Here is a 72,089-nt window from a genome sequence, read left to right on the forward strand (position 1 = left end):
ATGGAGTTGCTTTGGCCTCCCCAGCGTATATTCCCTTTCCCACTCCTGTGTCTGGGAAGTGCTCAACCAATATAAAAGATATTTCAAGATAAATGTGAGATCATTCAAAACACAAAGTCTCGGCTGGGCGTGGTGGCTCACGCCTGTAGTCCCAGCACTTCGGGAGACCAAGGCAGGCAGATCACCTGAGGTCAGCAGTTCGAGACCAGCCCGGCCAACATGGTGAAACCCCGTCTCTACTGAAAATACAAAAATTAGCCAGATGTGGTAGCGGGCCCCTGTAATCCCAGCTACTCAGGAGGCTGAGGCAGGAGGATCGCTTGAATCCAGGAGGCGGAGGTTGCAGTGAGCCGAGATCGTGCCATTACACTCTAGCTGGGCCACAAGAGCGAAACTACGTCTCAAAAAAAAACACCGCAAAGTCTCTGAGAAGATCATACTCTTCTTGATGAAAATCTTGCCTCAGAATAAACCATCTATGCAGGCAAAAATAAAATTTGTCAATGTATGCAATCTCTATTCAAGTGCTCAAATAGACCTAACAAGCATTTACACCTGAAATGGGCACTCAAGAAGAATTGTGAATTTTGTTCCCCTTGCATACTCTCCTACCTTAATTTTGAAATGATAGGTTAATCTTGCAATCCCTTGTCATGGAAGAGGCCACATGGAAACTTTTTGTGCATGCTTCTGAATTTTTTCAGAAATGGGAAGTTTTCTCAACCACCTAAGAAAGAAGCATGAGGCAGACACAGCCACATGCCAGCAAGAACCCAGGAACACCATATCAAGCCGCTGGAATTCACAGACTTCAAATCTGCAAAGGAAAGCAGTTAGTCCATCCAGCTGCGCTGACAACAATGTTAACGAAATTCCCTTTATATAATGGTTTTGCTGAGGTCAGGTGATTACTTCACTAGGCCCCTGCTTGCAAAATTGCAGAGGTCAGGAAAATGTGGTGTGGCTGGAAGCTCATCAGCTGGATAGCTAGAAAAACTAGTTCGGAAAGCTGTCAGTTGAGAGTTGTTTCCAACATATTAGCGGTATGATGTCCAGATAGCAGATTGCATAACAACTAGTGCAGCAAATAGATTGATTTCCCTCCCCTAGAGGAAAATGTTTCACCCAAGGATATGACCCATTTGTTTAGCAGACTTTCTCCATGAGGGTCCTGCTGGACTTAGCACACTTGAGTGCCCAACAGAAAGCAGTATCCAAAAGTTCCAGCAGCCTAATTTTTAACTGGAAATCAAAGACCAGCCCCAAAATATAAGAAAGCATTTCCCAACATATACTCCTTTAACGAAATCAGTTATCTATTACAGCATCCTTCAGAATATATATAAAACCTAATGCCTTAAAATAAAACATCTGTTAAATATCTTTGCAATGTGTGTTTAGCTTGAAAATCTACTTTTTTGCCTCTTCGTTTTCTAATTTCACCTTATTTTGCCTTTTCCAGGTGAGAACTTAATTATATTAAACCTCAAATCATGACATCCTTAATTGTTTTTAAAGTTATTTTCTATTGTTTAGTTCTTTATGTGAGTTATGGTGCAGCAGACTTGACAGAATTCTAATAAATTAATTAATCAAATTAATCAAACTGCCAGATGCTTAAATATAAAATACTGTAAATTAGATATTGTTTTTGACAACCACCAAAATTGAGTGTAGTAATCAAATGGCAATTGTACAAGTAATTTTTCTTTCCCACCTTGTTTTACTGTTTTTGATATTTTAGTATGTAACTTTAGATTTAGTTGGGCCAGGAAGAAATTATTGGATTCAATAATGGAAATAGTCACTTTCAGCCAAGAAGACTATATGATGGCAAAATGCCAGCTGTAAGTCTCTTGGTTGAGTTGATGAAACCTGAGTCAGCAATGTTCTTCAATGACACATAGAATCATGTGTTTTGGCGCTTTAAGTAATTTCAAGACTTCTAGTTCTGCACACTGCTTTCAGGAAGTTAAAATAATATTTCCATTTTATTGCACCTGAGGTTCAAAAAGTTAAAATAAGCTTCTTAAGATCATCAAGTTATGTTGGAATGATCCAGAATTCAGGCTTATGCTTCACAATAGTGTCCTTTTGCTATTTGAATGTGACAAACAGGTATTTTATATGTCATTTTCTTTGGCCATGTGCATGGCAGACACTGTTAATCAATGATGATTTGCTTTCCTGCTAAGCATGGAAGCAGCCTCAGAAAACATTTCATCTCATCAAAATAGTCAAGGAATCCACTTGGCAGATGGAATAAAACCTACTTCCTGTCTCTAGGTTGGGCTATGCTCCCTTAAAGAATAGCATCAGGCGGCTCAGATTCAAGCCTTGTGGTAGAAATCAGCTTCTAAGTTAAGAAAGTCAGTTGATTGGCTGACCTATTTCCATTGTTACCCCATATGGATCACCACATGGTACATTTGCTTATGACTATTACTAAGACCCATAAAGGCAACTGTGATGAACAAGTCAACTTAACCCTTATTATCTAATCATATTTTAAGGATGTGTCTGGAACAAGAGATTTAAGTAGACATCTTTCAAGTTAAACTGTCTTTTATATGTATCCATGGTGCAAGTATTATTTTCTTGAGAGTGGATTAATTACTAAGGCATAATAGTTGCCAAAATATATTTTTTAAAAATTTTGCCTCAAATTAGCAGGCTTAAGCTGGAGATTATGAAAGACAATATTCTTCAAGTGTGTGCTCTATGATTCAAGGGTAAATAGGTCTCACAGGAAAAGTTGAAGAAAGTGGTATTGTTTAGCTTGGCAAAGAGGAGACTAAGGGGTGCTCTGAGAATTGTGTTTGAAATATGATGATCTATTAAAGAAGGACATCTTTAATAGATCCTTTAAAGAAGGACAGCTGTTCTTCATCTCCAGTGAGGAAAGAATTGGAAACTGATTTAATACAAAAATCAGATTTGGGTATAATCATCCTTCCCTAATTAACCCCACTCCTTTTGTGAATATTACTTTATCATTTTTTCATTAGATGCTGGGTATTAGTATACAGCATAACATTCTATAGGTATATTCATATTCCTAATATCGTCCTTAGATATTTTAGTTTTAGTCTATCAAGAAACATATTGAGTACCTGCCCTGAGTTAAACTTAGTGCATAGGATTTACTTTTGAATCTTTAGTAAGCAACCCAATGGCATGAACAGTTTCCCTAAAAACCAGTTAATGCTTGACTATGGTTTATTTAGTGTCCTGGAATTTTCTGAGTATAAAAAACAAACCTGAATTTACTCTAATTCTTCATGGTGAGCTAAGAATCATTGCAAGTACCTTTTCTTTCTTAATACCACCACTGTAGCCATCACATATATACCCTACAGAGAGCTCTTGCTCATTTTCCAAGTTCTATCATATTACCGTATTTATCAGTTATGTATTATATTGTTTTTCAAGGCAAAGTATTTTCACAGAAATAAGAGAAAACCTGGATATCATTTCACATACATCTTTTGTGGAAAATTAGTACATCCAAATAACATTATTGAGTAAATATACAGTAAACCTATTGTATACAATATAATAACAAAATACAAAATACATAAAATCTAAACACAAAAACTCCTGATCCTTCCTCTTCAAAATTACACATGTTAAAGAGGAATGAAGAAATGCTCAGATGTGAATCTCCCAATTTGATGTAGAGGCTGAGTAGAACTTGAATGTTTTTCAAAAATAGAATTCATCATTAGCAACAAGGAGAGCATCATTGATTGCATCAGTAAGACAAGAGGAGAAAAATGAGGCCTTCAAAAGTGGAGGTCTTACATTACCTCTCCCAAAGTCAAGTCAGGATATCAACAGGGAGTTTGGTAATCCCCACTCTTAGAAATTAAATCCTATGCCAGGAGCCTATCTCAACACAACTGGCAGGAAGAAAAGAAAAATGGACATAATTATAAGACCTTTAGAATTTAGAAGAAGTGTGTCCTATGCGATTGTTATTTTTGTTTTCCTAAGTCTCTCTTCCTAAAAACCAGTACAATTCCTAATATGAAAATGATGTATGAGCTTGAATTTACAAGCCACAAGAAAGCAAGACCTAAGAAAAATGTGCCCTCAGCTAACGTCACACTTAGCGAGAAAGAAAACTAGAGAGGAAAAAGAAGGGAAGAGTATAGAAGGCTAGAAGGAAGGAAAGCTGTCTGATCGGCCAGGCATGGTGGCTCACACCTGGAATCCCAGCACTTTGGGAGGCCGAAGCAGGCAGATCACTTGAGGCCAGGAGTTCAAGACAAGCCTGGCCAACATGGCAAACCCCCGTCTCTACTAAAAATACAAAAATTAACTGGGCATGGTGGCATGCACCTATAACCCCAGCTAGTCAGGTGGCTGAGGTGGGAGAATTGCTTGCAACCAGGAGGCGGAGGTTGCAGTGAGCAAGATCATGCTGCTGCTGCACTCCAGCCTGGGGAACAGAGCGAGACTCAGTCTCAAAAAAAAAAAAAAAAAAAAAGAAAAGAAAAAAAGAAAAAGAAAAAGAAATTGTCTGAGTGAGTGCCTTGACATTTCATGAATCCAGGGAGTCCAAGTCTGAGAAGCATGGTTCTGTGTCTGAGGAGTGGAAAGCCCCATATGGAACTGGCAGAGATTTATAGGAAAATATAGGAGGCTCTATTACTGGAGGTGAGTTATAATTTATGTGTAACCAAAATACTATGCAAAAATAAGGACTGGGAGAATCTTGGAAGACTGCTTATAAGAAATGATTTTGGGCCAAAGGTAGAGAAAGAAGTTGGGCAAATGGATAAGGGAAGTAAAACATTCTAGAAAAATTATAGAGAATGTTTTAGCCATTCCAGAAGTATCAGTTTACGCTTCATATAGTAGGAGATCAGGCTCAAATGTCAGCTTTTTGAAATTCCAGGTTTATAACTGCCCACTATCCCTGACGGAGTATCTGTAAATAGGCAACAAACAAAGAACTAATGCAAATAATGGTGGATCATTTACATAGGAAACAAACAAATTGAAGAGTAACACCTATTTGTGCTATTGCTTGAAACTAGTCTAATGCTGATACCAGGAAGCATGGTAAATTTATGACTTTTTAAAGATGTCAGAGTTGGAAATTCATCAGTCCTATCATTGTGCCTACCCCATAGTTGGCCTGTGATGGTATAAGCAGAAATGCTTCATATGAATAGGCCCATAATAAAACAACCAGTGGGAACAGGTGGCAGATGCTGTCAAATAATTTAATCACCTTAAGAACAAATCTATTATTTTATTTTTTGGCTTTTCTCTTTATCATCTCAAAGCATTATAAGCTGATAGTTGGCTAACCCATTAAATATAAGTAATCGAGCACTGGGAACTTTCTAATTTGATTCTTAACCAGAAACTTCACACACACACACACTCACGTACACACACACACACACAAGCATATGTATGCATTACAAGGTGACAATGAAGAACTGAAATAACTTTTAATTTATTTCTGAAATTAGAACCATCTTCTCTCAGAACATTGTAGCAATTGTGGCCAACATATTCATTACTCTCCAGACATAAGTAGAGATTTTAGAAATTCTAAATCTTGTCCTAAGTATCCACTTTGGTCAAAGCATTTGGTTTAGACTCAATCTACATTTCCCCTGAGTTAATGTGGATTAATCACATGAAATTTATTTTATCTATATAGGTTAACATTTGGCAGATTAACCTTTCTCTTGTACTCAAACTCAAGGTCTTTTTTAAGTTGCTTTGTGTTTTTTTTTTTATTATTATTATGACTGATTTTAGGATACATGTCAATAACTGAGTTCAAATGCATTCTGGGATCCCCTTCCAGCTCCCCTAGGGTCCTTGAGCAGGATCTTGTTAGCACCTGAAAAGTCTGGCACACACTAAAGCAATTAGCTTTCTTTCACACCTAAATTTACCTCCACCCCATGCAAACTTGCAGCTGTTCTCTTGCATGTTACTCAAATGATCTCTTTGGCAAACACTGAATCATGAGGCTGAGGCTACATAACCTTATTGGCCTCCTAGGGACCTGGTCCTATTTCTTTACAATATTTTCTTCACTACCTTTACCTGGGGAGTCATTTTCCACATTTAGCATTGGGAATTTTGAGTGCCTGCTATACTGCCTTTCAACATATCATTGTGAAAAACAAATATACCTTTTTGAACTGTTTACATGTAAGAGTTAGAATTTCCACCGGTTTTGAACTGGATTTTCACTGGTTTTTAACCAGTAATTAGCCGGTATTTATTTTATCAAAGTACTTATTTATTTTATGGTAGATGTATTAAGAATTTACTGTGTAGGAAATACAATATTATTTGACTATGGGTATTAAAAAGTAATTGAAACCTATTTTCCACCTGTATGGGGTCAAAAAAGAAAAGCGTTCTCTTAGCCCTCTAAGGTTAGCTGGAAATGGACTGGTAAGAGTCAGATTAACAGGAGAAATGTAACACAAATTTTATTTTAATGTGCAAGGTTGGGGGAATCACAGGAGAGTGATTACCCAAATAACCCAGTGAGGTCAGATGATTATATACCCCTCTTCATAGTGGCAGAGGAGATGGGGAATGTAGGCAATTATTTTGAGGGGTAGTAAAATGTTTATTAGGAAGAATAAGTGAACCTGGGGAACAGAAATTCACTTACAAATGATTCCCTTTGGAATTTGATATTATCTTTTGAAAAAGTTTATCCAGGCATAGTTGTATTCTTCAGTCTTCTACCAATGATAAAGAATCCAATTCCAAAGAGGGTATAAGGAGGCAATCATGTTCTCTTTGGTTGGGACCATTTTGAGGTAGATAAGGGAATAGCAAAGTAAAACTTTTAGCATCTGCTGACCTTCAAGGGCCTTTAATTTAAAATAATCACATTCCGGGTTGCGATATGTTGGGGTGAAATTTTCTGGGCTCCTTCAGATGTATAGTTATACACAAAGCACACCTATGCACAATATAAGGAGAACAATACTTTTATTATGATATTTGAGAAATACTGTAGAGTCCTCAAATAGATCCTAGAAATTCAAGATTAAAAATATTTGTGAGAATTGGGTCATCAAGCTTGGTCAACAAAGAGACATGGAAGAGGAAAGGCATGTGTCGAACCTTGAAATGTGAAAGTGTTTGAGCATTCATTTGAAGTTCAAATTTAGCATTCCTTTGACAGTTGTCTGCATACCATGAGTTAAAAGTAGAAAAGTGGAGTGACTATTCCAAGTGGGAGGCTGGTTTGAGTAGATTCATTTAGGAGGAAATCTAGACAAATATGGGAAGAGTACTGGTTTTGACAATGAACATCACCTAACACTCTATAAGAGGAAGAATTTTCTACGGGTGAATGTAAAAGAGTGAGAAAGTATAGGAGGCAGAGCATTTTAAGGCGGAATAACACACATAGAAAACCTTGGTTATCCAAGATAGGTACAAGGGACCCTCAATATGTGAAATACCAATCACAATGTCCGAGCCCTCCAGGGAATCTGAGCAAGTAATAAGCTGCAAAATTCATGACTAATGTTGCTCTCCCTGAGAAATCACGCATAAGCACTGTCAAAAGTGTTTAATTCCATTCCTGAAGGCCTTGAGGACCATTGGCCTAGTATAGTGTGTCAAAGCTTATGAAAGAATCTTTCCCTTTTATTTTCTGTATAAAGTGAGCAGAGTTAACTATGGCTGATTAGCAAGGATTGCAGGTACCAGTCTTGCAGGTAGCCAGAGTTATAAGATGAGAAATGATTTTGGAGTCTGTAGATATTAAATCTAAATGACTGTGTTCAATGCGGGTGGCTGGTAACACAAACTCTACAAGAAGTTTAAGATAAACTAAAATGTGAGAAGAATCCAGAAGTTGTGAACATTGTGGTCAAACCTCTGCAAAGGTGACTTACTTATTTTTAGCAAGTTATTTTAAAGAAATATATAATAATTTAAATGTGATAATGTCCATGACATAAAATAAGGAATTTCTATTTTTTTTGACAGTTGCTCTATGTGAACATTCTATATTTATGTAAAGTTAAAGTAACTACTTGGCTATAGTGTTTTATAGGCCATTATATTTTATATATTATCAGAAGAATTCTTATTATAAATCTTTCTCTCTGTCCTTTCTTCCTTGTTTCTTCCCTTCCTGTCTACTTCTTTTCTTCTTTCTTTTTCGTTACTTCCTTCCTAATTTGCTTTCTTTTTTCCTTCCTCTCTTCCTTTTTTCTTTCTCATTTTTCCCAGTGCTGAAATGTCCATATAAAATATTTGATATACATATACATGTATATCAAATGCTTGATATAGTTCATGTTTTCACTCTTATTTTAAAAACAACCATCTTAAAAGTAGGTCAATATTCATGGTAGGAATTTAAAAGTTTCTTTTAGAATTGTAATAAAACCATAGTTCCTTTATAATCCAGAACATTTTGTCATCATTTCTGTGGCAACCTCAGACATTCTTCCTACATTTCCAGCTGTCCAGAATTTCTTCCTGAGATTATCTTGTGGTGTTTCTTCTTATAATAACATAACAAAACAAACACAAAAATGGACAAACAAAACAGCCTTATCATCAGTCTTGAAGCTCTGAGTTTTGGTCTCTTTATTGAGCTTATTGGAAAGATGTCTTTATCACAGTCAACAGCCTCAATTATCTCATCTGGAAAGAGAGCATATTAGTTTTCTATGCTATGCAAAGAATTACCACAAACTTAGCTGCTTAATATAATGTACACTTATTATTTCACAGTCTCTGTGGATCAGAAGTCTGGGTCTTCTGCTTAGGTTTCACAAAGTTGCAATAAAGGTATGTTTCAGCTAGGCTGCATTCTCATCTGGATGCTCAACTGGGGAAAATATACTCCCAAGCTCATTTAATTGTTGGCAATTCCCTGTGACTGTATGACTGAGAGCCTCAGCTTCTTGCTGCTTGTTACTTGGAGGTCATTCTTTACTCCTCAGCTCCCTGCTATGTGGTCTTGTCCATAGGCAGTTCATAACATAGCAGCTTGCTTCTATGTTATGAACTGCCTATGGACTTGCAAGTCCACTAGCAAGACATAATATATAACATAACATAATCATGGTGTGACATCCCATAACCCTTGCCATATTCTACTGGTTAGAAGAAAGTCACAGATTGCATCCACACTCAAAGGGAGAAGATTATACTAGGCATGAACATCAGGAGTTGGGGGGGTGGGTGTCACAGAGCTACTTTAGAGTTGTCTGCCACAGATAGGGTATGGTTTAACATTCAAAGAGTCTTCAATCTTGGAAAACAAGCAATCAGCATGGTTTCATCCATCACAGCCTAGCTGATCATCCCATCTATTTCACAAAGATCCCCAGAGGTAAGAAATATAGTGCTATAAAATAAAGATGATATTGGAGGGCAACCTGTTAGGTGACTGGTGAGTGATGAAGTTGCTGTTCGTCTCACTATTATTTGTGGTATGAACCCCTGATTTCTAATCTTAGCCATGATTCAGGGCCTATTAATGCTGACAGGCCTAATTCCTCTTTAACTTCTTCCTCAACTTTCAAAATATAGATGATGATATACGTCAATCTTAGAAGGGCTTAGCATGTAAAGAATTCAACCCAATCTTGTACAGAAACACTTTTGAGTAAGAATTCAGCAGAAAGCATCATAAATTGTTAAAGAGCTGGCGTAAAACAGTGCTGGGGAGGAGATAGAGTTTTAATTTAATATAGAGAAGTGAAGGCTAAGGAGTGATTTAATTGCAATCTACAAATATAGGAGAAATCTTTATAAGAAACAAACTATTTTGCATATCCAATGAAACTCAAATTAGATTAAATTAAGGACATAGGGAATATTGTTTAGCTAACATTTTTTTTAAAGGCTTTGAAAAGATTCTACAATCTTCTCTAGGTGAGCCATAAAGTTGAAATTGGCATGTGTTTTAGGATGAATTGGAAATGCTCTTGACATATTTTTTTCTTTTCTTTTCTTGGATTCTATTTATTTAATATATATAACCTGAAAATGTAGGCTTACTTATGAAACAAAAAATAAGCAATTTTTAGTTTTGCTTTCAGAAAAAAAATTAGATATTCTCTTCTAAATTTTGATAATATAAGCCAGTGAGTTTGAAGAGTAGACTCATAGTAGTCAGAAAAGGTAGCTGACCAGGGAAGGGTATAAAGGTCTGAAATTTATGTCTACATCACTGGAACACTAATAGCTATGACTATTTTTATATATAAGATAATAAATAATCATTTTATTAAAAGGCTTATGTTGAGCAACAAACTCATGAAAAAAAGGAATGGAGGGAGGAAATTAAGAAAGAAGAAACAGAGGAAAAAGAAGAGAGAAAACAACCAATCTGGTTATTTTACCAGATTGATTGGTTGGTAAGAGGTAAGAATACTCAGAAGGTGATGCACATCATGAATTCTTACTGTGAAGGTCACATAGTCCAATCTCAAGAGCAAATGCCTGATCTACTTCAATATCCTTGACTCACCATAGTGCAGATTCTTCTGGAATCATTCCTTTGACTTCAGCTCTGTAGTTCATTTGTTCCATTACTGAGTGCTGAGAAAGTTCTTTCTTATCTTGCCCTTCATTCTTTTCCATAGGACTATTGTTTGTTCTCTGGAACAGGGCATAATGACTTTACTTTTTACTTTAACATAGACAACCGTGTACATATGTGAAGATGGCCACTAGGTTTTTTCCTTAACGTCCTTATTTTTCAGTCACCATCCAGATTTTCATCAGCTATTTAATTATTAAAGAGCCTTAAGTTCTTCCAGAAGCTTCTCCTTACCTCTAACAGTAATATACTAGAGAAGAGACAAGATCTTAATAGGCCAATATCCTTAGCTAGATATGGATGGAGTGTTGACTTGCCTATGAATTTAACTTCAAAACCAGTTGCTTAATCAGTTCATCACAAAGACACAGACTGGCTCATAAAACAACAGATGAGTGAGCACACAATAAAATCTAAGCTGCAAAGGCCATTAAACACTAAAGATATATTGTAGAGTGGAACTTGCTTAGGTAAGAACTTCCTGCCCAGTGCCACGCCACAATGATTAATGTGCACATATGTGAACTTTATGAAAAAGATAATGAATTGATTGTGTTCTTAAATGATGCCATTTTAGACCTGTTTGGCTTCCTCTCCTCCCTCGGGAATCAGCTGACCACACTCTGTTAGTTTAAACAAATGAACGTTTAATGTTGGCCATTCTGCCGACCAAGTTGGGGAAAATGGAATCATTTATCATAGAAAAACAAAGAAAAATAATGAAGTGGCCTTTTATGCTGGGAAGAAGGTGAAGACCAGTAGTTAGCAAAAAAAGGAGGTTGCCACATTTTCTGATTAAAGATGCAACAGAGGCAGGGCCTTAGGCATGCTTTTATGCTCTGACTTCTGCTCAATATGGGATCAGAGAGTTGATTCTAATCACACCATGAGCTTTTTCTCTTGTTTCTCAATGACAACCTTCTTTGTCAGCTTTAATTTTAATACTAGCCCTTGTAAACACACATGTTTCTTCTTTGTGGTCTTCCAGTGGGTTGTGAATGATGATAAAATAATTAGGGAATCTATCAGTAGAAAATGCAATCTAAGGGCTATTTGTGACAATAGACTAAAGGCTACCTCAGTTATATATCTAACATCTAAAACCAATCAATATGCTGATATCTATTCTACTTAGTACTCTTCTAATAACTGAGGGGAATATAAGGGATATACAAGTGAAAACTTCTGTTCTCAGGAGCTTCTAAATGTTTTAAAAATATGTGCCTTCAAATATATTTATATATATTAGGATAACAATTTACACATAACCATGTATATCTAATGTATGTGATTATATCATCCCATATATTACTTATATATGTAGTTATACACATATAAATGTGTGTGTGTATATATATATACACACACATATATGTAATGACTTCCAAATGTTATGATAATGAGTTCTATGGATTTAAAAAAATCCATTTAAAACATTACTGTTGCACAAAGTGTTTTCAAAGGTGGTCAAAGAGGCTGAGAAAGATTAGTTCTTTTTTTTAAAAAAAAAAAGCACTGTTTTTCCTGTGAGATTTTATTATTTATGTTCATGTTATTTTAAAGCCAGTTTGAACTGAATATGAAGTGGAACCTTGAATAACATGGGTTTGAACTGTGTGAATCCACTTACATGTGGATTTTTTTCAATAAAAGATACACCTAGTGTGTCTGCCTCTCCTGTGTCTCTTGCCACCTCCTTCACCTCTTCTGCCTCTGCTACCCTTGAGACAAGACCAACCCCTCCTCTTCTTCCTCTTCCTCAGCCTACTCAACATGGAGACAATGAGAATGAAGACCTTTATGATGATTCATTTTCGCTTTACAAATAGTAAATTTATTTTCTCTTCCATATAATTCTGTTAATAACATTTCTTTTCTGTATTTTCTTTATTGTAAGAATACAGTGTACAATACATACAACATTGAAAATATGTGTTAACTGGCCGTTTTATGTTATCGGTGAAGCTTTCAGTCAACAATAGGCTATTAGTTGTTAAGCTCTGGGGGAGTCAAAAGTTATACGTTTTTAGTTGTTAAGCTCTGGGGGAGTCAAAAGTTATACATGGATTTTCAGCTGAATGAAAGATTGGTGCCTGTAAACTCCTGAGTTGCTCAAGGGTCAACTGTACACTTATATATGCTTATGTTACACATACACATGCACAAAATTGATGAATAATTACAAATACTTTCAGTATAAAGATCTATTTAGAAGTATGTATTCTGATCCGGTCATTTCACTCACACTCTAAGGAGGACAGGGAGAACCAGGTAAATTGATGGGGAAGGGAATTTTGATGGATGAAAGCAACTTAAAGGCCTTTTCTCACAGGAAGTGCTGTCATATGGCAGCTGACTGAAAATGGCAGGTTTAGAAATTATCTTAAAATATTTTTTGATGTTTAACATGTAATGAGCACTTATGTGCCATTCACACATTTACTGGGAATAAGGCAGAGTGAATGCCAACCTCTAAAGCCAGATTTAGATATGCCAGCTGTTAAACTCATCTTTGGTTTTGCCCTACTGAGCTGGCCATAGGAGAGAAGGAACTAAGTTCTGCATTAAGCTAAGAGAAGGTGTTTTTGGAATTCATCTTGTATAGAAGGAGCAGAGAAAGTTTTGAGTATTTGTTCAGAGGGAAACTGTTCAGTAGAGGAGTAGGGAAAAAATGTTAACCTTAACTAGATCAGTAAAGTCAAGAGAAGCTAAAGCTTGGAGAGAATGAAAGACAAAACAAAGACAGAAAACTAGCAAAACTGCTTTAAGAATGGAAGTATCCAGATACATAAAATAAATTCCACTACTAATTTATTAGTCACCTCAGAATTTTCTTCCTTGTTTCCTTTATGAGTAACAAACCAGTTCTTACTGGGGTGTGGCATATTTTTAGAGAAATGAAAGAAAGCCAGCTGGTTTTTAATGGATCTATATCTGATTCTTCACAGAAAAAAGTTAATATGTGCTTATTTATCTTTTGACATAGTAGTCATCTCATGTCAGTTGAGTGTAAAGATATATTACAAGAGAATAATATATTAAAAGATATTTAGTACCACTATATACTAAGAAAACTTTGGAAACATCTTTATATGCAACGAAAAGGAAAATATCTAAGAAACTTTGAGTAAAGTCCCACAATGGAACTCTCAAGATTGATATATTAGAAGCCTATGTACAATATGAAAAATATTTTAACCTATTATAAGAAATTGTTACAATGTCCGCTTCTTCTTCTTCTTTCTTACACCATTTCTCAAATGAATAATACAACAGTTAATATATCATGCTTGTTATAGATGAAAATTTTCTTCCCATTTTTAAAATTTGAAATTTCTTGTTAACAGCGATAGTGTCTTGTTCATTTTTCTATCCCTGTCACAGGGCCCACTCTTTGTCTAATAAACTGAACTGAATTGAAGTATTAAGACTTCAAGAAATGAAAAGTGTTATGTTAGGGCAGTGGGAATTTTTTTTTTATTTCAAAATTTATTTTCTTTTTATTATTTTCTGTTAAAACCTACATGGTTACATTTTTTGTTGTTGTTGGTATCTTTAGTTGTACCCACATCCATAGTCAGAGATATAATCAACCCTTAATTGGATGTTGTTCACAGATCAGTGTCCTTTTGTCCCTTCGGTAGAATCACTTGGCTAACATTTTTTAACAGCTTCACTCCTGAGGAAGAGTGTGGGAAAAGGAAGGATAATAAGAACCAAAAACACTGGAGAGATTTCCTGCTGGGCATGCAGAGAATTTAAGACAGACAAAACTACTTAGATTGCTAATTTGAGGTCTTTGAGAAACACTTTCAGATCCAACAGTTTTTCCAGGCTTCCCCAGAATTTGTCAAGCTTATCTCCGGTCCTGCCACCCACCCCAGATCTATAGTATCTCTCTGGCCCATAATGTCTGCTCCACAACACCTACAGCCTTCCAGTGGCCACTTGACCACTTTTTCCAGGTTCCAGGATTGCTAAGACTGTTTCTACATCCTCAGTTTTCTTTGGTTCCTCAAAGGACTTGAAAGAAAATTCAGAATTCTATCATTTTGCTCTTACATCCTAATCCCCATACTTATTTCTCTCTCCTCCAAGATGAGAAAATGGCTGTTCCCACACAAGTTATTGAGGAAATGCCTACCACACTGCATTGTCATATTGAATAATCATTTAATCATTGACTAAATCTGAGACACCCAGATCAGAGGATTCAAAAACTCTGGGAGACTTTAAAAACCTTTCCAAATTAAGCATTTATTGTTACTTCATTGCTCCCTTGCTACTTAATTTTCCTGAATCTCATTTTAGGAGAAATTTGCTCCTGTAGCCTTGCACATTTCATCTCAATCAATACATTATTCTCCCTAGAGGTCCCAAATTATTCTTTTCAAATGTCTTTTTTATCTACCCTTGGAAACAACACAAGCAAATGGAGTTTGACTTCCAGCTGTCAAATCAAGTGTTGAGGCAAACCCTGTGAGCGTGAATCACTCGATCTTGCCTTGTTCAATCTGGGTAATGTGGCACAGTCCCAAGAATTCTCCCCTACTACCAAGAGAGAGAAAGAAGGAAAAAGCAAATGGTACACTTTTTAAAAGTTGGAAAAAATACTTGTTTATACATTATACATTATTCATTCACATACAAACTAGTAGCTAAATAATGAATCCTCATTTATGGTCCTTGGACTTCTTTGATATGTTAGGGTGAAGGTTGGAAATGGAATATTTTAAGTGAACCACCCTGTGATTGCAGTTAAGAATTTAACTCAGGACTCTTTATAATTTCATTCCTGATAATCCATACCTTGGAAAGTGTATTGACAAGATTTCCCTGTTTGTTTTAGGTACTAAAATTTCCTGGCTGAGATAGGTTAATATTCAAAATGTAAGCAATTGACCACATTGTTGATGAGGGCATAAAAAGTTCTATTTGTAAGGAATATTATGAAATATTATTTGAAAAAATTTGTATATCATTATAAATGTGTCACAGAATTTTAAATTCATTTAAGAAACATTATCAATGGATAGATATAATAAAATTTATCACTGGGAAGAGTGTTACTTTATGTTATTTACATGTTGGTTGATATGTTGTCTCAGTTAAAAACAAAATTATATTTCCTCTGGGCCTGATTTAAAGACAGTTTACTAAGTTTGCTAACACATACACACAGACACAGACACAGACACACACACATGCTCATACAGATGTTATTGTATTATAGCTGAACCTTATAGATCCTGTTTCCTTGCCTTGAAGGTCTAATTCTCCTAATTCCTGTGTATTTTCCAGAGGGTCCTACGCCATAAAAAGTACAAAAGAAAGAAACAAGCTCCCTGCATTCTGCCCTGATGATCGTTGTGTAGCAGCAGTGATGATGTTATTAGAAGTTTTAAAAACTAAAATACCCGATCAGGTTCAGAGACATTACCCAGTTATGTTCTGTGTGCTTTTTATGGTTCATTCAATTTTCATCAAACAAGGGACAGCAATTCATTATTTTCCATTCTCCACTGTCCCAAATCCTCAGACTCTATCAAAGCACACCTTGAGCTCCACCTCCCACATTGTGCTCCCCACTGGTGCCAATCTTCCAGCTAACTCCATTTCCCCTTTGTAAACGCTCGATGTGCTGACCTATTTAAAAATATAACTCAGGTGCCTGGCGAACCATGATGCCTGCCAGCTCTTCAGATAAAGAGGATCCACTTATTAATCTGCTCTGTCTCCATCTGCCCGCTCAATTGGGATTGACTGCTTGCTGTCCAGACTGATACCAGGGAAATCTGATTGAGGACAAGAATCTCTTTGTACATTTCCCCCACTGATATGGCACAACAGGTTTGTTGCAGCCAGGGAGTTAAGCTGATGTGACATGATGTCAGATGGCCTGCCACTATATGTCAGAAATTAAAAAGAAAATATTCTTTCAAACTGGAATTCCTTATGTGATTTTTATTTCCTTGGGCTTTGAGCAGATTGAGTATTGAATTGCTTGACTGGAGCCCATGGATAATTTAATACCTGCAACATTCGTCCCCGGGTGAATTTCAGCCACATTTGACTTGTTCAGCATGGTGTCTCAGTCCTAACCATTTCATGGAAATCTTGTAAATATTGATTGATGAAATCCCAAGAAAATGCTTTTTTCTAAATCTGATTCTGAAATGTTCCAGAAGAAAACACCTAATCTCTGCATCCCTCCTCCCTACTCCATACCCAGTCGTATAAGAAGTAAATAAGAATTTTGGATTTTTTTTTATCCTTCTCCAGTTAAAACAATCAATTCTTACAACTTAAAAAAATTAAAGTGATGTGATTTGTTCCACTAAACTAGGCCTGAGTAAGTACATGAGCAGATAAATAAACTCAAACCATATAAATGGAATAAAAATGTTATTATTTCTTATGACACTTTTTTAATACTTCAATTTGAGGTATTGGATACATAATATTAGCTATCCAGAATATAAACATAGTGTATGTTTATATGGTTCTTATGGACTAAACGATGTGAAAAGTATTCTGATTTTAGTAGGAGCTTGTGCTTTTATTGAAAAGATAGATAAAACTAGCTTTGCATCAAATCTAAAATCAAAACTGGATGAACATGAAATTTCTAGAATGTGTTTATTAATGTAAAATTCAGAGAAAAAACATAGACACAAAAATAAGAGTTAAAGATCTTATAGGAATTCATGTTTAGTAACAACGAATAAAATATTATCACTTTTTTAATATTCAGCTTTTACTCTTTAATAAAGGCTAATCATTTGTTAATTTGTGTAAGCTCCAGTGTTTAAAAATTCACACATGAATGAAATGTGTGGCTGGTTTGTATTGTTTATTGTAAATTAAACAGTCTAAAATGTAAATACTATTGGGGAATATAAAATCTCCTTCATTCAGTGCAAATAACACTGAATAAATTAATAAATTGACTAGCCTCTCTTTAATATTTACATGTTATAAAAGTATATTTGTATGTGTGTGAGTGTACCTGTGCATACGTGAACACAAGATATTCGAAGCACTAGAGAGAAAATAACTTGGTTAAACAGATAAAGCAAGTACAGAGCAGAAACAAAAGTGGCACAAGTTAAGAATACTTTTTAAGTATCAAGAAATTACCTTAACAAAAAGTAATTATTGGATATTTTCTCAAGATATACAAGGGAAAAATATTGTCCAGAATTTTTAAGACTAAAATATAAGAAGAAAAACAAATCCATAAAAAGATTAATGAAATAAAACAATTCAGTTTTAATCTTGCTGTACTGGCTTAGTGTTTGCCTAGCTATTGAGTCTTTCTTACCTTCATTTCCATTTTCCCCAAATCTTAGAGCAGGAAAGATAGTGCATATTGTTTATACTAGACAGGAGATTGCTTGTGAAATTTTTATTCTTTTCTAGATGAACCGGACTGAAAAGAGGAAACTTGGGAGAAAATTACCCTTTATTGATTACCCTAAATCATACCCTCAAAACCTACTACAAGCATGCATCTCCTTGTTTATTCTCTTCTGGGACCTGAATCAAAGGGGAAGCCCCGTTAAAACTGTCCTCAGCTCCACAATGAGAGAAAAGCGAGAAATATAAGGGCAGTTGGAAGAGATCACATTACTGGAACCATAAATGGGATTCTTCAGAAAAGTAAGGACTTCCATGACCAAGTAAGACAATTCAGCATGCGATTCAACCGAAGTCTTCATACTACAAACTATGGAAAGCCATGAAAATCTGCAGGATACAAGAATATATTGACTTGCATTTTGTAGGACGTAGTTTAAGCATGATATTCTGCTAACAATAACATCCAAAAGTAAAAAGCTCTGTCTTTTCCATCTCATATGCCACACAAAATTATGTACCTTGATTACTCAATAAGCATCAATCAAAGATTGGCATGAAGGACTCAAAGTGGCAAGTTTCTTCTCAAAAGCAGAGACTTATCAATTCAGGCCAGGCAAATGAAACCTAAGTTTGCAAATAGATCTAGAAAGAAAATTATTTCACAGACTCCTAAGGAACGAAAGCACTATAAACAAGCAAATGTTACTTCCTGGAGAGAGGATGGAAGAGAAAGAAATGAGAAAATAAATGTTGTTCATTATTAATTTGCCATTTGGTTCAAGGAAAATGTTGGCAGGCAAAGTTGCTTGTATCTTACACTTAATATTTTTCTCATCACAAGATATAATTTTAATAGTTTTTTTTCAAATCATGGTTCCTTCTTATCAAAAAAGCTTTTTTCAAGCCAATCAAGGTGGGAGACCAGAACGCTTAAAAAGAATTCATTATAACAACTCAAATGGAAGATATAAAATAATCCGTTTCAAAGAGTAGAGACTGTTTTCCATCAGCATTTGTAATATGACTCATTATTTCACAATTTCTCATCCGCCCTTCCTCTATTCCTACCCTCAAATGCTCTGTGGTAGAAAACTTTGACCTTGCTGAGAGAAATGATAACACAACATATCTGCACCATCCGTGAGATTAATACCGCCCACCGAAAGAAGCACCTCAACCGGCAAAATACAAGTAAAATGCATGACCACGCTGAGGAACTCTTTGCCTTGTTCACCTTCTTTCTAAATAATTCATCAGTTTAATGATAATGACATTCAAATATCATAATTACAGCTGACTCTTTAAAAAATATCAATTCCGGGACCCAAAATGGAGCAACCAGCCCCCACTCCTTTTCCCACCATTAGCTGTTAATGCCAAAATATGATCTTTATTCATTTCACTGACATAATATAAAACCAATGTAGATTTCCCATTTTTCATAAAATTTTCATCTGCACTATTAGTTTCACTGATAGCAGACTGCAAAATGTTGTTAAGCTACAAGATGGAAGACACTGCAAAAACCTCAGCATGTTAAGAAGCCATAAAATTTTATTCAGTTCATTTACTGCTACAGTCCAGTAACCCTACAGTAAGGGTGTGCTATTTTTATTGTGTATTTATTTAAAGGTTGAATATTCTGTTCCCTGGATTAGATATCTGACAGAGTTAATCTAGATTACTAACACACTGAGTTGTCTTCTACTTTGGGGTTTATCATTTCCTTGAAAATGTTTTAGTGTTTCGGCTATTGTGAAAGAGATAATAGCAGAATATTGCAAACAAAAGCTTGCCTTTGGATAGGTGGCTTATTAATGCTCAAAATTAAACCACCAGGGTATGGGCCTCACATGACACTGACGAGAAGGACTCCCTTTTCCCTCCCCTTACTCCATCTTATATCTCTAAAAATACAAATCTCAGTGCATAGTGCAATGAAACACAACGTAAGAGACTTTTATTGGTCAGTCTGGGACTCTGCTGGAGGTGCTTGACTGCTTATACAATCCCGCAGAAGTCAGCCACATTTCTCATTTATTGCTTTGTCAGTATGTCTTAGTAGTGTGGCATAAATAGGTAAAATATTTTTAGATTAGCATGAGGTAGAACACGCTTCAGGTCTACTAATAAAACCAGTGCCATCTAAAGCTAGCTTATCTGTATTATTATATTATATGAAATTTGCAAGATGAGGACACAAACTAGAGAAGAGATATGGTGCACATATTTTGCCAATATATGGGATATATCTAAATGTACTGAGGGGCCTCCTCCACAGACTTCCTGGGCCATGGAACAACAGCAGTTATGCCAGTGGTGACTCTACTATGAAAAAAAGCACACATGTCAATTAAAGTCAAAGGAGCCCAAAAAAGGATAGTAGATGGGATTGTTATTTTTGTATTTGGGTTTTCTCCCTTAGAACTAGGGTATTGGTTGTACTAGCGTTAGCAAATACCCTGGAAATTCATTGTTGTGTAAATATACTTGGGCCTCAGGAGTAACAGTTCCCCTGCTCAGTCCCAATTAAAGGCTACATAGAAACTCCAGGTGCAGTAAATAGATAAACTAGCAACAAAAACTACAACAGCAAACAGGCCAGACAAATGATCTACACCATCCATAATACATTCTGCCTCTGTCTGTGACTTGTTAGAAACCTAGAAGACAAGCCTGTCCCGACTTGGTCCCCTCATCTATAATACAAGCTGATAAGAGAACCTATGCCAGTTGCAGTGTTTTCTCTTGAAAGTTCAAAACATGGGGTTGATAAAAGCAAAGTGTGCATTTTTAAAGGCACATGAGAGAGAGATTTAAATCACCCGAGATAGTCTGTATTTATTCATTCCACAGAGGTACAAAGGCTCTGTCTGGGTAGCATTAAAGAGTAAAGGTTCAAAAGGAATATGTGAGAGTCCCCAGGAGACAGGAAACATAAGAATGCATTAAAATGAGATGGAGAATGTGTCCCAAAATAGCCAAATAATGACTGTTCGTAGTTACTATCTTGTTAGCATCGATTGTGGAATATTTGAGGGCCTGGGAGAATCAATGTATATGGTAAACAATCACCTCCTAAACTGAAATGTCAGAGATACGATACAGAATAATGAATATAAAATCTAGACAAAACTAATGACCAAACAAGATAAACAAATTAAAACAGATAAGCCATGAAGGGTGAGTGACTAACGATTGAGTTAGGCATAATCCCAGTGAAAATCTGTCCATTTGAACAGCCTTTGCTGTGTGGTGTCAACACAGGCTGACAGCTGAGCCCGGCGTGCCTCCATTTAGCTTCTGGAATATAAAAATCTGGGCTGTGGATGCCGAGATGCAGAAGCTAGGTACTCAGGCAGTGGTGGGGAAAAACATTCCAGATTTTACAGTTTTACAACCATCCATTCATCATTTTCAGAGATGAAAGGTTATATCTTCTGCTTATTATGCACCTGGCACAGGGGTCTTGCATTCATAGATACTCCCTAAAAATGATTTTCAAAGTTTTTTTTCCTCCTTTTTTTGGTATGTAATTTTTTAAAGGGTGCTAGAAGTGTTACTTGATATCTCTTTCAATTCTCCTTTCTTTTGTGCACCTTCCCTGTTTTCCTATTTTGAATTGATTTGTGAACCCCTTTTTACAGTTAAATGAGTCAGCAGAGATGGGAATGTTGATAGATCTCATTGGACTTTGGTCAACATTGTTCTGAAATAAAAGGAGCCAGTAGGGTTTAATGGTACACTCCATCACAGAAAAAGCTCTGCTTCCAGCCTCCAATCATTCAACAAGTCCTTATAACCTAAAAGGTTATTATTAGACAAACCTGAGATTTTGGCACAATTTGATCTCTACGGTGTCTCTTTTTTTGCCTTGGAGATCTCTTGTTGCTTTATGTCCTGATACTAAAACTTTCACTGGCTTCCTTTTCACCCCAAACATTCTTCCGTTTTCACATCTAACCTAGACAATTCTCTATTCTGCTCTCTTCAAAACTGAACTGTTGTGGGTCTTGTTTCATAAGCAGCTTCTTTTAAATAATTGTCACAGTGGAAAAGATCTCATATTAGTTGAATGTTTGTAGACAATAAACACTGACTGACAGCATTTTTCCCCCTATAAATATTTGCCTCAGCAAGAATCTTTCCCTTATATTTAAAAAAAATACATATCTAATGCTGGGAATTTCAGACATAATGGCAAGCAAATAGCAGGAATTTGTTTTGATCAGAGCGGCTTGTCTGCACACTGTGTGGGGAAACACCTATTCTGCCTGCAGATAAGGTCTTTGTGACGATGTTTTTGTGAATAATATTTTTAAAATAAAGGGGCCTAGGGGCTAAACATTTTTACTCAGCAGACTTAGCAGAAGGAAACCTTAAATTATAATATTTAGATACAACATTAAATATATCATTTATGATATGTTGTTCTAGAAACTTCATAAGCAAATATGGTTTTAAAATATATCATATTTGGGTATGAAATTATCCCTAATTACTAGAGAAATAACTATCTTTTCTTGTTATTTATGTGCACCTGCTGGGCACTATCCTTATAATAGGGGACATTCAATTAGAACAGGTGGGGTAAAAATTGTTCTTGACTCTACCTGAACAGATCAATAACACCATGTTGGGCCTAGAAGGCATTCAGGTGAGCCCCTAGTCACTAGCCATCATTGAAGATGACAGAATTTCCATATACTTCCTCCACGCAGTCCAATGTGGTATATGTGTAATCTCTAATACCTTCTACTATATTTGCATTCATATCTTGCATCAAATGGAAAGGTCAATACAAAAACTTTAGGAGAAAGCCACCTGAGTTTCTAAGGTAAATCCTAAAGGTTTATGGTCTTTGTTCAGCTGGTAGGCAACAAGAACTTTGGGACATCACTGAAGTCAATCACTACAGGTTGACATCACGCTGTTTCTTGGAATCCTGTTGGTAGTAACCTTAACTGAATGCTCTACCAGATAAATTGAACAGATTTGGCTCCAGCCTTTGTTGGTCAGATTAATGAAAGTGGTTGATTGAGTCACTTACTCATGGAAAACAATTTTCTACATGCCCAGATGGTATAAAATCAATGGATACACTGGGTGTGGTGGCTCATGCCTGTAATCCCAGCACTTTGGGAGGCCAAGGCAGGTGGATCACCTGAGGTGAGGAGTCCGAGACCAGCCTGACCAACATGGTGAAACCCCGTCTCTACTAAAGATACAAAAATTAGCCGGGTGTGGTGGTGCATGCCTTTAATCCCAGCTACTAGGGAGGTTGAGACAGGAGAATCGCTTGAACCCAGGAGGCAGAGGATGCAGTGAGCTGAGATCACGCCATTGCACTCCAGCCTGGCAAGAGAGCAGCCTGGAGAGCAAAACTCCATCAAAACAAAACAAAACAAAACAAAAAAACAATGGATGCATATTTTTAGGAGACAATTCTCAGAGGGTCTCTTTTATTTCTGCATGTGCTATGAGCAAACACAGTGATTGTCTTTGCTCTGGATTACCTTTTTAAAGACGTTTATATAGTGAACTGCTTTAGAAAAATAGAGCTAGTGTCTCCCCCAAGAAACAGCAGGTTTTCTTACTGCCTTGGAAATAGAGATAGTGTCTCCCTCTAGAACACGGGTGTCCAACCCTTTGAATATAGGATTTCTTTGCTTATCTGTGGTGATGAATATCACAGAAATTATACATGGACCTTTTTTTTTAACCTTATCAGCTATTGTTAGTGTTAGTGTATTTTATGTGTGGCCCCAGACAATTCTTCTTCCAACGTGGCCCAGGGATGCCAAAAAGTTGGACACCCATCCTCTAAAGAAAAGAGAAGTCAATGCTTCCTGCCTAGTGTAACAAAGATAGTATCTCCCTCTGGGGCTAATAGCAGACTTACTTATTGTTCTTTATAAGAGATTTGCCTTCTCAAAACTAACAATTTTTCTTCTAAAATGCAACCCACTATGTGTGCAGGGGTTCCACCCTGTGGAAACTGGAGCTTAGGGAACCAGCATAAGAAATGTTGATAGTCTCACTATTGCTATTGTTGTATTAAAAAAAAGTCATTTGTCTCTGACTCAGGAATGTCTTGACTTCTGCCAGTATCCATGAAGATGTGGCAGGTAAACTTGTTAGCCTGCAAAAAGGGTAAAATTACATTCCCTTCAGGGTTCCTGGTAGCCCCTGATGGAATAGTGTAGTATAGACTTCCTTTAGCAAACCAGTCATTTGGAGGATCAATTGTTAGTATTTCTTATAAGTTATGGCTTTCATACTTGCTATCAAGGAATATTCAATCTGAATGTGATCTTAGAAGCTATCCGTCATTCTATGTATGAGAAAATTGAAGTTCTGGTTTATTTACCTAAAACAACACACTTAGTGGCAGAATTTGAGCAGATACTTAATTTTTCTGATTTTCTGTTGGTGTTCTTCTCAGCATATTCCATTGACTATAATAAAAAATAAACTCCATAGTCTACTTTAGTCTCAAAAAGGTAACTGATAGATAATTTTTAGTGAGTAAAGTATGAAAATGGGGAATGAATATCACCTATCCCCTGTGGTAATAGGGTAATGGGTTCACATAACAGTCCAGGTTGACATAGGCCTGGGCTTGGATCTAGCAATGATTTTCAAATCATGGAAGAAAACACTTTGACAAGGCACATTTTCCTCTTGGCTAGCTGCAGCAACATTTGCAAATGTTCTGAAGTATTTTTTGGATCTTAAATATGTCATGTGCATGGACAACAGGAATTAGCACTTTCTGCATTCATCCAAAATACAGGATTAGTTTCAGCCATCTTTTACACTTTTGGGAAAATCTTCCTTAAAGTGACAATAATTTAACCTCATTTCTCATTTTCTTTTGAGCCTCTACACTCTTATCTCTGAAAGCCAATAGCTTATTTTATGTTTTCTCCTCTTGGTTACTGTACTCCTCAGAATAGGGTATGTTATATACAGTATAACAAACAACCTCCAAATCTCCTAGGCTTAAAATGAATTTCATTTCTTGCCCATGCTACATTTCTACTGCAAGTCTTCTGGAGGTTTTCTCCTGCTTTATCCTCATCCTGGGACTCAGGCTGACTGAGCCCCACACCTTGAACACTGTATATTGTCATGACATCAGTTCTTGCAACATTTGTCTTGAGGTAATTTTGCTACCACTGACATTTTACCTGGCAAAGTGTGTGCCATGGTCCTAACCAACTTAAGAGGAGAAAGAAGTGTATATCATGTGCCAGGAAAAGGCAGAAGAAATATGTGGTGACCCATGCTAATGATAGCCACAGTTATATTGACTTAGACTCAAACTTAAAGTTTTGGTTGAATATTTGCTCTCATTCCACAGCTTCACTTCTTATTTGGGATATTCTAATTATTTACATTGACGATTTTTTTCCTTACTCCAAATGATTCAATGCATTACAGTGGGGAATTATTGCATGGTGTTATGTAAGAGAAACTTGTTTGAAGATTTTTTGAAAGATGATGTCAGAGGTTAAAGGAAAGCTAGAAAGAGGACTGAAGAAAAGCAAAAGGAAAGGGTGATTGGTCAAACATTAATAGAGAAGAGAGAGAATTGAAAGAGAGGCAAAATGAAAAGAAGGGAAAGGAAAGAAAGAGAAAAGTGAAAGGAGAATATATTGAAAAGAAAGAAAGCCAGTGGGAAATGAATACTGAGAGCAAAACTTGCACAATTCAACATGCTTAAAACTCCCTGTTGCGGGGCTCGGGGGGCGGGGAATGGTATGAAAACCTATAAGACATTATTTAAATCTTATGATGTTGTGCCCCAGGGTTGAAACCAAGTCCTGGGCTCATCATCTCCAGTTCCCTGCTGGCTTAAAGAGAAATATGTATATAAATAAATAAATATATATATATATACATATATATAAAGTGGCAATTGAACAAAAGTTCTGAATTGCAAAGCAACTAATGAAAACACACGCACAAATTCTTGAGATTCTTCTTCTTCCCTAGGGCTCACTTTTTCTTAGAAGAAAAAAAAAATGTGAAAACCCAGCTGAGATCTGAATTTTTCCCCCAACTCAATAGGAAAAGAAGTAGAATATTGCTGGCCCCAAAGTTCAAATACCAGGAGACCGAAATGACACTTCAATAAGTGGAGAAATTCTTGAACATATTTTTTGGTTGCAAGGTTTTCTTCTCTGTTCATCCCTTTATCTCTCTGATGAATGGCTTTTTAGGGATGTATGTGTGTATGACTGAGAGAGAGAGAGAGAGTGAGAGAGAGGCAGACACAGATAAGACAGAGAGAGAGAAAATAAATTAGTGATGTGCTGGAGTCCACTGACATCTAACCATGTAAGTCAAATTAGCCACGATAGGAGTATAGTTACACCATGAAAATCACAACACCACCACACACACACGTGCGCGCACACACACACAAATCAGGTTTGTTTATTTATTTGTTTTTCAGAGAGTTTGTTGCTAAACATTTACCAGCACACCCTAAAGAGAGGAGAAAAAAATATGTGAAGAAAAAGAAAAGAGGAGAAATCAAAGAAAGAGAAAGCAAAAAGAGCATATTTGGATGTAGAAGAAGAAAAAGACAAGTTGAACTGTCTTAAATTCCAGTCCATGAAAGCCTTCCTTTTTTTAAATAAAGTTTTTGTTTTGTTTTGGTCTGGAATGTTTTTATTTTAGTTTTTCATTTCTTTTTAACCAGTTATAGGCAAATGAGAGTTAAAGAACTATTCATGCACCCAGCTGAGAGACAGCTCTGCTTCTCTGCTGAGACTGAGTATTTACGGGTGAAAAACAGACAGCAAACTGCGGCAGATACATGTTTTGGTCCGACTGAGCATTAGACACATTAGTCCTCTCACCTGAAAGGCAAGCAGATTGCCCACTCCATCTGATCTTAGAAATATTGGAGTAAAATATTAGTGATGCTTACATCCCACCATGGAAACTTCTACTCTTTAAAAAATTGATCTCTGTATTTAAAATGCAAAATATCTGACTCATTAACACTTTAAACGTTTACATCTAAGTCTGAATGAACATCTGATGTTTTTATAGATGGGAAAAAGAGGACTGAAAAATTCAAATGCAAAATTTTTTCATTTTACTTTTTTCTAGGACATTCAGATGACCCACTTATTAATATCCATAAAAGAGGAGAAAATACAAATAAACACACAGGATGGTGTTGATTTCAGAGTGAAAATTAAATCAGTCAAAATAAAAGAACAAACTGTAGATTACTGCTTTGTTTTGTTATGTTTTTTTTTTTTCTTTAAAAAGGCTGAGGAAATTTATCAATACATGGGATGGAGAGTAAGATAGCCATCTCAAGGATATATATACTTTCCTACGTTTTCCTTAGCTGGACTCACTGCAGTTTCACTCTACAGGTGGAAACGTCCCAAAATAACAACTCAATTGCATAGCAAACCAGCCTGAAAATTCCTACAGTAAGATCCCTTGTCTCCAAGGAGGCCAGAGGCCAGATGACTTCCAAAATTCCCAAATCTAAAGCTCTCTCCCCACTTTGGAGTACAGGCAGCAGGTAGCATCCAGGGTGTGGTTCCCGGGTGGGTCTGTGTGTCCTCAGATTGAAACAGGAGTGCAAAGGAGGCCACAGGAACTATAGCTGGCCATGTGAATCAAAACAAAAGAATAAGCACATATTGATATGGATTCAAATAATATGACAGAAAATCTCCAAAACGAAGAAAGATGCTCTCTGCTTCTAAGATTCCTCTTTTACAAAATAAGCCTACCCCAAATTTTGTTTTCAACTCTAGCATTTTGGGCTGTCACAGGGTGAGAACTCAGAAAAATCAGCGTGTGACTACCAGAAATCCTGGGGTTATTCTGTTGCAGTTTCTTAGAATTATATAAAAGGACCTTGAAAGTTCCATTCCTAGCCTCCAGGGTAGGCAGGTGAGCATCAAACCAAAAACAAACAAAAAAAGAAGAGATTTCATCTCTTCCCTTGCTAACCCATATCAATGTTTAATAACTTCCATCTACGTTTTAACATTTTCTTTCCTGCTTTCTTCTTATTGCAGAAGCATAGTGCTCATGTTTTCTTTGCTGTTGTTTGGTGAGATGCAGAAACCTGAGCGTTCTTGTTACACATTGTGTGTATATGTGTGTGTGTGTGTGTGTGTGTGTGCCTGTTTATTTTTCTAATGAGTATGTTTGAAGAAGGTGGTAACCCACACAAAGTCTAGAACAGTACTGGACACACACAACACGTTCATTAGTTAGCTGCAGACTGAGCAACTGAACCTGAACCCTTTGCTCCTAGCAGGTCATTCCACTTGTTTTGATGATCTCTTGCTCATTTTGAGCTTGGCTACAGCAATCTGCATCTCCCCATCTTATCCAGGCTTCCTCTGCATCCCCTAACTCCATATAGGCGCACACACACACGTTTTTGCCTCTCTTAACCTTAACCATTTCTAAAAACCTCCCTTAGACTCCACTCCACACGGGAACCCCCTATTCCTGGCATCTGTCTTCCTTTGAACCCTAATGGAGTACATTCCCTTCTTAGGACTAATTGGTCATCTACAGTCTGCCTTGAGCTACAATTTGATGCTGTTTCCATGTAGGTCTTATTTCTTCATTTATGTTATGTGAAATTCAGAAATATACACTACAGTTTATCTCTGTAGCACCCCCCACCTCTACCCACAGTGCCTAGCTCAGGCTTATGTATATAGCAGGCTTGTGACAAGTATTTGTTGAAAGAATGAAGGAAAGAATCAATTCATCACTCAGATAATCAGGTCTTTAGCTGAGTAGGAATGGGCTACTATTTCAAAGATATAATAATTGTCTTGCACACAATCTTTTGTGGAAAGAATATACAATCTCTTTGTGATTAGGAAAGTCTTTCTCCCACTTGATTACCTATTTTAAGTAAAATTTACATCATTTCTTGAGGTTTTCTGCTCAGATTAGATCAAATTCAATTGGCTCCTTGATTTATACCCCTATTAGTTTCTGCCTCTGTGATGCATATTATGTATACAAAGAAAAATGTCAAAGTCTTTGCCCCCAAAGAATTCATGTCACTATGTGGAGGATAGGAATAAACATGCTGTTGGACACTGAAAAAGGAATACTCTCCAGGCTATGCCTTGGAATGGGCCGGGGAAGAACTCAAAATGGTTTGCTTATTTAGTTTATATTCTTTACTTGCATATAAATGGAACCTTGAAAAAAACAATCTATGTATGAAATAAACACACATTATGTAATAAAAGAACTAAAATTCTTGTTCTTGACTAATGGTTATATAATTTTTGCTTTTCAAATATGTAGCCCAATGTGTAAAATAATGAAAGTGGAAATACTCTGGTTATGTTGGGAGAAAAGGTTTCATTCTGCCTTCTTTCTCTTTTTTGCCCAGACCCTAGTAAATGCTCTAAAACACAATTGAAAACTCATGGTCAAATAAACACTTGGAGTGGGCACTTAAAAAATTGTTCTAAATCCTGTAGATCAAGTAGTTGAAGTTAGACTATGTTCCTGCAATCCTAAAGTATATAATTTAGGAAATAAAGTGCTACTTTCCATATATTTAGGCCTTAACAAGTTTAAAAGTAAAAAAAATGGAGAAAATATATATTCAATCATTAGAAAATAGAGGGACAAATCTCATAATTCCAAGAAGTGATATAAAGAAAATACTGAATATATAATAAGATAATTGTAGCTGATAGCACTAAAGTGGACCATCAAGAAACCTGTCCATAAGACTACCCCTCCAAATGTTGAGCTGTTGTTGCCATGAAGAACAATTATTTCCCAAAATAGGGGTATGATTTTTATCAGAGTTATGGCCCAAGACTGAAATAATTGTGTGGCTGACTTGGAAACATTTTCCATGTTTCTGAATATTCATAAGTTGAAAAATTTATATTAAGATGGACAGAAACACTGCCTTGTTTGTTGTTTTGTTGTTGTTATTTACTCCCAAGTGATATTTTCTCTTTTTTTGCCTGCTATATTTTAAGTGAAGATGTTTTTCCTTTAAAGGTGTGTTAGTCTGTTCTTACATTGCTATAAAGAACTACCTGAGACTGAGTAACTTATAAGGAAAGTAGGTTTAACTGGCTCACAGTTCTGCAGGCTGCATAGGAAGTACGGCTCAGGAGGCCTCGAGAAACCTACATTTGTGGAGGAAGGTGAAGAGGAAGGAGTCATATCTTACATGGCTGGAGCAGAAGAAGAGAGAGAAGGGGGAAGTGCTACACACTTTTAAACAACCAGATCTTGTGAGAACTCACTCACTATCATGAGAACAGCAAAGGTGATGTCCACCTTTATGAACCAATTACCTCCCACCAGGCCCCTCTTCCAATATTGGGGATTACAATTTGACCTAAGATTTGGGTGGGGACATGAATTCAAACCATATTATTCTGCCCCTTGCCCTTCCCAAATCTCATGTCCTTGTCATTACAGAATACAATCATTCCTTCTCAACAGTCCCCCTCAACATAAACCCAAAAGTTCACAGTTCAAAGTCTAATCTGAGTCAAGCAAAATCCCTTCTGCTTATGAACCTGTAAAATAAAAAGCAAGTTACTTACCTCAATATACAATGGGGGTACAGGCATTGGGTAAATATACCCATTCCAAATGAGAGAAATTGGTCAAAACAGAGGTGCTGCAGACTCCATGCAAGTCCAAAACCCAGCAGGGCAGTCATTAAATTTTAAAGCTCCAAAATAATCTCCTTTGACTCCAAGTCTCACATCCAGGCCACACTGATGCAAGAGATGGAGCTCCCAAGGCCTCGGGGAGCTCTACCCCAGTGGCTCTGCAAGGTACAGCTCCCTCAGCTGATATTATAGGCTGGCATTGAGTGCTTGTGGCTTTTCCAGGTGCACAGTATAAACTGTCAGTGGATCTACCATTCTCTCTAGGAGGGAGGATGGTTGCCCTCTTCTCACAGTTCCACTAGGTAGTGCCCCTGTGTCCGGGGTGGGGGGCAAACCCACATTTTGCCTCTGCACTGAAGCAGAGGAAAATCTGCCCTTGGAGCAGGTTTCTGTCTGAACATCCAGGCTTTTCATACATCCTCTGAAATCTAGGCAGAGGCTCCCAAGTCTCAACGCTTGCCCTCTGTGCACCTGCAGGCTTAACACCACATGGACGCCAACAAGATCTACAACTCGCAGCCTCTGGAACAGTGGCCTGAGGTACATTTGGGGCCCTTTTAGCCACTGTTGAAACTGAAGTGGCTAGGACGCAGGGAAGAGTGTCCCAAGGTTACACAGAGAAGCAGGGCCCTGGGCCCAGCCCACAAAACCTCCTAGGCCTCTGGGCTTCAGATGGGAGGGGCTGCTGTGAAGGTCTCTGAAAGGCCTTTTTTTTTTTGAGACAAAATCTCGTTCTGTCACCCAGGCTGGAGTGCAGTGGCATGATCTTGACTCACTGCAACCTCCGCCTCCCAGGTTCAAACAATTCTCCTGCTTCAGCCTCCTGATTAGCTGGGATTACAGGCACATGCCACCATGCCCAGCTAATTTTTGTATTTTTAGGAGAGACAAGGTTTTGCCATGTTGGCCAGACTGATCTCAAACTCCTGACCTCAAGTAATCTGCCCACCTTGTCCTCCCAACGTGCTGGGATTATAGGCGTGAGCCATCGGTGCCCAGCCTGAAATGCCTTAGGGGCATTTTTTCCCATTGTCTTGTTTGTTAACATGTGGCTCCTGTTCACTTATGCAATTTTTTGCTGGCTTGAATTCTTCCCCCGAAAATGTTTTTTTTTTTTTTTTTTGAGACAGATCTTGCTCTGTCACCCAGGCTGGAATGCAAAGGCACAATCTCTGCTCACTGCGACCTCTGCCTCCCAGGTTCAAGTGATTCTCCTGAGTCAGCCTCCTGAGTAGCTGGGATTACAGGTGTGCACCACCATGCTCAGCTAATTTTTGTATTTTTAGTAGAGATGGGGTTTCGCCATGTTGGTCAGGCTGGTCTGGAACTCCTGACCTTGTGACCCATGCACCTCAGCTTCCCAAAGTGCTGGGATTACAGGGGTGAGCCACCGCACCTGGCCGAAAATGGATTTTTATTTTCTACCACATGGTCAGGTTGCAAATTGTCTAAACTGTTATGATCTGCTTCCCTTTTAAATATAAGTTCCAGTTTCAGATAATCTCTTTGCTCATGCACATGATCATACACTGTTAGAAGCAGCCAGGCCCCATCTTGAATGCTCTGCTGCTTAGAAATTCCTTCCATCAAATACCCTAAATCATCATGTTCAAGTTCAAAGTTTCATAGATCCCTAGAGCAGGGGCACACTGTCACCAGTCTCTTTGCTAAAGCATAGCACAGTTGAGAGGGTGACAATATGCTGGCGGCCCCCGCTCACTCTCGATGCCTCCTCAGCCTTGGCGCCCACTCTGGTCATGCTTGAGGAGCCCTTCAGCCCGCTGCTGCACTGTGGGAGACCCTCTCTGGGCTAGTGGAGGCTGGAGCGGCTCCCTCTGCTTGCAGGGAGGTGTGGAGGGAGAGGTGTGGCCGGGAACCGGGACCACCCGCGGTGTTCAGGGGCCAGCACAAGTTCCCAGTGGGCGTGGGCTCAGGGGTACCCGCACTCAGAGCAGCTGGCCTGCGCTGCCAGCCCAGGGTAGTGAGGGGCTTAGCACCCAGGCCAGCAGCTGCAGAGGGGGTGCCCGGTGCCCCAGCACTGCCAGCCTGCCTGCGCCATGCTCGAATTCTTGCCAGGCCTCAAGTGCCTCCCCGCAGGGCAGGGCTCGGGACCTGCAGCCCACCATGCCCATGCCTCCCCACCCCAACCTCCACCCCATGGGCTCCTGTGTGGCCCAAGCCTCCCCAATAAGCACTGCCTCCTGCTCTGTGGTGCTGGGTCCCATCTACCGCCCAAGGGCTGAGGAGTGCAGGCGGGCAACGCGGTACTGGCAGGCAGCTCCACCTGTGGCCCTGGTGCGGGATCTGCTAGGTGAAGCCAGCTGGGCTCCTGAGGCTAGTTGGGACTTGGAGAACCTTTATGCATAGCTGGAGGATTGTATACACACCAATCAGCACCCTGTGTCTAGCTTAAGGTTTGTAAATGCACCAGTCAGTGCTCTGTGTCTAGCTAATCTAGTGGGGACTTGGAGAACTTTTGTGTCTAGCTCAGGGATTGTAAACGCACCAATCTGCACCCTGTCAAAATGGACCAATCAACTCTCTGTAAAACAGACCAATCAGCTCTCTGTAAAATGGACCAATCAGCAGGATGTGGGTGGGGCCAGATAAGCGAATAAAAGCAGGCTGCCCCAGCCAGCAGTGGCAACCCTCTCAGGGTCATTTTCCACACTGTGGAAGCTTTCTTCTTTCACTCTTTGCAATAAATCTTGCTGCTGCTCGCTTTTTGGGTCCGCACCTTCTTTATGAGCTGTAACACTCACCGCAAAGGTCTGCAGCTTCACGCCTGAGGCCAGCAAGACCACAAACCCACCAGGAGGAATGAACAACTCCGGATGGGAGGAAAGAACTACTCCAGACGCGCCACCTTAAGAGCTGTAACACTCACCGGAAGGTCAGCAGCCTCACTCCTGAAGCCAGCGAGACCACGAACCCACCAGAAGGAAGAAACTCCAAACATGTCCGAACATCAGAAGGAACAAACTTTGGACACACCATCTTTAAGAACTGTAACACTCACCACAAGGGTCCGTGGCTTCATTCTTGAAGTCAGTGAGACCAAGAACCCACCAATTTCGGACACAGAGTGACCTTTACTCCAGTTCCTAGTAAATTTCTCATCTCATCTGAGATCTCCTCAGCCTGGACTTTAATTTCATATCACTATCAGCATTTTGGTCACAACCATTCAACACAGCTCTAGGAAGTTCCAAACTTTCTTTCATCTTCCCGTTTTCTTTTGAACCCCACAAACTGTTCCAACCTCTGCCCGTTACCCAGTTCTAAAGCTCCTTCCATGTTTTCAGGTATCTTATTAGCAATGCCTCACTTGCTGGTACCAATTTTCTGTGTTAGTTCGTTCTTACACTGCTATAAAGAACTACCTGAGAAGGGGTAATTTATAAAGAAAAGGGTTTTAATTGACTCACAGTTCTGCAGGCCATACAGGAAGCATGGCTAAGGAGGCCTCAGGAAACTTACAATTACGGCAGAAGGTGAAGGAGAAGCAGACAGATCTTACATGGCCAAAGAAGGAGGAAGAGGGCAAAGAGGAAGTTACCACACACTTCTTTAAACAACGATATCATGAGAACTCGCTCAGTATCACGAGAAGAGCAAGGAGAAAGTCCTCCCCCATGATCCAATCATCTCTCTCCAGGCTCCTCCTCTAACAATAGAGGTTACAATTTGGCATGAGATTTGTGTGGGTGCACAAATCTAAACTATATCATATAGCCGCTGTGACCACAAAGTCAATCATAGTATAAGCATATTTAAGTCACATATTCATTATAGATCTTGTCTTCACAGGCCCTCCCTGGGTCACAACTTTAAGATTTTAGATAAAGAGGTCAAGTTGGCTTGGGTGGGCATGCAACTCCTAAGAGTCAGAAGAAAAGACAGTGGCTCTGCCCTTTCCTGAACTATAAAACCAGCCATAGTCCTCTGAAGGAGGTGTGTGCTTGAGATTTTGATCCATTGTGCTGTAATTAATGACTTAGGGGGAAAGGCATTAAGACGTAGGTTTGAAACTGCAAATTACTAGAACAACTGCCTGTTTCATATTCTGCTATTTACAAACTCTGGTGGGGGAAAACAGTAACAACCTATAAGGAATCTTGAAAAAAGAAACTGCGTGACAGAGGAGATCATTGTTCTCTGTATTGCAACACACATTCAGAAGCCCTTGAAGTGAAATAACTTAGATTTTTTGTTTGTTTGTTTTTTGTTTTTCCCTTTCGGCTGTCTACAAGTGAACCAGTCTAAATTGGTTTAATCAATCAATAGGAATTTGCAATTCTATGCTAAGTGCAACAACAGATAGTCAAAGACTATAAAATACAAAGAGGTATTCTGTGAAATTGGGGCATACAAGAGACAGGCTTCCACTGCTCCTTTGATCAATCTCTCAGATATCTCCTAGGGCTTGAATACCAGACATGTCACCACTTCCAAATACTTCAATATTGGCTACCAGAGGAGAAAGATTCACTTCTGGTCTGTCATTCTAATATGGTCTTTAGACCCATGGGGCTAAGTGATAAAGGTTCACAAGTCTTCTGTAATATTGAAAACAAACAAACAAACAAGAAAACACTAAACTAAAGCCTTTTTCAGGTAACTAAGAAAAACCTGCTCAGACTTAGATCAATGTCAGGCTTCTTTGCTTTGTGTAAAGTAACTCATTGGATTAACTCTGGTTGAAGTGATATAGCTTGCGCTGATAAAAAAATTTGGAGAGTATATACCTATGATTAGTAAAAATGTCAAAAAAGCCTATTGCTAAATAAATTATTTAAAATGTGGAGTCCTCGGTGGAAAAATTATGTGTGCCTATTATTGGGGTTCAGAAAACAATACCCTAAAATATGACAATGTGCTCTTCCAAATCACAGGATTTAGGCTTTTCTCTGAAATTTCCTTATCTACTTTAAGACTGGACCTGCCAGAGGAACCCAATTGCCCTCCATTCCCTCTCTGAAATCTCATTACCTATCACAGAAAAGAAGACAGGAATGCAACCATATCTGGAGGGACATTTTTATAAGGTAATGTCTCTCAGCCTTATTTGAATTCCAAAGAGAATCATTTCCAAGTTAATTTTTGTCTGTTGAGTCCATTCATTCCCCCTAAAAATCATTTACTACCCCTCAAAATTGCTACAACCTTGATTGCCCCTTCTCCTGAGAAGGTTATATAAATACCTGGACTTCATTGAGTTATTGGGCCATCATTCTCCTGTGATTCCCTCGTACTCCTGCACATTAAATAAATGTTGCATGCCTTTTTCTATTATTAATCTGCCTATTTTCAGTTTATTTTCAGCAAACCTTTAGAGGGCAGAGGGGAAGCTTTCTTTGCCCCTACAGTATATACCAATGAGAATTACAGAGGCAAAATGAGAACTTTATTTTCTAAAAGCAATCTGCAGATTGGGGAGATGCAGCCTTCAGCACAAACCAAAATACACACCAAAGAGGGGTCAAGGAGAGAAACTTTTATAAAGGCAAAAACCATAGGATGGAGGGGAATCAGGTGTAGACTCTAGGTTGGATGGCCCTTAAGCAAGACATCACAAGACTCTATTGGCTGGCTTAGGTTGTCTGTGGGTGGTCAGTTGAGGAGTTTTCACCAGCAATCTATCTTAGGATAAATAACATAAACTGGTTTAGTTTGATTGCAGAAAGAGGTCCTGTGACACTTTTAAAACACTTTTCCAAGAATATAGAGTATGTGATCCCTTCCTCACCCAGCCTTGGCTGCCTGGTTCTGTTTTAACCTTGAGCACCTCAGTTAGCCAAGAGAAGTCCATTTTGTCCATCAGCCAAGAGCATATTTTAACAGTGTGTGGAATAGAAACCCAAACCCTAAGTGAATCCTTCTTTATATGAGTCTTTTTGTACCATTTTCTCTACTCTCCAGCTCAGACATGAATTTAAATTTTCCTTTTTGCCCCAATTTTTATTCCTCAAAGTAGTCTGAGGAATGTGAGGTATGTAACATTTTCATGCCCAGAGAACCATGAGCATGAGACTTCACTCACCCTCTCATCCCACACATCCATGCTGGGAGGGTAATTGTTTAAAGGCATTTGGTCTTTTTCTTTCCTTCCGTGTAGCTTCCAGACTAGCTGATAAACTTCCTAAAACATTACCCCAAGTTTTACAATGTGACTGTCACCTATTTTCTTCATGTTCCTGGGATTTATGATACAAAGAATAATAAATAATCAAGTTTATTATTTCAATAAACAATATACCTTATTTTAAAAAAATTTAGGAACTGCCTCTAACTTCTGCTTCTTCATTTTTAATTTGAAAATCCACTTGTAACTGCTGTAAATGCTAACAGGAGCATATATTCAGGACTACTTGAATCTGACTCTTGGACAGCAGTCCTCAACCTTGGCACAAATAAACTCTCCAATTATATTAATTTTGCTTCATTTTCAACGTTTAGGTGCACAGAATGTTAGAATAGGTAGCTAGGCAGACATGAGCACAGCAGGAGAGGGCCTTCTACCCCGGGAAGGGCAACCATCAGGTGATAGGCAGTCGTTACACTGTCTCTCTAAAATAATAATTGGTCACAGCTGGTGCCAGGAAATGGCAGTCTCCCAAAAGATAGAAAACACGTGAAACTGGTGATCAGTAGCTTCCTAAGATATCAGGAGTTTGGTGAGCCGGCTTAAGTAGGCACAGTAAAAGGCAAAATGGTGGAGTTTAATTGGTATATGACCTTCCTCTAGAACACTCGACAGGTAAGGGAAAAATGCCTCAAATAAGCATGTGCACAATTTGAGTAAACACTGTGCATGCAGCCCCTCTCAAGTGCTGGCAGACCACTGCACATATGTGCAGATAGCCAGCCCAAAGGAAAAATCAAGGGAGATGAAATGCAAACCCCAGAACCACACCAATGTATAAAACTCCAAGTCAAGGGTTGGATGGAGAACACATGGATCTCTCAAGTCACCCACTTGGCCCTTTTCCATGTTTACTTTATTTCTTTTCATTCCTGCTCTAAAACTTTTTAATAAGCTTTCACTCCTGTATTCCTAGGCTTACTATGACTGATCAATAAAGGTCACTGAGATTCAGATCATAAGATTTAGATGGGTAAATATGGCAAATATTAGGGTATTTTCATTCTTTCCTCTGGGAGTCAATGTTATCTCTCACAAATATGAATGTTACATTAATACTAACTGACAATATTAAGACTGTTAAGTGAGCTTTCCTCTATCCCAGCATCTTGTTTTGAAATATGGTGTTCTAGGTGGTAGGAAGTAGAATTTTACATACTCTTTTCTTTAAAGGTCAATATGACCTATTATTTGATGGAGAATTTCATATTAACACAAACAGATTGCTGTGAGGCAAAGTTAAAAATGCACACAGTTTTAAAATACAACGCAAGATTCAAAGAAGCTAAATGTTTGTAAACTGTTGCTTATATCCAAGTACTTGAATCCCTGATAGTACATGTTTCCTTTTTCTGACTTTAACAAAATAATAGCATTTTCTGAGCCCTTACTACGTGCCAGTCACATACTTAATCCCTTCATACATCCATTATTTTATTTAATTCTCACAACAATTCTAGGGTGTAGGCATTATCACTACCATTTTAGATGTATGAAAACTGTTCATAAAATGTTAAGTAACTTGGCTAAAGTCATCAGTAATGTATAGTATTCAGATTCAAAGTCACGTTTATTTGAATCCCAAGATCACTTTTCTTGGCAGAATTAAATAATTAATTTAAGAAATTGAGAATTACTGATTACCAATCACAGTAAGAATTAGAGGTTTATATGCCTTGAGATCTCAACTTAGATCTGCCTCAGAAATCAATTTTAACATCTGGACAGCTAGTTAAAGATATTGTGCCAGAATAAAACCTAATTTCCAAGTAACAAACAAGCATTCTGGCTGGTAAAACATTTCCTTTTAAGTTTGATTAATGATAATTATTATGCCAGGATACACTTAACTATGTATTAAATGAAATGATTAGTTTAAATCATGTAAGCCTAAGGATGAAGAACAAGACTTGTATCGTGTTAACTCCAATGAAAATAGGACAAAGGTGACTTTATGCTTGATTTAACTAACCTGTTTGCATGTTGGCTTGCAGTTTCATACAGGTTACATAAGATTTAAGTGCTAATCATGTTCTGAGGTTGAGGAATGTTGTTGCTGTTGTAAATGAATGTAGATTCCCATCTCTTCCCTCGACATGCTCTTTCCCTTACCCTCCACATCATCTAGTCCCATTGCTTTAGAAAGCATCTAAATATTGTGATTTTTCAGCTCATATATCTTAATTTCTCTCTTTTCAGAACACCAAATTTAAACATTTTACTGCATCCTTGCCCTCTCCATATATAAATCTGAAGTGTATCCATGCTTTGTGTAGCCAAAACAAGACTATGGATAACACCTCTTCCTACCCCAACCTAATCAGCTTCATTTCCACTCTCAGTTTCTATCTGAATACAAATTATTCTAAGGAAGAGTCCTTACTACTTAATAGAGCTGTTTCATCTGTCAAGAATGTGCCTCCTCCTGATATCTGCATTTCGTCTTAGCGTATTTGTTTCTTTTTAGCATTGTCAAGGAATGACTCAAAGGTATTTAGTTGGAGTGTAATTGAATATGCACATATGTGAGGGAGCTCAATGCTGTATAGATCATCTCTCCAAACAAAGATAAAGGATGCGTTTATAAAAGTGAAAACTGCAGACTATCTGTGAAACACAGTCCTGTATTTGTTTGCTATTTATTGGCCTGTTTGGTTGTTGTTGTTGTTGTTGTTTTCCCTTGGGTAAGATGATTGAATGAAGGCCATTGAGAGGGCAGTTTGCCCTTAATTAGGTCCACATAGTTGTCAGAGAAAGCAAAACCAATTTTTAAGGTTTTTGAGAAGCCTTGTGATTTCAATTGGTGTGTTATATCTTTATGCATGGGTGATTGATTGTATTTTGGTCAATACCTAAACCTTATTTAGGCCAGACTCACACTGTTTTCCTTCATTATAATTTATCATCATTAATATCATAGCTCATATCATCCTCTGAGACAGACTTTCTTTGAGCCATCAGCAATGGTAGCTACACATTTCATCTCTTTCACATCCCCTGATTAATTTTCCTTACTGAACACAACTTCGTCTGATTTTAAAATGTTTAACCATTGATTTACTTACTGTCCCCTCTTTCTCCATGAAATGCATGTTCCAAGAAAGCTGAGCTATTTTCCCCCAAGAACAACGATAGAGTAGATGTTGAATACATATTTTTTGAAAATCATGATGACTTTTTAAATGAATAAACATCGGCCATCATGTGACTTACCTTAGGCAATGAGTTCCAGACCCAATTTTATAGTATAACTTTTCTTAAACTCCATCCTATCACCACACTCTACTCCTGTCACCGTGGACTCTAAGCACCATACTTTCTTCGCCATTCTGATACTTGTGTGTAATTATCTAGCTTCTCTTGCTTTATTCAACTCGTCCACTCAGTCTGTAAACCCAAACACTATTTTTCTTATAATGGCACCAGTAATATCTAAATATATATTTTATTGTGAAAAACCTCAATAACTGCAGTCATATACAGAACAAACTTTAAGCCTATTCTCACTTAAACACCAAAATTGTACAAATCTCATCAGAGGAAATTGCTGTTAACAATTTAGGCTTCATCCTTCCAGACAATTTTTTCAAACGAAAGCTCACATTTCTCATCAGTATCTATTCCTCACAAGTCCATCTTCCAAGGAAAGCTTCCTTGATTCCCAGAACAATCTGGCTTTTCCTCTAAGATATTCTTTTGGCTGAATGGCATACGGCTTTGAACTGAAAATTAACTTTTCATCTAAACAGGACATTTTATCCCATTAAGACTCTGAACTCTACTAGAAGCAAGAAGATTTCTTCTACTTTGAATTTCCCACTGTCCTAGGCACAGTGTACTTTTTTTAAATAAAGAAAGTAGATATCTTGAAATATCTGTGAGATTTGTATAGAGAAAAACTGAAAGTGTGGCATAGAGCCTAGAAATCATAAAGAACACATCCAACTAAGTTCAGCTCTATTATGTGCTTTTGTTATCAACAATGCTTTAGACTCTGTGGGCTATATTTATCTGAAATAGAGGTTATTATTAAAAAGTGTTTTTATATCATCTTTCATACATGATTATTTTAAAACTTGTTTAAAAATGGGACTAAAATAAAAATGCATCTTTTTAAAGTTTAAGAATTTTTATAATCAGATTGAAATAGGAAAGTTCCCTGACCCCCTCATGGCACATGAGACAGGGGTGTGGCTCATTTGTTTGTCCATCCTATGCTCAAACTCCTTATAGGAGGGGGAGCATGCAGGTGAGCAGGTGCAGGAGTCCGGGCGAGTGGTTTTGGGCTCTGTCCTGTGGCAGTGTCTAGGGGTGTTACAGTGCTCTTTTAGCCTTGCCATTCGGGAATGGCTTAAATGTTAAACAGCTCAGTGAAAGCTCAGTGTGACATCCTTTTTGGGTTCCCACACCCAGTGCATCCTGAATTCTTGTCCAGTGTCCGGGAAGAATCAGGTCACACAGACTTGAAGGATGGCAAATGTGGGGATTTTATTCAGTGATGGAGGTGGTTCTCGGCGAGATGTAAAGCTGGAGAGGGGATGGAGTGGGAAGATGATTTTTCCCTGGAGTTTGACTTTCCTGTGGCTTACCTTCTCTCTGACTGTCACCAGCCAAACTCGTCTCAACATTCAGATGCCGCCTCTCTTTTCTCCTTCTCTGCCATGCCACTCTGCTACTCTGCTGCTTGTGGAGCCTGGGGTTTGGAGTTTATGTAGGTACAGGATGGGGGGTGGATGGGCATGGTGGGCCAAAAGGCAACATTTGGGTGCAAAAACAGGAATGCCTTTTCTCATTTAGGGCCATGGGTTTTCAGGCTTGAGGGTGGGGCCTTTGCCAGGGAACGATCCTCTTATACCCAGTATTTCCCTGTATCCTGTCCATACCAAGATCATTTCAATATAGATGCTCAGACCAAAAACTCTGAATAGCTACCTCACTACTACTTTGGTTGCAGACATTGATTTTGTTACTTTCTTCTTTTGGAGAAGATCTGGTTAGTTTATTATTGTTGTCTTTTTATTTTATTGTGCTATTATTGGCCAAATCATCAGAGAAAATATGTGAATGCATGAGAGAACTAAAGATTTATTCAATTTAATCAAAGTCTAAATAACTTGGGAGTCTGAAAGGATACACAGACACAAATTTAAGATCTTATAAATATATATGCCTAAACACATATGTATAAGTTATATATATATAAAATATATATTTTTATGTATCTATCAAATGCCATGTGTGGTCTTTTTGTGTAGTGAAAAGATTAACCAACATTTAGAAGACTTGTTTTCTAATTCCAATGATGACTTATACTCACTGTTCTTGTGACTTGGACAGCATCTCTCTTGGGAATCCTTACGTGTATACTAGGACAGATAGTTTATCCAGTTGGCTATGCAGCTAAACATGCCCACACAAATATTCAGTGTTTATGTTTGCATATATGTATGAATTACTGATGTGGTTTGGGGGTAACCCCACCCAAATCTCATCTTGAATTGTAGTTTCCATAATCCCTATGTGTCGTGGAAGGGATCCAGTGGGAGGTAATTGAATCATAGGAGCAGTTAGCTCCATGCTGTTCTCATGATAGTGAGTGAGTTCTCATGAGATCTGATGGTTTTATAAAGGGCAGTTACCCTGCACACTCTCTCTTACCTGCCGCCATGCCTTTGCCCCTCCTTCACCTTCTGCCATTGAATTTGAGGCCTCCCCAGCCATGTGAAACTGTGAGTTCATTAAACCTTGTTTCTCTTTATAAATTACTCAGTCTTGAATGTATCCTTATAGCAGTGTGAGAATGGACAAATGCAATTACCCTGGTTTCTGAAGTCACACTTCGAACATATTTTCACTGAATATACTATTGTTATCTGACTTTACTGCAAAACCCTAGGCTTACTACTTAATTTTATATCACTCCCTTCAAAACTAGAAAAAGAATCTTTTTTCCCTTTGACTTGTGGCATGACTGCCGGCAACAACCTACTGCTGAAGTGCCTGAGTAAATAGAGAATAGGAGATTTCTTAAACAAGTGAATTATTTAAATCTGCATATGCAATGAGACCTGTTAGGCAAAACTTCTGCTTATAAGACCCCCAGGCTCTTAGGAAGATATTTGATATGTAATTTCCTAAACTGCTTACTGTAGTTTTTGCATCTTATTGTTTATTTTGCACGAAATTGTATTGTCAGTAGGAATGTTCCCAGAGAGAGCTTTGATTGAAATATGCTTGGATGAGCATTAGGCTTTATTTATTTATTTTTTTGCATGTAATAATATTAAATCTTCAAGTTATTGCTAGTTGGATATTTGCCAAGATTTAAATACAAACGGTTTCTTTTTCATGTTTTCATTCTGTTTGGTTCTTTTAAATAATGCACATTTTCCCCTGAGTTAAGCAAAAAAGATGTAAAAATAAATTATATGTATTTAATTAGTAAACACAAATATTTCTAACACATGCCTGCTCTATTTCTAGGGTAAGAGAGGGTTCCCCAAATTCCTTTGTTCATACAGCCTCATTTTTCTCTGGCTTTCTAGTCTATGGCTACTGGCTTTGAAGTCAACTCACTTTGGGCCCAAGAAAATCTTATATTAACCTGGTATATTCAAGTCAATAGGTTAGTAGGTACCAAACACTGTATCTGACAACCTATTGACTTGAATATGCAGGGTCATGAAGCCTTAAGAGTTCTTGACAAGGCTCTTCTTCATTGCCCTGAACTCTGGCTCCAGGACCCTGCTCTTCCTGGTATAGGGAGCAGAGCAAGTTTTCCTACATGAGACCAGTTTTCAAACATACAATCACTGTTGTAAAACCAATCACTCCTAACGCGAGAGATCTGTCAGAGAGCACCAACACACATACACACACACACACACACACACACACAGAATGTATTTTTTAAATGTAAGAATTCACACAACATTCTGAAACATTTCAAATATCCTGACTTTTTTTTTCTCCTCAACTTTTGGTTTTGGTTTGGTTTGGTTTTCGCCCTTCTTCTCTTTCTTCCTTCTCCTTTGATACTTTGACTTCTTTCCTTTCTCTCTGCCTCTTTGTTTCTCACTACTTTTCTGTCTCTTCATCTCTGTTCTTCTGTACTTTTCTCTCTTTCTCTCTTCTTTTCCTCTTTGTAGGGACATTTTTAAAAGGCACACTTTCTTAAGGTTCCATCTAGTCTCCTTCCTTTTTCTACCAGTTTATCAACTGACAAGAACTGAGTTATAGATGATGTCCTCAGTGGCCTACAAAAGGCAAATATGATAATATACAATTCTTGGTGTAATTATGGTCTAAATAGTTTTAAAGTGGACTGAAAACTTGGTGCCTGGTTTGCAGGAAAATTACAAGGAAGAAGTAGGGAGCAGGTTCCTTGCTGTTTTGCCAAGCATTTGAGTTGAAGTCCAACTCTTTTTCCATATTTACAGCTTCTCTGTTCTATAGTAATTTCTCTCTCTGTATGATTCCCTATTATTTGATAATCTATAGCTCATAATTGAACCAGTCTATGATTTTGTCACGTGTCTTACCCTTGATCCAACCCACTCGTACACCATAAAATGTATTCTTTGGGAAAAGAACTGATATCATGACTTGCTTGTGTATGATTAGGCCACATTCAGGTAAAAATTCATCACATATTTTCTCAGTGATTAAGTTGTAGTTCATTAATGTCCTAATTATTATTTTTATTATGTGTATAGTATAGGAACAAATAGACTCCGTCCAAGTTAAATCATCCTTTGTTATGGATCTCCATGTAGCCAAATACTTTCTAAGTGAAAAAAGTTCTCATCTCTATTCTTTTTCCATCGTTGACAATATTATAGCCTCTTTTTTCCTCCACCAGGAAGAGATAAAAAGTAACTACCATATTCATTTTCGTGTGGACTTCCAAGTTCCTCATAGTCACACACCCTTTCTGAGAGCAGGTCAGTTTTCTAGATGACTTGCAGTAAGAAAATGTACTTGATCACAAACCTGTCCCTGCTCTGTAGGGACTGGAGAGTTTAAAAAATCATTTCAAGGCAAGTATACATTCAATTGGCTGTTGGAATGAAAATACTAATAAACAGAATGAACCGTGACTTAATTTGAATATTGTGCTGATTAGCTTCAGGTTTGGTATTCTTGATAAGGCTCTTCCCATTACCCTGGTAATTGAACACTGGCTCCAGTAATAAAAGTAGGGCCAACTGTTCGTCCAACAACAAACCAGGAAGGAATTAAGAGCTTGGCAATAATGATGCAGCTTAGAAAGTAAACGTCTTGCATTTTAGGGGACAGCCTTGTTTCTTGGGATTAGGAACCCATTACAATTTTTGTTATGTGTTTTTCTTTCACTATGAGCTTTAAGACTGCTCAATCAAGCTGTTTCAATGTTCTCATCTCCCTTTCCTCACTACTTTGAGCGAAAGATTTATTGTTCCCTACTTTGGAGGGTGTTGCTTGTATGCAATTATGTTGGCTTAATTGTAGTTCATTCTTCTTCATATATTGTTGTGTGACCTCATGCTCACTTTATTGTGGGCTGTCGCTGTCAGGCCTAATCCCTGGAAAGATGTAAGTACATTAGAATTCATTACAAAAAGAAAGAAAAACACAAATTGGGGTGGAAGGAAGCTCACAAATGGGGAAGTAGCTTAACCTGCTGCTACTGCCTTGAGAGACCAAACAGACAAAAAAAAAAAACCCCGGTAAAATCATCTCCAGTGCAGCCTTACTCCACATCTGCAACCTCACAGTCACCAGTGTAAAGTTCTATCATGGAAAAGAGTAAAGTCAAACTAGGGCTAAACTTAAAAATGGTAATAGGTTTGTCTCCCTTCCTTTTCTACTCTTTTGTTTCTGGGCTTTCTTTAACAACCCACACATTCCCCCTCCACCTCACACACCCCACCCAACCCCCAGCATTAGAAACTTTTATTCTAGCCCATTCCTCCAGGATATCAAAACATGATTTCAGGCAAGCATCAGAAACTCATTAAATATAGTGTGGCCCTGCAGTGGAAATGCCTGTTTTGTGTCTCTTTATCTTGCACATAAATTGGAAGTCTTGTGCAGGCACAACTGCTGGGCCTCAACCCCAGGTTTTCTCACTGAGCAGTTGTGAAGTGGGGCCTGAGAATTTGCATTTCTATGAAGTTCTGAAGCATTGTAGATGCCACCAGTCTGGGGACTAGCCTTGAAGAACCAGTGAGCTAGTGATCTGCCTGCTTTCCTCAAATGTTAGCTTAATTGACACAAGAAGCCCAGTGAGAGCAAGCTGGCCTCTCAGCAGAGCCTCCAAGCCTGGCCTTTCCTGGCCTTGTCCCTTACTCTGAGAGGTGAGCTCACTCTTTGGGAGAATAGCTCTCTGATAACCTAATTCACCACCTCATACTGACTTGCATCAGCTTGCTGCTCCTCCTAGGAAATATCTGCACTTCTAGGGTAAGTGGAGTGGTGGTTGTGGATGTTGCTACCGGAGAAGAATGAATGTCTTGGGATACAATTAAGTGACAGAAGAAGATAGGCGATATTGCTGGAACAGAGCAGACCTGCCAAATGACCTATTCAGGCTGAGCTGAACTTTCATGCAGCCATTCCTGGGCTTCTTAGGCTTTCCTTCCCACTGCCCCTGTTGCACAGGGGCTCAGACACATAGCTTTATGATCCAGGAACCAACTAGGGTGTCTCGGGATATCACTTTGTCTAAAATTTCATGAGATTCTTACTCATCAACATATATGTGCTCCTAAACTTATATAAAATGGTATTTTGAATTTCTGACTATTGGATAAAACTATATTTCATTCATGTATTTATCCTTGTTACCAAACTCTTGGAATAAGGTCTATTCTAGTTTTAAAGTTTAGACTTACTCCTTGTAGTGTAGACTTGTTCCTGCTGCATCTGTGTGAGCCGGTTGCTGCATGGATCCCCTAAGCTTTTGTGAGTCTCCCTATAGCCTTCTGCCTTCAGAGTTCATGCATGTACTTTTTCTTCCATTGTTTCAGGTATAGCCAACCTATATGGGGCAATTGGACTTACTGTTTTTAACTATTCATGTCCCTGGACATGTAATCAAGAAAGTGGAAGTTGAGAAATAAGGTATTGCCCTCTGATTTCAGAGGAGACGGAAGCCCTTGCTAGCTCCATCCTCCAAACGCAGGTTTCTTGACTAATGTCTGAAATTCCGGTGTGCCACTTAGCTCCTATTAACATGTATCCATAAAGCCTAGCCTAGTGCTTGGCATGTGAAGATATTCAATATGTGGCCAAATAATATATAAATAAATGAATTTACTTATCCTGGGGGTTCAATTAAAAAGAAATTACCTGGTATTCTTAGACTGCTGGTGCCTAGGGCTGATTTTCCCTTACATTCCAACATAATGAAGGCTTTAAGAGCAAGCTTTGATATGTAATTGTTCCTCAAGGGGTATTCAAGGTGGGAGATGTGGGAAAAGACAGGGACACAAAAGGTACATTTTTAGACCCCAGAGTTGACCCTCAGGCTGACCCTCCAGCGGTCTCCACCTGTCATCATCCTACTCTGGTTTCTGCCTCCTCTGATTTGAATCTGAGACTGTGCCAGTTAGCTCTCTTGCTCCTATCTATGATTGCTGAGAATATAAGCACTAAAATACTGACTAGATGTTAAACAGAAATTGTGTATGTGAAATGTCATAGTATAGTGCCTGACCCATAAGTAGTCACTCATCCATACTTGATTCTTTTGAATCAAATCACTGTCCTCCTTGGACCCCTGCCATTCCAACTTTTTCTGCCTCTGTGTTTGTTAATATTTTACTTCTAATCTGTGATCTACTCTGGGGAAATTCCCTAGGATTGAGCCTGATGAGGGGATTGGTGTAAGGCAGAAGAAAAAGGGAGATGAGAGCATAATGTAGTGAAGTCCAAAAAACTTAAGCTAACTCAGAAAGTTGCCAGATAATTGATCCACAGGTAAAAAAGCAGATAGAGATTCTGGGCTAGGTCCATTAAAAAGGATATGACTGTGGGGTGGGAATTTCCACCCCATCTTCAGGAAGCTTAAGTGGGGAGATGACATTTAGCCTGTGTAATTCTTAAATATTAACAAAAACATGTTTCAGTCTCCTTTTCAGCTCATTCTGTCTCCTCCTTTATCTTCTCACTCCCTCCTGTCACCTCACAACCTCAAGTCCCACTCAGACTCATTACTTTAAAAACCCAGCAAGTGATTCTATTTTCTCCTTTTCTCCTGTCTTCGGTTATATAACTTCTCTGACTCAAATGTTTCTATACCACATCAACTTTATTTTTTTTTCCAATGGATCATGCACAGACCACATCTTTTCTTTCTTCTCTGTATTTTTCCAGAAATAGTTCAGGTATTTCCCATGAGACAATTTTTCACAATGTAAACGCATCCAGTTCAATTTTATTGTTTCCCCTGCTATCTGTTAAAACTCTGTCCCAGTTAACACAGTACATTTTCTGTCTCCTTTTTTTCTTACTCATTAACTTTTTTATTCTCACTCTCATTATTGCAATCATGATTACAACAATAGGCTAATCATAAATTGAAATTTTAAAGTATTGTTAGTGATATACCTGTATTAAAGCAAGGACATCATACAATTTGAAGCAGCAATTAGGAATAATTGCAATCCACTGCCAATAACATTTAAACCCATGGAAATGCCCATAAGTCCCCTTTGAAATATCAGCAAAATTTCTACCTACCTCTTCATTCTTCTCTAATTAAAAAGGCTTGCTCAGTGTTAGCATAAAATACACATAACAAATATATTATTTGAATTTTACATTCTTTGTTCTATTGAATTACTAGTGTAGTAAAGGTATTATATTTTATACTGTTTTATTTTACATTGTTTTATTTTGAACATACAGCCTAATGAGTTAATTAAGCATTGGAATAGTCTTCCAGAAATGCCAATCACTATAATTAGTATCATCCCAATGGAAAAATAGAAAATATTTTCAAATAATTAATTTATATACAAACTTTGAGAAAATAGTTGGTAGTTGTATTCTGCTGAGATGATAAAGTTACCTTTCTTGATTTTTTTTTTTTTTTTGCCCTGTTTGATTGCTGAATGGCTTCTAAAAAGTATCAGATTTTATTGTACATTAGGGGTGCACTGAATGATTTTTGAACAAGTTGAGTGTTAACAAATACAATAAAACCAAATAAATTATTGAGCAGGAAATGCCTTTTGACTTCTTAGCTGGAGAAAATAACTTACAGTTAGAATTTCTGTTATACCTAGAAATGAGGAAGATGAATTCAGCATCAATAATGGATATCCAAATTTATAGAGAAAAACCAAAGGCAGGTTGGTAAAGCATTAATGAAAAAACTAGCCCAGAATCAAAAAGTAGTATCTGTGTCTCAAAATGAAGTCTTCAGAATATATGCATAAATACTGTTCACTAAATAGTTCCCTATAACTTTGAGTTTAGATATGGCCACAAAATGTGTTGTATCTAAAGAAGAATAAATAGAAGCATGGATTTCATTTCTGGGTGGAAGTTTCAGGAGGATCAGTCCAACATACTTACTTTTCCTATGGTAAGTCAGCCTCTAGCTGAACTACATTTGTATATTTAGGAAAGAAAAAAAATTAACTTTAATTGTTCAAAGTCCCTGAGATTAGGGGTTTGTTTGTTATAGCAGTGGAACCTAGCCCATTCTGACTAGCAAAGCTCAGTTAAAAGCCCAGTTAAAATATAAATTTCTGGGACTGCTCAGGTTCATGAAATAATACATTCCTTTTGTTTTGTTTTTCTTTTTAACTCTAAGCCAGTTCAAATTATATTCCAGCTTACTAAAACAGCAGTGTAACCCATTTATTACCTGAGGGAGTAACCTCAACCAAATTACTCAACTCTTTGGAGTCTCAGTTTTCTCATCTGTAGAAGAACTTCACAGTGTTTTCGTAACAGTTTAAGGAGATAATCCATGCAAATATTTTAGTGCATTGCCACACTCAATGTAAGTAGTTTTATTAGTATTAATTATAATGCTTAGACATTCAGTAAGACAAATACTCTGAAAGATATAACACATTTTGCATTTTTCTGTTAAACACATATAACTTTCAAAAGTATCCATTGTTTATTTTCTGTATTGTAACAGTCCCTCTCTAAGTAACTATATGGATGATAAAGATCTGGCTAAACTGCAATTTTTTTTCCGTATCTTCTAGGTCAATAACACTTCCTGGTTATTATTCCTGGGATATTCCTCTTGGGTAAAAAGACATTTCTGTTTTCTTGAGAGCTCAATGTTTTTCCATATCACTAAAGTCTGAAGTGTAGAAAAAAAAACCAGTTTAAATTATTATTATATTTTTGGCTTCTCACTGTAGTAAAACATAATTTGGCTGAAATAATGAGATTCAATTGCTCATAAGTAAACTGTAGCTTAAACAATGACAGTTGGGCAGTATTTGTTGTTGAGTCTCCTGTTTCAGCAGCAAGCGTTATTATTGACTCATTTTTGACATATTTTCTACAGATTAAGAATTTGGTAAAGGGGCCAAGAAAAAAAATACCAGAGTGCTAGACTGAATTCTAACAAGGTGAAACTATTCTATACTAAGCTCTGATCTAAGAACTTCTTAACCATAATTTAGCAAACATAGATTCACTATGGAATCTATGGAAAGTGACACAACTATCTGATATTTTTCAGTTTCCAGATACTAGATTAAAAAATTTTGATCTGCCTAAATTCTAATTAATATGATTAAATTTCCTTAGAAGAGTATGTTATTACTTCTAGTGTATTGGAAGGCAAATACCAAGGCACATGAGTTGCAAATGACCTTTACTGCACTGAGAGATTTACTTACATGTGACACACTGGTTTACTGACATTCTCCATCCCTGTGTTGTTTGAGGCATAGAAAAAGCAAATAGATTTCACTTGAGTGACACTTCTAAGTGAAGGAAGGTCATTTTAATCATCTCCAATCTTCTTTTGTGAACCCATCTCTAGACTTTCAAATGCCTGATAATCTTTTCACTTGGTAGCCATTATTCTGGTATGGTTATAAAAGTCAGAATTAAAAGTCCTATTCCATAGTATCTCATAGCGTCTTTCTAAAAACAAATAAACAAAGCAAAACAAAACCCTGTAAATTTAGGTAGGAAAGTAGGGGTTAAGAACCAAATAGATATTCAGAACAGATAATGATCCTGTATCTGGGTTCCAGAAGTCCTCTTCTGCCTCCCTGACAAGCAGAACAGACTTTGCTTCAGTTTCTTATTGATATCATTTATGGGCAGTCTTGGTGGTGGCAGTTGTTTTGGGGATGAGATTTTACCTCTTTAGGAAAATGCCCTGACAGGCAGGAGAACTGCACATGTTGCCAGGGAGGCAGAGAGAACAAAGGTCATCCCCCTGGTTGCCCACCCACTTCATCCTACTGTGAACTGTGGCCCCTGACTTTGGCTTTATCAGATCCCTCCTAGCAAAGCTTCACCGTCTTTTATCTAGTTCTTCAGAATTTAACTTTTCTGAGTAAGAGGTAAGTAGGTGCTATGGTCTGAATGTTTGTGCCCGGATGATTCATCTGCATGATAAAACCTTGGCCTGCACAACCCCTTATTATAATCCAGACATTCATTTCTACGATACTAACTCTTTCAACTAATTACCAATCAGAAAATCTTTAAATCTACATATAACCTGGAAGCCTCCTCCCACTCCACTTTGAGTTGTCCTGCCTTTCCAAATCAAAGCAGTGCACACCTTACGTGTACTGATTGATGTCTCATGTCTCCCTAAAATGTATAAAACCAAGCTGTACCCTGACCACCTTGGGCACATGTCATCAAGACCTCCTGAGGCTGTGTCACAGGTGCATCCTTAACCTTGGCAAAATAAACTTTCTAAATTGATTGAGACTTGTCTCAGATACTTTTGGTTTATACCCTTATAAAGGAGGCGTGAGGGAGATTTTTTGCCCCTTCTGCCATGTGAGGACACAGCAAAAATGTTACATCTTTGAAGCAAAGAACAAGCCCTTACCAGACACTGAATCTGCTAGTACCTTGATCTTAGACTTCCAGCCTCCATAACAGTGAGCAATATATATCTGTTGTTTATAAATTGCCCACTCTGAAGTATTCTGTTATGGCAGCCTGAATAACTAAGACACTGGTATTACCAACTATTGCTGTCTCATGAAACAAAATGCAGTTTTAAAGTTGAGATAATAATGGATGCTAATAATCTATACACCCTTCAAAATCTAGAACAGATTTTATTTTTCCATTTAACCTTCTTTGACTATCTCAGTATAAAGTGATAACCAGCCCCTGCCCCTTGACTTCTGTTCCTTCTCACTCACCTGCTGCTTGCCGTTATTACTTAGTATTTTATGTGAATAAAATATGACTGTTATGCAATATCACTACTTTTTTGTATCAGAACTTATACCTTGAAATGATTGCTGTCCCTTGAGCAATTATATAATTATTTTAATAATGGAGCCCTAACTTAGAACACTGCTTGAATTCCTCTTTTGGAATTTTCTTCAAAGCTTGTAGCACATTTTTTTTGAAAGCCTCAATAGTGGTAAATCTTCATCTCTTGCAGATGGATTCAATTTTTAGAAATAGCTAAAAGTCATTCAGAGCCAAGTCTAGTGAATAAGATGAGTGATCAAGCTGGGTAATGCAGTTTTTGGTTAAAAACAAGATTTGATTATAACCTAATGAGACTTATATTCTTGTGCTGCTCATAAATTGACTCTGAGAGGAATTCCAAAACAGAGTTCTAAAACCGAAGCACGGCAGTTTTCTTTAAATAGATGGCTAGTGTTTGATGGTGACTAGGCTTATGCTGAGATCACAGAAGTTGGAACTAAACACATTATTTTATAGATTAAAAAAACTGGAGATCAAAAAGGTGAACTCACTGGCCTAGGTTCAGTAGACTAAGAATACAATGTCTAACAATTGCAATAATCCAATATTAAAGTATCTTGGGAGTTGCTGAATAAACACTTTAGATGGTATTGATTAAATCACAAGGAGGAAATGCACATGTTGCAATAAGCCAGGTAGGATTGTTCATAAACTAAAGGAAATGTTAAGACTTTGGTCTGGGTGTAATTTGCAGTGCTCCAAAATCTTTTAATATTTAAAAAACACAGAGCTGACATTGAGCTCCAAGGCTCACCATGAGTGTTCTCAACAGAACACATTAAGTCTTATCTTTAGAAGAAACCATGGAGTTTATTTGGCTCACCTACTCATGCGGAGGTTGATCTGTACAATACAACAGATTACATTAATATTTTGTCTGTTTTCATCTCTTTAGGGATGGACAGCTCATATTGAGACACTCACTTGCAGCTCCATTTATTAAACTTTTCTTTCTAAATTAAGCTGAAATTGCTGTATTCTCTATGTATTATAACTATCTCTGAAAACTCTCTGACCATAAGGTACAACCTGAATACATATAGTAACTTATATATATTTAAAGAAAATCATCAAAAATATCTGTCTTCTCTTCTTAAAACTAAATACTCCATTATCTTCAAACTTCCTGCATATGAAGTAATATCCAAGCCTCATTCCTATACGGGTGGCCTTTATAACATGAAATTCTTTTAGAAAATTGATACATTAAAATTGTTATGGCCATCCTCCAGGCAAAACCCAGTTTCTCTATTTGTCTCTTGAAAGGTGGGATTTTGAAACATGAATATATAAGAGACGTTTGCCTACCCAGAGTGAAACTGGCCTGGCTTTTCCTTAAATATGGGATTACAGCCTCTATTAATGGAGATCATTCCAAAGTAGCCTAAAGTATTACATTTTTTTTTGAGAGCTTGGCCTCATGTGTCACATTTTTATGTTTGGTAATATTGAAAGCCAGTGAAATCTGGTCTCTGGCCTCTATTTCATAATATTTTCTCTTGATTCATATCTCCTTTTCCCCCAAACAGTTTATATTATTTTCAAAATACTTAAGACTTTTAAACATCTTTTATTCACAATTTTACTTGATTCTCTCAGTTGTCTAAGAAAATCAGGCATTATTTATCTTCCTTTATGGGTAAACCATCTGAGTCGTGATTGTGAAAACCAGCTCTTAGGGGTTAAAGAAATTGCACATAATTATACACGTTGTTTAGCAAACACTACTTGGAGAAAAGAGGGCAATAGGTATAGAGCACTTGCTTTAAAAAATCATGAAAAGCAAAGAAGAAAATAATCTCACTCAGGGACAGCAGAATTAAAATGAAGAGATTTTAAAATAGATTTTTTTAGTTATAGAAAGTAAGTCTTTAATGCTGTTTAAAAATCATTGACCAAATCTCTCTTCTACACTCTGCTTTGTGTAAAGTAACTTAACAGATGTAAGAGAGGAGATGATATGGGACTGGTGTTTGAAGAGTTTACAAATAAATTGGAAAACCAGGTTTGCAACTTAAAACTATGAGATCACTTCTAATGTAAAAAAGTATAAAATGTGTGAAATATATTTTCTAAATAAAGGATGTTTCTGAAATATATCAAGGCTATTAACCCAAACCTTACCCATTGCTCAAGCTCTTAAGGCTCTTTTAGTTCATCAAAACATTTTGAACTAATTTCTTTTTTTTTTTTTTTGAGATGGAGTTTCGCTCTTGTTGCCCAGGCTGGAGTGCAATGGCACGATCTCCAGCTTACCGCAAACTCTGCCTCCTGGGTTCAAACAATTCTCCTGCCTCAGCCTCCCGAGCAGCTGGGATTACAGGCCACAACATCCAGCTAATTTTGTATTTTTAGTAGAGATGGGGTTTCTCCATGTTGGTCAGGGTGGTCTCGAACTCCCAACCTCAGGTGATCCACCTGCCCAGGCTACCCAAAGTGCTGGGATTATAGGCATGAGCCACCACGCCTGGCTTGAACTAATTTCATTTAGTAAAATACCATTGCACTATACTGTTCATCTTCAATATTTCAGCACTAGATGAAGAAATAGGAACCCATGTGATTACATTAAAATTTTCCATAACATGACTAAAAAATAAACGGAAGAGGTCACCACACATTAAACTATTGGACTAAGGGACAAATTTTAACTTTTACTTAAAAACTCTTTGAGAATAAATGATGGCCCATGAGGAATCCATGTTTAACTCATGGCTTCTTGTGTTCCGAGGTCACACAATTCCCATTCAAATGCTTTGTTTAATACAGTGTAAATATATGAAATTGACCCATCCCTGGTACCTTTGGCCAGCTTCTGAAATCATATGAAAACTGCGCTTTTTTGCTTTGGTCTGCTTCTGAAATCAAGTGTTTTGATAAACTTCAGAAGTCAAGTGCACCACAAAAGGATTTTATGAATTCACCTTAACTTTTCTTTCTAGGTTAGAAATGGCAAATAACATTATATTTGCATAAATATTATGAACTAAAATCTATTAAGAATATAACATAACTCCTGTGACATACCTAAAAGATTACAAAAGACAATGTGTTCAGTGTGCCCTTTGAGAATCTCAGTCTGAACATTAGAAAAAGGATTTACAAGATGGGGCAGGAAGTGTAGTAATTGGAGGTACGGACAGGGGGTCATAAGAACCCTGGAGACAGAAAGTCAGGAGAGCTATGTAAGATCTCAAAAAATGTGTAGAAGAATATTATAATGTCTTTGAACTCCTGTAGAGAACCGCCAGTGGCTCTTTTTAGGAGTACTTTGTCATATCCCAATGGAATACATGTATTTGATACAAATCTATTAAGTGTTTAAGTTCTTTTATTCTGTATTTGATACAAATCTATTAAGTGCTCACTATGTACCAGGCACTGAGCCAGACTCCAAGGATAGAGAGGTTCAAGGTAAATAAGGTCCCGGCCCTTTTCAACTGAACAATCTACTTGAGATAGTCAAACATGTATTATTTAACCAGACTAGAAATAATTCTTCAAAGAGTAAGTACAAGGAGTAACAGGACGGATCTGACTTTTTCTGGAGTATCAGTAAAGACCTTCTTGTGAACTTGAAGGGATGATGACATCGTTGAATACCAAAACTGATTAGGAATCACTTTCATAAAAGTCAGGATGGGGCCAGGTGTGGTGGCTCACGCCTGTAATCCTAGCACTTTGGGAGGCTGAGGCAGGTGGATCACAAGGTCAGGAGATCGAGACTATTCTGGCCAACATGGTGAAACCCCATCTCTACTAAAAATACCAAAAAAAAAAAAAAAAAAAAAAAATTAGCAGGGCATGGTAGCTCAAGCCTGTAATCCTAGCACTTTGGGAGGCCGAGGCAGGTGGATCATGAGGTCAGGAGAGCTATACTATTCTGGCCAAAGTGGTGAAACCCCGCCTCTACTAAAAATATAAAAACACACACACACACACACACAAATTAGCCGGGCGTGGCGGCGTGCACCTGTAGTCCCAGCTTCTCAGCAGGCTGAGGCAGGAGGCTTGCTTGAATACAGGAGGCAGAGGTTGCCGTGAGCCAAGATCCTGCCACTGCACTCCAGCCTGGGCAACAGAGCAAGACTCCATCTCAAAAGAAAAAAAAAGTCAGGATGGTGGGAAGGAAAGGAGGGGGTGGTAGGAGGAGAGGCCTGATAGAGAAAAACCATTTCAAAAAAAAAAATGAACTTTACGGAAAAATATATTCAATTCCTAAACTAACTCTTCCAGTCTGTCTCGACTGTCACCCGCCCACGTTGTCTCTGCTCTTCATAATATTCTGCCTCAAAGATGGGTGATGGCTTAGATGGGCAATGAAGATACAATGATGTTATTTACCCATTCTTCCCACAAACATTAAATACCAAATGTATAAAAGAAGTGGCAGATGTTCATATGATAGGGTGTGAGAGACACGTGTTGGTGTCCCAAAGTATCCATAAATATTTTCTCCGATAATATACAGGGATCTCAGAAACACTGTAAGAACCTTATAAAAATTGATTCCATTATATCGGTAATTAAAAAACTGAGGCTGACTAGGGTTATCTGATTTACACAAGAGCTGTTCAGTCTCAAGGCAGAGCTCGAACTAATAACTATGCTTCTTGTACTTTCGATTGAATACTAAACATCACCCCTGTGCAACAGAACTTTCTAAGATTATGGAAATGTTCTGTATCTGCTGTGTCCAAGATAGTAACCACCAGACACAACTAACCATGGAGCACTTGAAATGTGGATGATTTGATTTAGCACTAATGTTTTTAAATATTTTTTAAAATTAATTTAAATTTACATAGGCATATGTAACCAGTGTCTACTGTATTGGATAGTACAGCTCTAGAACATTCATCTAACTTAAAGAAAAATTAAAAAGAGAGTTAATTCTATTTTAGAGTAAATGAAAAAAATCAGGTTAATTCACAGTGCTATTGTAAGGGAAAAGGGAAACATAACACACAAGGATGGCTACACATATTCATATTATTTTTAGGTAATGTCAACATGTACAACAGAAAAAGCCTTTTATGCCAAATAATTTTAGCTATAACAACAGTAAAAATTAGCTATAAAAACAGTAAATTAGAATTAGCAAATTCTAATCACAGTATGTAATTGGCATATGATAAACTGTATATATTTAACTTGTGAAATTTTATTTTTTAAACGTATGTACACATCCATGAAAACCAAGACTACAATCAAGATAAGAAACATATACATTATCTGGCTGGGCGCCATGGCTCACGCCTGTAATCCCAGCACTTTGGGAGGCCGAAGAGGGAGGATCACAAGGTCAGGAGATCGAGACCATCCTGGCTAACACAGTGAAACCCTGTCTCTACTAAAAAAATACAAAAAAATTAGCTGGGCATGGTGGCGGGTGCCTGTAGTCCCAGCTACTCAGGAGGCTGAGGCAGGAGAATGGCGTGAGCCCAGGAGGCGGAGTTTGCAGTGAGCTGAGATCAAGCCACTGCACTCCAGCCTGGGTGACTGAGCAAGACTCTGTCTCAAAAAAAAAAAAAAAAGAAACATATACATTATCCATAAAAGTTTTTCACACCCCCTTGTAATCTCTCCCACCTGCCAGTCTTCATCTCTCCTCCCTGACCCTCCATAGCATTCATAAGGCTATTGATTTGATTTTGGCATTATAAATTAGTTTGGATTTTCTAGATTCTTACATAAATGGAATCACACAGTAGGTCCTCTTTCTTGTCTCACTTCTTTCACTCAGAGTAATTATTTTGAAATTTATTCATCTACGGTATGTAGTAATAGTTCATTTGGAAAATTAATTGGTAGTTTTCCACTGTGTAGATATACTATAATTTGCATATCTAGTCACCTACTGATGATTATTTGGGCTGTGTCTAGTTCTTGACTATAATAAGCAAAACTATAAATATGTGAGTATAAGTCTCTTTGTTTGCATGGACATATACATTCATATCTCTTGGGTAAATACCCAGAAGTGTAATGCCTAGATTATCTGGTTGTTGTATATTTAATATTTTAGTATATTGCTAGTCTTTTCCAAACTGTTTATACCATTTTCCACGCCCACCTGTCCAGTTCTTCCATAACTCCTTCAACATTTGGTAGGGTTAGTCTTTAATTCCAGATTTTCCACAGCACCACTTATTGAAAAGACTAATTAATAAACTGCTTTAGATCACATGTGTGTGGATCTATTTCTGGATTCTTTATTCTAATCTCTTTGTGATTTTTAGAACTTTATAGTGCCTTGAAGCTAGCTAGTGTAAGATATCTGAATTTATTCTTTTACCAGATTGTTTTGACTATTTTTGCTTTTCAAATAAACATAAATTTTTACACAAATACTTTGATAGATTGCTTCTACAAAGGAATTTGTTCAACTCATCTAAGTTGGTGAATTTATTGCCAAACAGTGGTTCATAATATTTCCTTATTGTCTTTTTAATATCTCTATAATCTGTACTGATCTCTTTTCAGATATTGGTAATTTCTCCTCTTCTTCCTCCTCCTCTGCTTCCTCCTCCTTCTCCTTCTCTTTCGCCTCTTTTTCTCTCCCAACCTGTCTGGCTAAAGATATACCCACTTTATCAATCTTCTTCAAGAACCCACTTTTGATTTTATTCATTTGCTCTTTTATTTTTTCCATTCTGTATTTAGACTTCCACTGTGATATTTCTATTTTTTCCCTCTACTTACTTTGGGTTTCTGTTTTAGATCTTCCTTTTAATCTAATATAGGTATTTAGTTTGATATTTTTTTCTAAGCATTGTTTTAGCTACTGTTAATGAATTTTGATATGTCATGTGTTAGCCTTAATTCAGTTAAAATACTTTTAAATTTGCCTTTTGACTTTTTCTTTGACATTTGTGTTATTTAGAAGTTTGCCATTTTGTTTCTAAATATTTGGGAGCTTTTCAGAGAATTTTTTTTTACTGTTTTCTAGTTTACTTCTACTGAGTCAAATAACATACTTTCTATAACTTGAAGTTTTGTAGATTTGAGAATTGTTTTATGGTTCAGAACACAGTGTATGTTGGTAAGTTCCACATGCTCTCGAAAATGTATTTTATATATACATACGTTATTTTTATGCACATTATATATACACATATTTTACATATACACAATATGACATATAGAATAAGTATTATATATAATATATAATGTATATAAAAATATGTATTATACACAATATGATATATAATATATAAGTATTATATAATATACAATGTGTATAATATACATATTATGTACTATATATATATATATATATATATATATATATATATATATACACACACACACTCTACTGTTTTTCAGTGGAGTATTCTATAAGTGCCAGTTAGATCACTTTGGTAAATAATGTTATTCAAGTCTTTCATATGCTTTTTAATTTCATATATGCATGCTGTATCAATTATTGCAAAAAGAGTATTGAATATGAGACCATACACAGAGAACTGTATATTTCTTTTGCAATTATATCAGTTTTTGCTTCCCGCATTTTGAAGTTTTTTATTGTGTGTAAATATTTGTAATTGTTATTTCCTAATGTTGAATTGACTTCTTTATTATTATGAAATAAAGCTCTTTATATTTTATGATGACTACTTTTAAAATAGTATATCTTTGTCATCCTTTTACTCTTAACGTATATATGTCAATTTATATGTCGATTTATTTAAAGTGAAGTATTTCTTGGAAGTATCATATCAGTTTATCTTGCATTTTCATCCACCTAATAATCTCTTATTTTTAATTGCGTTGTTTAAATTATTTAATGTGATTACTGATATGGCTGGGTTTAACTCTACCAAATTTTTGCTTATTTTTTATTTGGTTGATATGTTTACTTTTTCCCATGACTCTTTTTTGTCCTTTTGGAATAATTGGGTATTTTTTTCTAATGCCATTTTATCTCCTTTTGTATTTTGTCAATGGTAATTTTGTTTTGTGATATTAGTGTTTTTTTAGAGTTAGGATTACTTTAACTTATAATAGCCTTCCTTCCAGTTATATTACATGATACACAGTATAAGAATCTTAGAACTGTATAATTTCTTATATTGAATACTGGCTTTTACACTACGTTTGTCACATATATGACCTTTACATATGTTATAAGACATATAACATATTATTTTTACTATAAACATTCCAGCATATTTAAATTATATTCAAGTAATAAAAAATTGGTATGTAGATTTATTTGACTAATTACTATTTTCAATTTTCTTTATTTTTTGGTGTATAGGCAGACTTTTTTTGCATATAGGATTTTTTTTAAACTTTCTTATAAAGTAAGTATGCTGGTGATGAGTTTTTGCAGCTTTGTATAATGGAAAATGTCTTTATTTCCCTTTCATTTATGAAGGATATTTTTATTCAGTAACTATTTCCAGGTTGATATTTTTTCTTTTATTATTTTAAAGATGGTGCTCCACTGTCTTCTCTCTTGTTTCCAACAAGAAATTCATTGTAATCTTTATCTTTGTTCCACCATTAAAAATATACCACCGCTGCCTCCGCCTAGTGACTTTTAAGATTTTCACTCAATTAACCATTGGAACCATTGAAGCAATTTCATTATGATGTAACATGCTAGGTTTCTTCAATTTAAAGAGCTTAGGGTTTGTTGAAATTCTTGGATTGTTGGATTTTTCTTTAATCTAATTTGGAAAATATATGGCCATTATTTCTCCAAATACTTGTTTCTTTTTGACTTTTTTAGGGATTCCAATTACAGCTGATTTATGCTCTGTTCACTTTTTTCCCTTCTTTTTCTAATTTAAGTTCTGGGGAACATGTGCAGGATGTGCAGGTTTGTTACATAGGTAAACATGAGCCATGGTGGTTTGCTGTACTTATCAACTCATCACCTAGGTATTAAGCCTGCATGCATTAGCTATTTGTCCTGATGCTTTTCCTCCCTTTGCACCTGCTGCCCCCTCAACAGGCCCCAGTGTGTGTTGTTCCCCTTTTCCCTTCTTTTTATTTGTACTCTTTGTTTCATTTCGAAATGTTTCTATTGCAATGACTTTAAATTCTCAAATCTTTTTGCTCCATTGTTTAATCTGCCATTAATCCTATCTAGCATATTTTTCATTACGGATTTTAAAATTTTCATCCCTAGAAATTTTATTTAGACTGTGTTTAAATCTCTCTCACATCTCTACTTAACATGTTCAATCTTTCGTCTTGATTTTTGAACATGAACTGTTTTAGTGTCCAATTATACTAACTCTATTATCTGTGTAATTTCTATATTAGCTACCGTTGATTATTTTTTCTCCTTATTATGAATTTTATTTTCTTTCTTTTTTAACTTGCTTTCAATACATGTCAACATGTCAGACATTATATATTTTAACTTGTTTAATTTTTACCAAAAATTGCTATACTCCTATAAATATTATTGGTTTTGTTCTGGGACAGAGTAGAGTCATTTGGAAACATTATGAAACTTTCAGGTTTTACTTTTAAGCTTATCAGTTAGAAAAAGTAAAACATGATATTAGGGTTAATTTTTCTCTACCTCTGAGGCAAGGCCCTTCATTACCTAAGGTCCTGTGCATTATAAGAAATTTTACTCAGGCTGGTGACAACACAAACTATTCCTGACCCTGTATGACCTTTACAGGTTGTTTGTTCTAATACTATGGATAAGTCTTTCCCTTGTTTTAGAATGTTGCTTCACATTCATGTGTTGACCAGTACTTAGCTGAATACTTGAGTGCCTCTTGTCTTAGTCCGTTTGTGTTGCTGTAAAGAAATACTTGAGGCTAGGTAATTTACTAAGAGCGAGGTTTATTTGGTTTACAATTCTGCAGGAAGTACAAGAATCATGGCACTAGCATTGGCTTCTGGAGAAGGCTTCAGGCTGCTTTAGTTCATTGAATAAGTTGAAGAGGGAAGCCAGCTTGTGCAGAGATCACAGAGTGAGAGGAAGCAAGAGACAGGAAAAGTACTAGGCTCTTTTTAACAGTTCTTATGGGAACTAATATAGAATGAGAACTCATTCATTACCATGAGAACAGCACCAAGCCATGCATGAAGGATCCACCCTCATAACCCAATACCTCCCACTAGGTCCCACCTCCAACATTAGGAATCAAATTTCAACATGAGGTTTAGACAGATCAGATATCCAAACCATAGCTGCTTCATTAGCAGATCCCCAAAGTTCTCTCTTGTGTAGCTCTCACCTCTCAGAAACTCTGCCCTGCAATTTTTAGTCATCTAGTTTCCCTGGACTTCCAGCCCTATCTCCTCAACTCAAGAAGTCTATTAAGCTCTTTCTGGATTCTTACACTTTGTGTCATAGCTTGGAAACTCTCCTAGCAACGTGCAGGAACAATCAAGGGCTTATGTAATTTGATTCCCATATGTCAGAGATTGTTCTTCCTTCTAGGTTGATCCTGAGCTTCTTGGGAACTGTTGTTTCATAAATTATGTCTATAGCTGTTTCTGATAGAAGAGTAAATCTAATTATAATTACTCTATCTTGGTTAAAAGGGGAAGTACCCAGATCACAGTATTTTTTATAAGATTTATTGATCCAAGCCACTTGTATCAAGAATATCAACAGAGTATTTGTTTGATTTGCTGGTAAGTTTCTATGTTTAACATCAATTTGTTAAAGTACCTTTTGTGAATCTACTAGTCACTACAACTGATGTTTTGACAAAGAGTTTTAACTTTTTTCTTTCTCCTTCCTTCCTTCCTCCCTCCCTCCCATCCTTTTCTTTCTTTCCTCCCCTCTCCTTCCTTCTTTCCTTCCTTCCTTTCTCTTTCTTTCTCTTTTCTTTCTTTCTTTTTCTTTCTTTCTTTCTCATTTCTTCCTTTTTCCTTCTTTCCTTCTTTCTTTCCTTTCTTCTTCCCTTTCATAAAGCTTAAACAAATACCTTTAGTATTCTAGGAAAGTAAAGACATTGGCCAGGCAGGTGTACAATTTAGAGATGATAGGGAGATATGATGTGAGGAATTTAGATTGTTAGTAGCCTAGGGAAACAGAAAAGACGAACTCCTTGTGGCACAGTTTGAGTCACAGACTTAAAATCAGTAGATTCACAGAACTTGGAACTTGACTTACAATGTAAAAAAAATCCATAGTACAATGAAGAACCTTTAAGGGGATGTATCATCATAGATGTCTCATTTTTGGAGTCCCGACTTCCTATAGAGTGCAGATGGAATCCAAAAAGAGAAGTTTACTAAATTGATTTTGATCTATGTTGGGAAATCTTTTCAAATTTAAAATCTCTTCAAAGTTGTGACTTTCCTACTCTTTATTAAAATAGTACCTTGAAAGATAGGAAAGGAATGAACAACTCACCCTTGATTTCTTTTTTCTTGGGAAGGCTGGAAGAAGTTCCTAATCCTTCTCCCTGCCTTTTGTATCACACCATCTCAAAGTACTTCTTTCTCTAACATTGTGCCCACTACCTACCAATATTGCACACCAGGCAGTTGTCAGGCCGTGCATTCAAATGCAGTGGGAGGAAATACCTGGAAATGATGTGTAGTGAGGCCCCGTGTCTCTCATCCTCTCTTAGCTAAACAGCTACCCTGGGCCTGCTGAGGATTGCTGCCTTTAAGGTGGTTTACTGAGCTTCCTGGAGTATTGTTATTGTGTCTCCAATAGGTGAGAGTCCTGAGATCTACTGGGGGGTAAAATGGAAATCATGGCAGTTTATTATTCCATTCATCATGTCATGCTTGTTAGCATGCTGTTTTATAGCCACATTGCTCCACCGTAGAACCATTTTAGTGTGCAAATTCTACATTTTTAGGTAAATTTACACAATATATGATGTAAAGATAAACGAGTCTGTTTCTCACTAACCAACAGGAATTGTCCCCAGTAGATAATGAGTAATCAATCAAGATGAGACAGAAGTCCTCCCCAATGAAAATTAAATATCTTATTTGCAAAGAGGGAAAGGAACTAATGAGCAAGCACTACTAACAAACGCTGAGTTTCATTCAGCTTCCTAAGACATGTTTAAAGAGCTATGGACAGATCTTCATGCTATAAAGGACAACTGCTTCTTAGTTTCTTGGACAATCAATGAGAATGAGGCACATCACTATCTATAAGATGACTTCTGCGTCATATACTTCCTGGTCAAAGCCCAGTTGAAACTTTTTCATATTTTTCCTAAAGGGCTGCATAATTTTGTCCATTTCAAAAAATAATAATATTGATAAAACAATTATTTTGTCCCTATTTCTTAAAACATGAAGAAAGAAGACAGCTTAGGCATCTGATATTTACCTTTGCAATGGCTTTCAAAATTATTATATCAATCAAAGAAGTATATACTGAGTGTCTTAATTTCCTGTAGTACTTCACACAATGTAAGATAAAAGTGAAATAAAAACATTGCAACTCTAATCTTAAACAATACGACGGTCAACAATAGTCTAATGCTTTAGGTAATAAGTAACAATGATAATATTGAATATATATATATATAAAATTGTGATATATTATATATATACATATATACACACACACACACACACACACACACACACACACACATATATAATTGCTGGACATTGTATTAGGTTTGTTTGTTTGCTTTTTGAGACAGAGTCTTGCCCTGGTGCCCAGGATGGAGTGCAGGGGTGCCATCTTGGCTCACTGCAACCCTTGCCTCTTGGGTTCAGGCAATTCTTGTGCCTCAGCCCCCACTATACTGGGATTACGGGCACCCACTACCATGCCTAACTAATTTTTGTATTTTTAGTAGAGACTGGATTTCACTATGCAGGTTGGTTTCAAACTCCTAACCTCAAGTAATCTGCGCACCCTGGCGTCCCAAAGTGCTGGGATTACAGGCATGAGCCACTGCACCTGGCCTGTACTAAGTATTTCATGTTTTTTCTCTAATTTTCATGGCAAGTTTTGGGATATGTATAGCAATCCTCATCTTACAAACGAAGACACTAATTGGTGGTAGAAGTGGTTAAATAACTTGCCCAGCCACACAGTCATTGAGTAGAAGAACTGGAATACAAACTCCCAATTGTCTATTGCCCAAGTGTAAATTCTACCACACCACATTAACTCTTCATAGTAGTTGCCTAGGGTTGTTACAACAAGGGATCACAACTTGGTGGCTTAAAGCAAGAGAAATGTATTTTCTCATATTTCTAGATGCTACAAATCTGAAATCAAGGTGTCAGCAGTGTTGGTTTCTTCTAGAAACTCTGAGGGAGATCTGTCCCATGCTTCTCTCCTAGCTTCTGGTGTTTGCAGGCATGTTTTGGGTCACTTGTCTCCTAAACATATCACTTCAATCTCTGCCTTTTATCTTTGCCATATATTAAACATGTACATGGGTTTGAAACCATTTTTTATTAAAAAACTCAAATATCTTCACATGGTGTTTTCTCCTTTCTGTGTGTTTGTATCTCTTCTTTTCCTATAAGGACCGCAGTCGTGTTGGGTTAGGATCTACCCTAATGTAATAAGACTTCATCTTAACTTAATAACATCTGTAGGCCCTATTTCCAAATATAGTCACATTCATAGGTGCTGGGGGTTAGGACCATGGCACAGCTTTTGGGGGAACACAGTTCAACTCACGACATTATTTAAATCTGATGCATGTTGTATTCTTTAAATTTCTGGTTAAATAGAAAAAGTGTCTTTGAGACCCAGAATCTGGCATGTAATAGGTGCTCAGTAAATTCATGATGAGTAATGCTCCCATTGACACATCTTCACTCAATAGAAGCTTGAATTTAACCCCACGTGTCTCGTGAATCTATAACTGCAAAGGAAAATTAGAGGATTTTTTGTTGACAGAAAAATTAACTCATATGCCTGTGATTTGATACCATTGCATCACATTACTTATTTCAAAATTAACAATTTCAGATGAGACTGTGCCCATATAGATCTTATAGAGAACAAACAGCTACACATGTCATTGAACTGTTACAAAAGTGATCGATGCTATAAAGAAGAAATGCAACACATTGGTTTTAAAAAATTAAGTTGCAGGGCACAATTTTTTTTTCTAATTGAAAAATTAACTTTGACTTGAGAGAATATAACAAATTAAATATATACATGAAAATGAAAATATTCTCTATTGAATACCTCAGAAAAGCTTATTACACTTAAATGCATTCCGTGAAATGTATCTCCTGGCATATTTTTGATGATTTATAACAATATTGAAGTGTTATGTCTTCATCAATGCCTTCTATTTGCTAATTTTTTGTTCAATTAAATATTTATCTGAAATTTGTTTGTTTTTCTTTAAAGATTGATTGGGGCTTCAAATAAAATATAATAATTAGCAACGTGAATAAAAATGCTTGTTGGATTTCTGACATCCTGAAATATATCAAAATAAAGAGAATGGAAGAAAATAAGTGTCTACAGAATATCTACTGTTAAGTAGAAAGGATTATGGATTCAAAGTAATATACAGTACTCCCCAAATCACATTGATCTAACTTTGTAACTCTAAAAATTCAAGGGGTTGAAACTGATAATCACTAAGGTGTTTTTCAGCTTAATCATTGCATGATTAAAGTTTAATTATTCTAATCAAAGGCCATGGTATTTGTCTCATTGGTATTATTTTCTTTGAGAGACCAAAGGGGACTAGAGGGAATAGATAAGTAGATTATGGAAGGCCTTCAAAGCAGGAGAGAAAGAATAGACTGTAGCCATCAACTACAGACAGGAGGATACAGAATATTTGGAGGTCTCAGTAGTCCGCTCAAGATCCAACAAGGCAGGCACTACCTCAAATGACACAGAAAACTTGTTCGTTGTGATTTTGTTTTAAACATACTACACAACAGATGTGCCATCATCCATTTTTTTTGGTCAGACTTCTAAATAAAGAAAACAAATAGATTGTTTTTTACTTTATTATCTCAAGTTCAATAACCTTAACTTCCTAATTAGGAAATTAATGTTCTAATCACAACAGAGTAGAAGGTTGCTTTCTGTGTTTGAGATGGAATTCACGAAACCATTCCTCCTCCTTGCTACAGCTTCTAAGGAACAATCAAGGTTTTAGCTTGTCAATGATTGGTTTAGATTGCACTGAATTCATCAAAATCACTAGTTAAAAGTATAACACAATGAGCCATCCCAACTCTGGAAATATTTGATTAAATGACTGTGCTCATATTTCATTAGATGATTAATTGTGTGAATGGCTGAGAGTGCCAAAGAAAGTAGGAATTGGGGAATTTGTCAGTAACTTAGCCACTCAGAGCCTGTGCTTTCCCATATACAATATGGGGAGACTCAAATGATAATACTATATTGTGAAATCAGTCTCAAGAATAGTTATTCATCAATAAGCCTAGTTCTCTCAGATCTATTCCAATTATTCCTCATTGCACCAAATGGTGCTATAATGTGAAATGTTTCAGTCGTTGTTCTTAATACAGTAGAGACAATAAAATCAGTATGACTTTAATCCTAGGTGTATCATAGTTTTCCAGCAATCTGTCTTTGTAGTTTATAGCATTTAATTGATTTCCTACCAGTGCTGATTTGGGCAATACAGTAAGTCTAACAGACTACACTTTCTAGAGAACACAGCGTTGAATGCATGGACTCAGCATAGTTGAGTTTTGTAGTCTCCAAAAGAAGTCACAATCCTGCACATTACAACCTAGTGTTGTCAAATTCCAAACAGACATTTATCTTCAGGGTCCATGAATAATAAATCAAAATTATCAAGAATCCTCAGAAATTCCTAAAGTTCTAAGATATTCTATATTTTCATAATTTGCAGATTTTAAAATGCAAAACTATATATTTATTATTGTATATTTTCCTTTAAAAAACTCTAAAGCTTTATATAACCCATAGAAGAATGATTTCTTATTATTGTCACTTCTTATATTTTTAAAATATATAATCTTGGCTTATAGCAAATATTCAAGACAGAAAAACACCAGCAAACATCATTTTGATACACTCAGATCTCCTAGCATCATTAAGAATACCACACACACTCGTGTCAAAATTGCCAACTGAAGAACTTATTTTGCTTTCAAAACTTATTTACTGGAACATCACTCATAGAATTTCTATAATAAATACAATGCATATAAACTTATTAGTATCTATTCTATTTGCAAGAATGACTCATTGTTTCCAGCAGACAGGCCCATAAACACATACTTATAGCACCAGTTATAAGCAAGAGCAATTGATTATATTATGACCAGTTCTCTCTTAGGCACTCCTGTCCTCACTACCAGAAATGTCGACATTATCCTTCCATTCCTCATGTCTTGTTTCTTGCTTTTGCGTTTGATATGATATCAGCAGATTCCTTTGAATCAGTAAGATCTCTATGCTGATTGTTATACTTTAAATCTCACAGAATTATAATAGTTTTCCCTGTTTTCCTGACTCCTTGACTAATTTTTCTCAGGATATGGAAAGTCACATAAATTTTCAGAGAAATGCCAGGCTAGAATTTCTATACAGTTACACTGATTATCAGAGCAACCAAATCCCTGATTTCACCAGTTGTACTTTATGGTCCACAGTAGATTGTTAATTTCATTAAAAGAATATCTTCCTTCATTGGAGCTAAATATTTGAATATTCCCCTCTGTCAAAACTCTGGGACCCTGAGGATACTATTAGTAAATATATTTTGAGTCAGCTAGAATAGGTTTATATCCTCTCTATAACAATAAATAGAAATCATGTTTTATCAGTACTTAACCATCCAGCACAGTGTATGATAATAATTGAGTGTGCCAGCTCTGGAACCAGAAATCTTTGACTCAAATTCCTATAATACCATTGATCACTTATCAAATCTTTGGGCCATTACTTCACTGAGTAAAGTAAACTTTAGTTTCCTCATCTGTAAAGTAAACTTTAGTTTCTTCATCTGTAAAAAGAGGACAATAAATATTATTATTTGCTTCCCAGAGATTTTATTTTTCAGATCATTTTATAAGTAATGGAATAGCTAGACTTGGCTCCCTCTGCAGGGATAATCGCCATCTTAAAATTGTTAAGCAATCTTCCCAAGCATTTTCTTTGTGTTTACTATGTGGTTGTAGCCACAAAAGACATATTTTGCAACCTTTAACATATTAGATCAATGTTATCTTGTATTAGATATCATTTGGCAGCTTGCTTTTCCTACTCAAAATTATTATTTCTTATATTTATCAAACTTGACAAATGTAGATTCCATTTATTCTTTTTTAGTTGTTATATAGTATTTCCTTGTTTGGATATAACCCAGCTCCTATGTATTGTCTTTGGCATGCATGTGCAAGTATTCATTCAGCACACAGACTAGAAATCAAACCGCTGGTTGCCAGGTAATATGAATCATCACATTTACTGTTTATTAGTAAATTGCTTGCAGCGTTCCATTTACATGTATTCTTACCAATGTGTGATTTTTTTGCTAATTTTTTTCCCAACTTGATGGGTATGAAATGACATCGCATTGCTGTTTCAGTTTTCATTATCTGATTACTGGCAGGGTTAAGCAGTTTTTCATAAGTTTATTGGTGATTCCAGTTTTCTCCTCTGGGGGTTGTTGATAGGCTTTTGTCATTTTTCTGTTTTTCTTAATTGTATCTAGGAATTCTTTACACAGAGATGCCACAAAGTTTAACTTTGGCCTCAGTACTCAGGAAAAGATATACTCGGTTTCAGCCTTGGCTTCAGACTTTGAAAGACAGAGTAACAAATAGCTACTTCTTTTCTGGCCCCTTCATCATCTGCCTGTTCAATGGAGGTAGGACCACTCAAATTACTATAATTTCTAATCAAGGCAGTCACATTAGGTATACGAACAAGGTGTAGCCCTCGAATTGGCTATTAACATCTGAATACATACTAAGTATTCATTTTCAAACTCAGGAGAGCAGTCTAGATGTAACTTGGAATAAAAACCTCCATGGGCTTCTTCAGGCTGTTGAAATATAAGCATATTTATGTGTTTCAATAATGAAATGTTGAAATAATGCTGATTTTGAAAGCTGTTAATTTGCTGTACAAAAATTATTAAGAACTTTCAAACAGTTAAACAATGTTAGCAGTTATTAGGAATAAGAGAGAGTGCATTAGATAGATAACATTAACAAGAACATAATATCCGTTTTGAGCCAGCAAATGTTTATAAAATTTTAAATGCTAATAAAACAGGAGAATAATAGAAATTAGATTATATCACAATGCTAATCTTTAGAAGCATTAAGAGCTATATTTAATTTTTAGTTATTTAATTCAGCTTAGGCCAGAGTCTTTCAAGAAAAAAAGTCTTATTGGAGAAGTCTTCATATCTCTTGAGGATGAATTAAAAGTAGAATCTCAACTTTGCTACCTTTAAATGTCATGGAGAGAAAAAACTGCAAAATCATGTGCAACAATATCCATGATAAATTATCTTTGATCTCAACATAACAGAGACTATAAGGAGTATAAAGACTAGAAGAAAGAGTAGAAGGTAAATAAAATAATTCAAACCGTTTTTTTCTCACTTACCAAACTTTAAAAGAACGTACTTTAAGTATAATTTAAGGAAACAATTTCTTATCCCTTAGAGTCTATGTAGGCTGAAATTTTAAGTAACACTGAAATAATGTTTAGAGTTGCCTATATTAGAAATCTGAAGCTTACAGATTTTTAAAATGTACCACAAATTTTTAAACTTTTTTTCCCAGAAATTTTACTGATTTTTTTCTGATTTTAATTTATGTGTGTATAAATATCTTAGTGATATTATGACATGCCACATTGTTGCAAACGAACTACTCTTTTAGTGAATCAGTGTTCAGAGTAGTGATTGTATTAGCCTACAGTAGCCAACAGTGCAGAGCAGTAATTTTCCCTACACCATGTCAAACTTTTAAATCCAACCGTTCAAATTAGCAATAAGTAAATTGCCACACTTACTCATTTTTTCAAAAAAAATCAGATTTGATCTCATACCTAAGAAATTAAATTTGTAATACTGGCAATCAGAGCTAGCCATATGTTTGTTATTCAGCCATCATGTGTATTTGGCAAGTTTCTACCCAGTGTATATTTCAAATATCTTTTTCCAGTCTGTTAGTTTACTTTAAGGATTTTGTTTATGACATCTTTTGGGTAAACTTCAGCACTTTGATGATCCTCTTTTATTGTCTTCTGTAGCTCTATAGCTATGGAGACTGGCTGTCAGTCTAATTTTAATTTTAATTTTAATTCTATTATAGGTGATCCACAATCAATTCAGAACCAGGTCTTCTATGGTGGCTCACAGTTCCTGCACCCTACAATATCATGGTAATGATGAAAGCTAGCCATCTTGTTTATTACATGTTTCTCAGTACTTAAATATGGAGTCAGAATTCTCTCACCACCGTGGGACTCCCAGGCCCCTCACTGTGGTACTTCTGTTGCTGGCACCTGGAAAGCCTGTTAGAGCACCTAGAAAGCCTGTACCTCTGTTGCAAGTGCACATCTACTACTTCGAGCTGCCTTCTCCATATCTTTTATCTTGGCCTACTGGTGACTTTCCATCAGTCATGTTAAGTTGCCAAATATGGTACCTAGAATATCATAGGTTCTTAATAAGTACTATGAGAATAAATATAGACATAATAAGCAAAATCAAAATCTTTATCATCTTATTAGATATGGAAAAAAAACTACAGATATGATGCAATAAAATTCCAACTGGACAAATGAGTCATTTACTTCAGGACTCTCTTAAAAGCAGCACATTTTAATTTTGGTCACTTTTTTCTGTTAGAACAATTTCCTTCATATTTAGCCAAATTCTGCCTCCTTACCATTTTTCCAGCAAGGCCCATTTGTCCCGTGTATGTTTTCAGAGTAAGTATAAACATATTTTTTCCTACACGAGCC

This window comes from Pongo pygmaeus, chromosome 17, assembly GCF_028885625.2.
Source record: "Pongo pygmaeus isolate AG05252 chromosome 17, NHGRI_mPonPyg2-v2.0_pri, whole genome shotgun sequence".
NCBI classification, from domain to species: domain Eukaryota; kingdom Metazoa; phylum Chordata; class Mammalia; order Primates; family Hominidae; genus Pongo; species Pongo pygmaeus.